A 69,149-nucleotide genomic window follows, 5' to 3' on the forward strand; every position below is an offset into this window, starting at 1 on the left:
GCTATGTTCTCACCATAGTTGCTTTTATGTATCCTGGGACTCTGCTTTTAAACTCAAGATCCTTTTTCCAACCTTGAGGGTAAACATGAATTTAAGAACTAAAAATATACAAAATAAACAATATGTTTCAGACTTTGTAAAGTTAGTTTTTTTTTTAAAATCAAAATATTTCTTAGAAAATTGTTAAGCAGAAGCCCTCTTGCCATACTTCCTGCGGGGGAAGCAAATAACTTTCACCTCTCATAGCGGTTTTGTTTAATAGTGGTATACATATTTCTAAATATCATGCTTATGTAGCTGGATCTTGATTTTTTCCTCCAGTTTTATTTTATTATTTATTATTTTTATTTTTTTTAAAGATTTTATTTATTTATTCGACAGAGACAGAGACAGCCAGCGAGAGAGGGAACACAAGCAGGGGGAGTGGGAGAGGAAGAAGCAGGCTCATAGCAGAGGAGCCTGATGTGGGGCTCGATCCCAGAATGCCGGGATCACGACCTGAGCCGAAGGCAGACGCTCAACCGCTGTGCCACCCAGGCGCCCCTTTCCTCCAGTTTTAGATATTATTTATGAGCTTTCTCCTTTGGCTTCTGAGGATTTAACCCTTTTTCAAACTCTCTCGAACATTTACCTCTGTCCAAGCAAACAAAAATACCACCCTTCCCATTCTCCCAGGACAGATAACCACACTTTTTGGTTAAATTAACATTCAATGTTTTTGTTATAAGGACTATATAAGAAATTATTCACAGTTGGATACAATGTTTACATTTCCTTTCTTTGTACAAGTTCTGTCTTCCCTGGAATTAACAATAAAATTTTCATCATTACTTTTTATTACATCATTCTCAAATGTCTCCCTCAATACATTCACATTAATCAGATAATCTCTCTCTGTGTATTTTTCTTTCTTGGAGACCTCTCTCCTGGAATCTTCATAGTCCTGTTTTCAATCTGGACAGGTTACTCTTCAGGCATATGCTTTTTTTTTTTTTTCTAAATTGCTTTAATTACCTTACCAGATTAATTTTAGAATCTGATAACGAATTTCTATAGGATTATCCTACTGGGATATTTGGATTTTGGATTTGGGAATTTGGATTATGTTGAATCTGCAGATCAATTTGGAGAAAGTTGATGTCTTAACAATATTGAGTTTTCCAATCCATAGCACGGTACCTTTCTCCAATTTTTCACATCTTGTCTAATTTATCTAGGCAATGTTTTGTAGTGTTCAGTACATAGACCTTGTACATGTTTTATTAAATTTATCCCCAAGTATTTTGTGGTTATTTGGATGGTATTATAAATGGCATTTACATTTTTGTCCAGGTTTTTTCCTTACCGGTATATAGAAATATAATTGAGTTCTATATATTGACCCTGTATTCTGGGAGCTCAGGAAATTCTCTTATTAGTTCTAGTGGTTTTATTTTTAAAGATCCTTTTGGGTTTTATATGTACATACTCATGTCATCTGAGAATAAAGACAGTTTTATTTCTTCCTTTTTAAAATATCCTTTATTTATTTTTCTTGCCTGAATTCATTGGCTAGGATGCCCAGTACAATGCTGAATGGAAGTTGTGAAAGTGGAAGTCCTTGCCCTGTTCCCAGTCTTAGGAGTAAAGCATTCAGTCTTTCTCTATTAAATATGATGTTAGCTAAAGATTTTTCATAGAGGACCTTTATCAGGTTGAGGAAGTTCCTTTCATGAATGGGTGTTAATCTTCCTCTTTCCTTAAGTGCTTACAGGCTTTGTGACCAAGGGCAGATTACTTAGCTTCCCTTTACTACCTTGTAAAATGTGAATAATAGCAATTCTCAGTATTTCCTGTAAAGATTAAATTAAATATGCACACATACACACCTATGACATTTAGAAGAATGCCTAGCATACAATAGGTACTATATAAATGTCATCAGTAATAAGCATTATTTTGGTTTATCTCTTATTTTGCTGGATTACTAGATTTTGCTAAGGAAGGATATTTGGGAAATAACTTTTTGGAGACCTTGAATTTCCAAAAAAGGCTTTTTTTTTTTAGGTTTTATTTATTTATTTGAGAGAGACAGCAGGAGAGAGCAAACACGAGCTGGAGGGGAGGGAGCCCGATATGGGGCTCGATCCCAGGACCCTGGGATCATGACCTGAGCCGAAGGCAGATGCTTAACCAACTGAGCCACCCAGGCACCCCCCCCCCCCAAAAAGCCTTTATTCTACCCTTACACTTGGTTGGTATTTTGGCTGAGTATTGAATTCTAGGTTGGAATTCACTTTCCTTCGGAATTTTTCTGTCTCTTAATTTCTTCTAGCTTCTAGGTTTGCTGTTGAGACTGCTGAAGCTATTCTAATTCCTGGTCCATTGTATGAGACTGACTTTTCTCCTAGAAACTTTTAGGGGGATCCTGGCTGGCTCAGTCGGTAGAGTGTGTGACCCTTGATCTCAGGATTGTGAGTTTAAACCCCATGTCGGGTGTAGAGATTACTTAAAAAAAGAGAAACTTTTAGGATATTCTCTTTATCTTCTTAGTTTTAGAATGCATGATAATGTGCCTTGTTGGGGGCTCTTTTCTCATTCATTTTGATGGTGAATACTTTTAATCTGGAAACTCAGGTTCTGTGAAACTTTTTGATATTATTTATATGATAATTTTCTACCCTTCATTTTCTCTATTCTCTTCTTTCTAGAATTCCTTTTACTTGGGTGTTGAACTCCCCAAGGTTAATTCTAATACATTTTTTATTATCACTTTTTGCCTGTTTTTCAGTATCTTCATCTTTCCACTTCTCGTAAAGTTACCCTTAACTTAATTGTCCAGCCTGTTAATTGGAATTTAACATTTCTGGTATCATATTTTAAATTTCCAATAGGCTTTTTTTCTGTTCCCCAAGGTTCTTTTTTATAACACCTCTTTCTTGCCTCATGGTTGCAATAGTTCCTCTTATCTTTCTGAGGATATTACGGTTTTTGTGAAGATTTCTTTAGCTCCCTTCATTGTCTCTGTGTCTTTTCTCCCGGTCCAATAACATCTACTTTCTGATTTCTGTTAAAAAAAACTCATATTTTCTCTAACGTCTTCTTTATTCTTGTACATTGTGGGGTTATGCCTTAAACATCCCTTCAGTGTTGGGGCGCCTGGGTAGCTCAGTTGGTTAAGCATCTGCCTTTGGCTCAGGTCATGATCCCAGGATCTTGGGATCAAGCCCTGCATTCCCGCTCTCCCTTTGCCCTCCCTGCCAGCTCATGCTCGCTCTCTCTTGCTCTCTCTCTCTCAAATAAATAAATAAAATCTTTTAAAAAATCCCTTTAGTGTCATTTTTAGTGGATTTTTGTGGGGGAGCACAGATAAAAACATTCCTTCTATCTTCCATTTTTGATATAAAATTCCCCTGGATTTAAAAATATATACTTATTTTAAGGGCACAATCAAATCGCTCTGTTATATTCAGTTCCTCAGGTAAAAATTCTCCCATTTGTTATGTTGGCTGACTGTTGATTGTAGTGGTATTAGTTCTTTGTAATATTTGATTGTGAGCTCATCTGTTGAATAACATTTTTTCCCATGGCAGTCTTGCGTGTGTTTTATATTATGAAGAAGTCTACACGGGGGCAGTGTCATGGCTGTCCTTGCTGGAGCTCTACTGGATCACATGGTTTGGAGCATTTTTTGTTATTGCTGTTATTTCTTGGTCTTGGGTTTCCATACATTTCAAAGGGCAGATTTGTGTCCTCGCCATTTGCTACTCAGGCTTGGGATTCCGGACTGTCCCCCAGGTGGCTCCCTTTTCCCTATGGCCTAGGGCAGGCAGCTCACTTTCAGGTCATGTCTCAGAGCTACCTGGTGTTTTTCTATCTCCAGACAAGGGTGGGACGACTCTTTCCTGGTTCTTAGCCTTTTGCTGGGAAACCAGTTCCAGCTCCCTGCTGTGTGTGGGGTCCACAGACCTGCTGCTATTACCATTCCCATCCTTAAGATGCATGACCAGTTCTAGCATCCTTCTGGGTTCCTCTGGCTTTAACTCCTTCCTGATAAGTCCATACATTTCTAAGTTCCTTTTCCATCTGGCCCTTAGATCTCTCTCTCCTTTTGATTTTGATCTCAGGCATTTATTAAAAACTTAAAAATACATGTAATCTAACATATTTGTATATAGGTTGTGTGTGTGTGTATGTGTGTATGTGTGTGTGTGTGCTATTTCTCATGTTTCCTCAGTCCACCATCATGATGACAGGGTATCAGTAAAAATTCAAATAGCACACAAACTAAAAGCAAAGTTTCCCTTCCCATTCTTTATTTCCTTTCCATAAAGATAGGCACTGTTAAAACTTTCTCCCTGTACATCTTAAATGTCAACCTGGAAAACACATTAATCAGATTTCTAGTTAACTCGCAGTGTGAATGAGTATGCATGTGTTGGAGGTGAATGATACTGCGTTATCCCAGAATTATCACCCCCTTCTTTTAGCCAGGTTCAGATTGGGGAGTGGGGTGGGAGGGTGGGAGAAGTAAGATAGAGAAGGTAAGTAGGAAGGTGCTTCTGAAGAAATCCAGTCACTTCCGACATGGGAAGAAGTTGTATTGCCCAACAGAAATATGAGGCCACATCCGTACCTCTCTTGGTTCCCATGTTGTAAACAAGGCTGTCTTCCTGAAAGAGCTGGCTTTGCTCCAGCTTTGAAAGTGTGGAGGGTGGAGGGAGACTAAGCACGCAGTGCAGGGCTCCCCACTTTGCCAGTGTCCTGTACTCTCCTCTTGGCTGGGATCCTGATGAGACTTAACACGCACTATCCTCTGTGCACATTGACCACCGTGTTTTAGAAAACACACATTAATGAATAAGAATCAAATAACCGACTATGTATCAAATGCCTACTATGTGCCCAGGTTTGTGTTTGATCCTTGAGACGAGGGCATGCACTGTAGAAATGAAACTGAGGGACAAAGGAAACTTGTGAATGGAGAATGCGTGAAGAGTTCATGAAATTTCCTATAGTGTCATGGTGGCCAGAACAAAAAGGTCAGGTCTGTCTGGGGTCTTAATATACCACAAGCTCAATCTGAAGATTTGGGGGAAATGCTTTTAATTAAATAAAAGAGAAAGCAAAGAAAAGAAAGACTTAGTAGCTGTGTGACTTTGAATAGTCACTAAAACTTTCTGAAACTCTGTTTCCTCTTTAATGAAATGTGGTCTGATTAGGTAAGCTCCCTTCCAGTTCCAGGAGGTGATCTCAATCTAAGGGTCTACTGAGATGTACAAATGCATCCATATCGTGCAGATGTAGAGTTCCATGACTTGGTAGAAAATTTTTTATCTTCTCTCAGATCACGATCATTAGTGATTAGGGACATCATAGAAGGCCCCTTCTTTGTGCTTTCCAGGAAGCTGCTGACCAGGCATAACATGAGGGGTTCTAGAGAGACCTCCCTTCTTTCCCCGTCTCTCCCCTCCTTCCTCCTTTCTTCCTCCTCCCCTTCCAATACCTTCTTTTCTCATCTGTCAGCAATTCATTATTTGGGGTAGGCAAGCCCTCTGGAAAAAGAGCAAATATCCCCAGGTGAGGGAAATACCTTTTTTTCAGTTACTAAGCCTGGAACAAGAATGGTTGGAATCATTCCTGAACGCAGAAGACTTTCTCTTTCTGAGCTGTGAGGCTCAGAGGTTAACTTCTCAAGGTCATGAGAAGCTTGCATGCCACCGTCTGACATGTCAGCTTAGCTTGTCACTAACAGGTGTGTCTGCTAATTGAAAACCTAATCTGTGTCAGACACTGTGAAAGGCACTTCTTACATTCATGATTTCATTTAATGCTCACCGAGACCTTATAGTAGGAATTACTATTATGCCCATTTTACAGATGAGGGAAATAAGAGCCAAGGAGATTAAGTACCTCGCTCAAGGTAACACAGCAGCAGGTAAGTGGCAAAACTGGAGACTAAATCAAGGACTAAGTGCTTTCAGAGTCTGAGTTCTCAATTGCTCATGGTAGGGGGAGAGGCTCTGTGGTGCAGAGTGAAAGCCATGGTGGGGATTCAAGTCAGGCTGGGTCTTGGTCTATCTTGACTTCTATGATCTTGAGCAAGTAACTTAACTTCTCTGAACCCCTGTCTCCTTGAAGGGATGTTAGCATTAGATGCTTATCAAGGTTCAAGGTAATATATGCCAGACTCTTGGAATAGACCAGGGCCTTGACAAATGGCAGACATTATTACCATAACAGAGAATCTTGGGAGGGTGACTCAGCTGAAGAACTGGCAAGTATCCCCAAACCTTCTACCTTTAATGGCAGTGCTTCCTTCAGGATGTTGTGGGGGCAAGGGGCTAATAGGAGAGTTGGGATAAACCACTTTCATAAGCATTGGGCGGCTCTGAGATGAAAGGACAGAACTTGGAAAGGGGATCAGTGGTCTAGCTTCATGTTCCTACAACAACCATTTTTTCTCTTCTTCTGAATCATTTCCATTAGCATACAAGTTCCCTTCTTATAATAACCCTCCCTTGACCCCACAACATCCCTGTCAGCTATGGTCCTATTTCTCTTCTCCACTTTGCAGGTGAGATCTGAGTCTCATGGCTCAAGAGATGCTTCAAGCCCACGAAAGGGGATGAGGGACATTTAGCAGAGTCTCAGTTGGAACCTGAACTGGGCCGCTCTGGGGGTTCATACAAGTCTGGCCACACCTGAAAGGAACAAGAGGTCAAGGGTCTTTGAGGAAATGAGCTCATTTCTATGGGACAAGAGTGAAGTCCACGGGCCTGCAGAGGGTAATGAGTCAGGATCAGGGGCAATGGGAATGGGCGCTGTGGTTAAGAGTTTGGACTCTGGCCCACGGGTTCTCACCTAAGTGTTAGGGAGATGGGGCTGGGAGAGAAAATGAAAAATGCTGGGAGATTTTGCCAGCGCAAGCAACACACACTCAGGAAAACTGGCCCTATTCTTTCTAGGTGGCCAGGCTGGAACTGGCAGAGGGATGAAGGCCAGCTTGACAAGAAAGCCAAGGAGCCTCAAAGGGACAGGTGGGAAGAGGGTCCCAGAGAGGTTCCTTGAGGTGCCAAATCACAGCTTGTTCATTGGGTGTCCATATACAGGTTTCAGACAAAGAAGGAGCTCAAGAAGAAAATGGCAGTCAGATTTCCAGTCCCACCAGTAGCATAGGAGAGCTATTTCTCTACACACCTCACTTCCTCCATCTTAAAGGTTTATTTTCCCTGAGTTCCTGCTTTCCTCCTGTATCTTTGTCTTCTTTTCAGTTTCTTTGGAAGGCTCCTCTTCCTCTCCCAGACACTTAAATGCTGGCATTCTTCCAGATTCCGTTGTCCCCCTTTCCTGCCTTTTCTCTATTATCAGCTTCCCCTGGGTAATGTTATCTATCCCTGTGGCTTTAATGATCTGCCACTTCTGTGAAAATGATCTTCAAAAGTGTGTGTCTAAGCTAGCTATTTCTCCTGGGTTTCCCGAGCTAAATTTTCCAATGCACATTGACATGCCTACTCGGACGTCACCATAAATCCAGAATGAAAGCCAGTATCTTCTCTCCAAAACCTGCTTCCTTCAAGCTGTTTGTCCAAGCTATGGGTGGAAGAAATCTTTTTGACCCACTCCCTCTTTCTCGCTGCCCTACCCCATCCCTGATAGCCAAGTCCTGTTGTCTCACTCTTAAAGATCTCTTAAACTCCACCCCCATTGTCATTAATTTGCCCAGACTCTCACCATTTCTGCTATAGCCTCCTGACTTGGACTCCTGCCTGAGCCTCTAGCCCTCATGGTCCATCCACACAGTACTCAGAGAATGATCCATTTGCGTATTCCTCTGCTGAAAGCTTTTCCAGATCTGCTGCCTGTGAGATAAAGCTCCAACATTTTGGCATAGCATTCAAGGCCCCCTGAAGTTTGGCCTTGCTTACTGGCTTGATCCTATTTATCTTATCCCACATCTGTTATGACCTTTGCTTTGGCCAGACTATTTTCCTAAAATTTCCTCTAATACATCATGCTGTCTGCCTTAGTCTAGACTTCTTTGCTTGCAAGCAATAGAAATCTGCTTTAAAGAGACTGAAACCTAAAAGGAATTTAGTGGAAGGATCCAAGGGTCATCTGATGGACCCCAAGGGTCAGGAGATTCCACAAGGGACCAGAACAAGGAGTGGGAAGATAGTTCTTTTCTTGGGCTCTCTCTTTTTGGGGACTACTGATTTTCCATCTCTACTTCATTTAGCAGGTCTGTTTCTCCCGTCTTTCCGGGCATACCAGCTTTCTCTGCTTCTTTCTGCCCACAGCTACTGCATGAGTTTACGTCACCCCAAATCAATTGAAAACCCCAGCCTTGCAAAATTTCCAGAAAAGCAACTCTGGTTGGCCCAGCTTTGGCCATGGAGGCAGCTTCTGGTAGAACACACATAGCTTGGAGAAGGGAGGCTTGGACGGTACCCTCAAAGTCTCTAACCTCTCCTCCCTGAGCTTTTGTGTCTACTATTCCCTTTCACTGGATGCATCTCCATCTGTTAAATTCTATTCATCCCTTAAAAGTGAGCTCACAAGCTAGACTGTTTTGAAAGCCTCCCTACATTGAGCTATAAGTCCCTCCATGTGTTTCCATAAAACCATTGCATACCTTGACTCGAATGCTTATCACATTTGGGTTGTGTTAATTGATTTCCTGTGTTTCTGCATTAGACCATAAGGTCTTGGGGGTAAACATGGAACCTGTTCACCACTTTTGCTTGAGAGTCAGAGGAAGAGTGAGGTCTAAAACAGGGAGTGATCAGCTTTGAAATCAATGAACAGAACAGCTGATTAGTCTCCATCTACCACATGCAAGGATTTTTCTGGGCGGGATTCAGGCATATGATGGGAAAAGAGAACATACCACACTGGCTTCTTCCAATGGCAGCATGTTCTCCGCTGTTCATCAGAGTCCCTGAGTGTCAACCCTCAGGAAGCTGTGAGATGTAGGATTACTCTTCTGAAAGTTTACGGGGTTCTGACTTCCTAGATAAAAACTGCCTCATCTGACTTATTAGCAGGTATAAGAAAATGAATGGCTAAAAGCAGAACAGATTGGGTTGCAGAACAGATTTTCAAAATGTCACCACCTTTATATGACAGGTTGGTGGTCGCTGCGTTCATTTTATATTGACACCAAAGCTGGGAGCTCGTTTGAACTTCGTATCAGAGTTGCTGTGCATAGAGTTTAGCCCAAATGACTACATCTGTGAAGTTGAAGCAAAATTAAATGTTTAAAGAAAAAGTAATAGCTAACATTTATTGAGAGCTTACCATGCTCCATTACTAAACTAAGTGCAGTTAGTTAACATACAGTGCTGTATTCGTTTCTGGTGTACAATATAGTGATTCCACAATTCCATACACCACTCGCTGCTCATCGTGAAAAGTACACTTCACCCCCATCACCTGTTTCACCCATCCTCCCACTCCCCTCCCCTCTGGTAACCATCAGTTTGTTCTCTATAATTAAGAATCTGTTTCTTGGTTTGTCTCCCTCTGACTCTTCTTTTATCCCTTTGCTTGTTTGCTGAGCTACATGCTTTCTATGTGTTCACTAACAAATCTAATCCTTAAAACTACCTTACGAGGCTGGTTCTATAATCAGCCCATTGTACAGAGGAGGAAACTGAAGCATAAGAGTTTAACTAGAGTTGGGATGTGCATGTAGGGATCTGGTCCCAGGGCTTACCCCCTAAGTTAAACCTACTTACTTATAGGTGGTTAGCCCTGGGGCCAGATCCCTAAATAGCTAAATCTACCATCTAAACCAGCTCTAGAGGTTTACCGGCTTCTCATGATGGATGCAAGTAAATGAAGAAGTAAGTTTAGGACTGCCCTCTAAGTCTCTAGTGTTGGGTTTTCCTTCCACTTGGATCTTTATCTATAGGCATTAGAAGAAAAAGGTCAGGGGCACGTTCTCGTGAATCTTGCTGTCAGAGCTATGGGAATTAGGTTCCCCAGCAACTTGACAGGAGGCTTCCTGGTATAGTGAAGACGACAATGGATGAGGGACCTGGAGACCAGGGTCTAGTTCTGCTTCTTTCCCTTGTAGTTCAAGACCTTTGGCGAATGTCCACCTGCTCTGGGTCTCAAGTCATTCACCTGTCCAAAGGGGAGTTCAGTCTAGAGAGGGATATTTTAAGCCCCCTTCCACCCAGACAGTCTAGATTTAGGTAGGGCAGTTCAGGGCACCACTCCCAGATGGGCAGGTTTGATACCGCGCGGCCTAAGCAGTGCCGTTTGTACAGAGTATGATGTGAATAACACACTTGCGGCTCTACGTCCTGAGTTCAGTTAGCATGACCTTGCCATAAACAGAGGGTTTTTATGCAACTCTGACCTCAGTCCCTGGGAGCTACTATGACATTGAGACTCCTGAGCCTTTCAGAAGCTCCCTGGAAGTCATGTTCCTGCATGTTGGCATTTGCGTTAGACTCAAATGCGGACTTATGGGACAGCAGAGTTGTCCAAAGTGCCGTAGGCAGCTGCGCAGTCTAGTGTAGGAAATCCCTTAGCGTAATGCTGGACAGCCAAGGAAGTCCTCTAGAAGTGCTAGCTGGTTTTCCTACTGTAGTGGAATAGAGAAGAACATGGGACAGGTCACCTCGTGGGACTCAAGAGTTTAACCCCATCGCTGAGTCGGTCTGGCACAGAGCCAGCTTCGATAGGAAGCTGACCCTGCTGTTTTTGGTCAGGGGAACATGTCTGACATCAGACTTTGCAAAGCTCTGTTGAGAAATCAGTTGTGTGTCTGTCTTCTCCGGGAAGGTGACCTGTGAATGTCTCCGAAGCTGCTGGGAGGAGGGGCCTTGAGTTGGGATGTGATCTCCGGTTCCTCCCCATATTCCCTCCCCACCCCCACCCCCACCTCTGTTCCACCTTGGGCAGGTGGAATGGTCAGGAGGAGGCTGCAATGCAAGGCCACCTTGCTTCGGGCTAGGGGTCAGCAGGAGTTGGAGGGGCTTAGAGCCTGGAAGCATACAGTATGGAGAGGGAGAGGAAGTAGAATAGATACCTGTAAGGGAAAGGCTCACCTTCACAGACAAATCTCATTCCAACAGGGCATTTCTCATTGCTAGTTTGGGCTGCTCACCACCATTGCTTCTGGGTGGGTGGCTTTTAAACTTGTGTCTTGATCAGACTCATCTGAGACTCCAGATTCCCAGGACCTACCCTACTCAGACTCAGGGGCACTGGGACCCTCACCTTACGTTAACCTCAAGCTGGGGTGGTGAGTTGGATACCTTCCACTTGTCCTCTAGGTCCACTCTCTGCCTTTCTTACCCTGCTCTCTGCCCTGGGATTCTGACCCATATGCACTACCTCAATGGATTCCCCTGTCCTCCGGATTCCGAGTTCAGCTGATGGGAACCCTTGCAGGAGATGAGTGGGCAGAAGCCTCAAGTCAGGCACCCCCCCAGCTCTGTCCCTGCTAGTTGCTGGGATCAGCTCCTGCCTGGAAGCTCTCATCATACGGCTTCTCACTGGGCTCCCGTAATGGCTCCCTTGCCTCACCCCTTAATCCTAGTGGCAGTAACAGCTCCCAACTGTTCCTGGCCTTGAGAATAATGGCCTTGGCTCATTACTTTCCCCCAATTTTTTCCCCTCTTTATTAAACTCTCAAGAGTTTGATAAAATGCTCTCTCCTGGCCCAGCTCCAATCTACCATCTGGCTCTGCCAGGGTTCTGATCTATTCAGGGGTTGTCCGTAAAGCTGCCTTTGAAGCAAGGAGCCCATTTTTAAACATGGCACACTTTTAGAAACACAGTTTCACGGCCTTTAATGCTCTCTAGTTCTTTTTTGGCCCCTCGGTGCTTAACTCATTTGAGACTAAGGTGATATTTTGCAAAAGCAGCTTTACCAGAAATGAAGTAAAACAAACAAACAAACAAACAAACAAAACTCTTCCCTGAGAAAATATAAAGGCATAGAAACACATCCCCAAAGCCTAGCCCCCCTTGTCTGTAAGGAGGCCGATATGCGTGCTGCCTGGCAAGCCCTCTGCACGGACAGTCAGGTGTCAGTTCCCGCATTTTTGAGAAAATCCCACCCCAATCAAATACACTGAAACAATGCAAAACTGTTCGAATTAATCCTGCGTATCAACTCAGCCCTCCAGCTCTCTTTAACTGTAACTCCTTCCAACAACTTCGTGTATATTTTCCTGGATGTTTTCCCGAACCCTTATAAACCCATATACATGTGATGTGTTTTTACACACACGGATAAGCCATTTACCACACACACTGTTCTACGTTCCTTTTTCATCCAGCACTGTTTCTTAAAGATCTTTCCATGTCCTCTCGTATCACTACCTCATTATTTTTTTAACAGCTTTATTGCCCATCATTTACCTACTATAAAATTCACCTGCTTTAAGTATACCATGCAAGGATTTCTAGCAGTTTTACAGAGTTGTACAACTGTCACCACAATCCAGATTTAGAATTTTTCCATTGCCTAAAAGAAGCCTTGTGTCTGTCTGTAATCATTCCCCGCTCACCTCCCCAACCCTGCCACACACCTGCTCTCTGTCTCCGTAGATTTGCCTTTTTTGGACATTTTATGTCAGTGGAGTCATACGATATGTGGTCTTCAGTTCTGGATTTTTCCACTTAGCACCATGTTTTTGCCTGATGTTTATACCACTGCATCCAATGTGTTCCGTGACCTGGCTATTCCCGCACAATTTATCGGACGCTTTCCCTCTTGTCGAGCATTCGGGCTGTTTCTAAGCTTTGAGTTTTAGCGATAAGGCTGTGACAAACATCCTGTACACGTTTGTCTGCCTATGTGGGTGTGTCTACAGGGCAGAGGTCCAGAAGCGTAACTCCTGGACCAGAAGGTACGTGCGCTAAAATAGATATTATCAAATTGCCTTCTCTCAAGGCTGTCCCTACTTACCCTGCTACAAGTCTGGGTGATAATATTGTCTTCTAATCTGGTAGGTTCTGACCCCAAAACTATAGGACGTAGAACCTTCCGCTTGGCCCCCTGCAGTGGCCCCTCCAAATGACCAGAGTTGTCTCTTTGTTCTTCTGATAACTTTCTTCATATTTTTTCCTTTATTTTAATAATTAAAAGCATAAAGATAGGTGAATAGGACACATACTACAGGTTGTAGAAAACTCATGATTATAGCTTTAAGAATAACAGTACACCGAATCCCAGGTAGCCGTAATCTAGGCAAGGAAAGAGAATATTACCGGTACTCTCAAAAGTCCCATTGTGTTCCTCCCTGATGGAGTCAAACTCTAAATAAACACTATCCAAACGTTGGAGGTGATCATTCTTTCTCTTTAAAGTCTGCACCTACGTTTGTGTGAAAGATTTGCAATGAGTCAGTTTAGTTACACTAGAATCATGTTTCATCAAGTTCCCGTCCTTTCTCGCCTATTTCCATGTCAGCATCAGCCAGCAGACACTTTCCGTGAGCTTTGCGAGGTGGAAAGTGGAGCAGGAGGTTTGTCCTTTTCACGCTCTGGAGGTCAGCGCCAGGCACCAGACACGGTTCTCTGCGGTCCTTAATTTGCTGGCCCTTCTCGTTCATGCACGGCGGCGGCCGAATCAGCCGCACCTCCGGCTCCTGAGCAACGTGTGTTCTGACCTTCCCGACGCAGGCGTCAGCATCTCCAGCAGGCCACTGGCACGTTGAACTTGGAGGCCACGAGAGATGGGCGCAGGTTTCGGTCGTTCTGGCAGGTTCCAGCTCGTCCTCACTATTGTCTGCTTCATGGGATGTTTCCTTCTTGGCTCTCTGTCCTGCCACTGTCGGGTCCCAGCACCGGAAGCAGAGACCACAGCCTGGCCTAGACTATTTAACGAGCTCCGACAGCGGCAAACAGTCAAAGCCCTTTAACCAGTCTCTCCTCCAAGTGGTCCTGCTTTTCTGATGGAAGCCTGTGTGATGGAGCATGTGTCCTCAACAGACGCTTGTTTTGTCCGTCTCTGAATTTTGTGTCGGGTTCCAACTGTGTCTTTTTTTTTTTAGGGAGAGAGAGTGTGCACATGTGTGGGTGTGTGAGCAGGGGTGGGGTGGGCAGAGGGAGAGGGAGAGCGTGGAGCCCATCGTGGGGCTCGATCACACATCCCCGAGATCATGACCTGAGCTGAAATCCAGGGTCGGACGCCCCACTGACTGAGCCACCCAGGAGCCCCCTCTGACTGTTTCTTTAACTGTCTTACCTACCAGCTCAGAATAGGGAAACCCCATTCGAGCCTGCTCCCAAACCGTGGCCCCAAGCCTCAATTGGCCCCTGACTCTATCAGATGAGTGTAGGTGCTGAAGAAGGGGACCGGCCCTCCCTGTAGGAGTGGAATCTCTGAGAAGTTCCTATGTGTTTCCCCATCGATTTGTAAGGTGCCTGAAGTGTCACCACTAGAAAAGCGAAATATCTGAGAAAATGAACCGCACTAGGCATTTTTATTCCAGCCCTACTATTACCCAGCTTCGGGATCGTGATCCCGTTGCTTTGCTTGGGCCTGTTTCCTCACGTGTGTATTGCAAGGGTTGTCCGGGAGGGGCTCTAGGTCTCCTCTGGCTCTGCTATGGCAGGTGGCTGCTTTCCACGTGGGTCAACACGTGATGAGTTTCAAAGTGACATGCCACCTGGGGGTCCGTCTCCATATCCCCCAAGAGACCCGGGAGGCTGTCCCGATTTCATGAACAAAGGGCGCCCATTCCTGCAGACAATGAGGAGGGACTGCGTCGAGGAAGACGTCATAAACTCAGGAGACAGAAACGAGAGGGAGGGTGTTCATGTAAGTAGGGGAATGTATCTCAGAGGCAGGAGGGGCCAGCTGAGACTGAGCAAGAGGATCTGGGCGGAAAGGAGCTGTGCCCTGACAGTGGGACTCAGGCCTGGAAACATCGGAGGGAGGAAAGACATCAACAACTCAAAGACAGGCCCTGGATTCGCCTCCTCCTGGTGATGGCTTGGTTGGTAGGTTATTTGTGCCAAGACGGTCTTTATGTGAGAGAGGGAGGGAGGGAGAGAATGAGAGAAAGAAAAATATGAACAGAGTTTACGTAAGTGCAGCTTCTCCTCTGCCTCGTTGCTCCTAGACTTTCTTTATCCTCTTACTTTCCTTGGAGAAACGTGCTTCCCGTAGCCCTTGTGAGAGGAGCAAAGGGCAGAGCCCCAGAATCGGCGTGACACTTGGTCTGGCCTCCTCCCGCTGACGATGATCTCAGGGAGCCATCTGGCCCATCCGCTCTGCCAGGTCAGAACACCACCGGTCCCTCCGGCAACCCGGGTGTGCCCTCGAGTAAATACACGTTCGCCTGCTGCATCAGAAGCTGTTCTGAAGGCTTGGCCGGAGCCGCGAAGTCAAGCACGAACCTGTGCACAACGCCTGGTACAGAATGAGCTCGCAACAAGGGATTAGCGGGGCCGGATGAATCCTGTTTGCACTTGAGTCAGGAGTGGGACATCCCTGCCCCTTGAGCACCCCAGCTCAGAGGTTTGCTCCTGCCTCCTTGTCTAGCCACTGCAGCTATCTCTTCGATTTCGTGGTCAGAGAGTTGTTAACAGGAAGGGGATCGGAACCTGGTGCCGTTGGACTCCCCTTGCCGTCTCACTTCCTTAGTAGCTGCTCCGAGCCCAACCTCCTCCTTGTCAAAGCCCCTGAAGAGACCAGGCCTGTGCACATTCACACTGTCGTACCACTACCGCCACGTCCGTCTCCAGAAACTTTTCATCACCCCCAACTGCATTGTGTACCCATTAAACAATTACTTCCTATTTCCCTCTCCGCCCAGCCCCTGGTAACCACTGTCTTACTTCTTGTCTCTAGGAGCTTGACTATCGTAGGTACTTCCAATAAGTGGGATCATACACTATTGTTCTTTCACTTTGTATCATGTTTTCAGGGTTCACCCATGTTGTAGCATGTACCAGAATTTCATTGATTTTTAAGACTGAACGACATTCCATTGCATGTATATTCCACATTTTGTTTGTCCATCAGCCATTGATGGACACTGGGGGGTTGTCGTCTTTTGGCAATTGTGAATAAGGCTGCTATGAACATTAGTGTACAAACATCTGCTTGAGTCTCTGCTTTCAGTTCTTTTGGGTGTATGCTTAGACAGGGAATTGCTGGATCATATAGTAATGCTATGCTTCATCTTTCGAGGTGCTGTTTTCCACAGCGGCTACAAATTTTATATTTCCACCAATAATGCAGGAGGATCCCACCAGTTTTTCTATATCATTGCTGACACTTGTTATTATCTGTCTTTGTTGTTGTTGTTGTTATTGTTGTTGAATTGTAGGAATTCTTTGTATATTGTGGAGTGTAAACTGAATAAAATAGGATTTAAAACTATTTTCTCCCATCCTGTGATTTCCCTTTCCACTCTGTGGACAGTGTCTTTTGATGCACAAAAGTTTTTAACTAGATGAAATCCCATTATCTATTTGTTCTTTCCTTGCCTGTGCTTTTGGGGTTGTATCCAAGGAATCATTGCCAAATGCAATGTTATAAAACTTCTCCTCTACATTTCTACTAAGGGTTTTATAGTTGAAGCTCTCATGTGTAGGTCTTTGATCCATTTGGAGTTAACTTTTGTGTATAGTGTAAGGAAAGGGACCAAGTTCGTTCCTGTGCGTGTGGATATCTGGTTTACCCAGCATCCTTTGCTGAACGACTGTCCTTCCCCATTGAATAGTCGTGGTGCCCATTGTTGAAATCATTGACCATTTATGCTTAGGTTTCTTTCTGGGCTCTTTATTGGCGTCCCTCCTTCTGCCTACGTGTGCTGAGCACACTTTTTGCCTCTTTGTCACATCGTATCCTACAACCATATTCAAAGATGAGAACCAAGGGTGTGTGTGCTCTCTCTCTTTTTTCAGTCAGGAATACTTCCCAGGAGTCCCTGGCCCCAGCAGACTTCCTCTTAAGCAATGGTGCGCTGAGGCCAGTTTGTACCTGCTTGTGAAAGCAGCTCATTACATTACCTGAAAACCCTTGAAATCACCATGGCGGGAGCGTTCACACCAGGCAACGTGGTAACTGCTACAATCCGGACTTCTTTCCCCCAGGAGAGTGCTTTACCAGCACACTATTGCCCTGAAGTCTCACTAGTCAGAAGGGCATGACAGGGCCCCTCCTAGCTAAGGGAGTCTTCGAAAGTGGGTGTCTGTCCTTTCCAGCCTCTCTCCAGGGAGGTGGACTTTGCTGCCAAGCAAGAAAGGGAGAGTTGGGGCAGCAGCTCATGTCCTTTGCCACCAATGGCTGCCCATGGGAGGAACTTTCTGTAGTCACTTAAAAGAATGCCTTTTAAATGTCTTTAACTGCCTCAGAGAACAGAGTGCTGTGGGCTCAGTGGTAGGACGGACTGAGCTCCAGCAGCCGACACAGGAAGGATAGTAGGCGGTGGGGAACCAGGGCAGGCTTTCTAAACCACACAATGGGCCTGAGGAGGACGCAGCAACGTCCTGCAACCATGACCGGGGGCTGCCTGGACACAGAGACTGTCAACAGCCAGGGGACACGAGGCTCGGGACGGGACGGGACGCCGATGGCGAGGGAGGGGCCCTGAGGGGCTGCGGCAGGGCCGGGGGCTCAGAAGGTCGTGGAAGTGTTGGCTGAAGAAGAGCCAACAAAGGAAGGCCTGCCGTCCTTGGACAAGTACTCCTTGCTGATGAGCCCATGGAAGGCCATGATCTTGAGGAGTCCATGGCGGAACTTCTGGCCGATGAAGGCGTAGATGAAGGGATTGAGGCAGCTGTGGAGGAAGCCCAGAATCTCAGTGGCGTCCAGGGCCCGGCCAATGTCGTTGCGGCGCTCACAGGTCTCCTGGATCACCTGGAGCCTCATGAGGGTGTCTGCCACCAGCACCAGGTTGTAGGGCAGCCAGCAGAGCAGGAAGACGAGCACGACGGCGAAGATGACCCGCATGGCCCGGTGCTTCTGCCCCATGTGGGCCTCGAACAGCGTGCGCAGGGTGAGTCCGTAGCAGAACAGCATGACCGCCAGGGGCAGGAGGAAGCCAAAGGTCTGGGGCAGGGCCCGCATCACTATCCGCAGTTTCGTCGTGTTGGCTCCCATGTCCTCGTAGCAGACTGGGCTGGAGTAGGGAGGATTGATGGCCCTGCGGAAGACGAAGATGGGCAGGGACAGGATCAGGGACAGAGCCCAGATGCCTAAGCATATGAACTTGACCCAGTGCCGCTTCTGGGTCAGCGTGCGTGTGGCATGGACAATGGCCAGGTAGCGGTCCATGCTGATGCAGGCCAGCAGCAGGATGCTGCTATAGAAATTGACTTCCTTCAGGAGCGAGACCACCTTGCACAGGGCCGTGCCAAAGATCCAGCCCTTTGCCTTGGAGGCAGCCCAGATAGGCAAGGTCAGGGCGAAGAGCAGGTCAGCTATGGCCAGGTTCAGCAGGTAGACGTCGGTGACAGACTGGCTGAGCCGACTGTGTAAGACCACCAGGATCACGAGGGAGTTTCCCAGCATATTGAGAATGAAGACCAGGGCATAGATGACTACCACCACATACTTGTTGATTTCCAGAGATTCTGGCCTGCATGGGGCAGAGTTTGCTGGAATAAAGGGCAGGTCCGTGCTGTAACTGTAATTTTCACCGAAGAGATCTTCCAAGCTATAACTCTCCCAGTCAATATCTTCCATATTGGAGGCAAACTTAAATCCTGGCCTAGAGAAGAGAGATGAGAGTTACTGCCCAATAAGCTCTCCCCAGATTCTCACGTATTTGCCCATGAATCTCAGGATTCTCTGCCTTGGCTTGTATATTACATGGAAGCAACTTTCTCATTAGGAAATAGTCGTGGCTCTAAGTTATGAGCCACATTTAGTGATAAATGGCACATTACACAAAGCGTATGTTTCCCTCAAAGCCAGAGAGGTTCTGAGCACTTTCCATGACATCACCAACACCCCAAACATTGTTGAGACTTCCCTTCAAACAATCCCTACAGAACACGTCTCGGAGTCTTCAGTGGTGAGTATCTCTGGCTATTAGGCTGAGTTTAATGTCAGAAATATGAGGTGCCATTCAGTTCTTGATGTGGGGAATTAAGCAGGCAATCCAATTGGATTTGACCTCTAAAAAAGATGGAGGTTTGACTAGAAAGCTGAGGGAGGAACCCCTTTGTCCCACTTTCTGAAAGGCATTGAAAGAAGTGTGTGGGAAAATAGATTGAGAGGTAACAGCATACAGTTGCTGGATACTGGAGCTAGAAGAAAGTTTATTTACAGCCCAGCATTTTTCTCTCAGGATGCAGGAGACCTGCTGTGGGACTATTTGTGCTGTTTAAAAAATATATATATTAAAAATCCTAAGTGGATTTTTAATGGCTGACTGATTCTCCAAGCGGACGGAAATGTGATGGACTGTCTTGGGAGCTCTGAACAGCCATGTTCTGCCATGCAGAGGTAAGCAGAGAAAGCCAGCATGCCCCCAGCACAAGGAGAGGCAGCGGGAAGCAGAGAAGACAGGTGGAGACAGGTGGAGACACACTATCCTTGTTTTGGTGGCTTTTCAACTCTGGTGGGGATACTATCTGTCCTGCCAGTGAGTACCTTCATCCATCCCTGACTCCCCAGCACCCCCAGACTACATCCAGGTAAACCTGCTTCTGTTGTCTCTGCCCTTGTTATGGGGATAGCCCAAAGCCTGCTTCTGGGGGAAGCTGCAGTCCCTCTGAAATATTTACCCAGTTTTCAAAGAGGAAGTAAATGAAAGTAAACCAGCTCCCAAATGAGTTCCTTGTGAACCACGAGGCCTATCACCACTGTGCCATTTCTTTATAACAAGGTATGACCACCCTGGGACCATATGCAAGTCGGTAACCCACCTCAAAATGGAACCAGCATTAAAGAGAAAAACACAAAGTAACAAGGCTCCAGAATTACTTCAATACTCAATACGATCCTCATCATGAAACAAGAAGGACAGTAGCGCTGTTGACAAGGGTGTGGAGAATTGGACCCCTCATACATTGCTCCTGGGAATGTACGAATGGTGCGGCCACTTTGGAGAACAGTTTGGCAGTTGTTCAAAACGTTAAACATAGTTACCAATGACCCAGCAATTCCACTTCTAGGTATGTACCCAAGAGAATTGAAAACCTGTGTCCACACGAAAACTTGTACACAAATGTTCACAGCAGCATAATAGCCAAAGAGTGGAAACAATCCAAATGTGCATCAGCCGAGAACTGGAGAAACTAACGGAGGCATACACATACGATGGACTATCAGTCAACCAACAACAGGAACGAAGTACTGATATGTGCTATACCGCGGCTGAACCTTGAAAATGTGAAATGTCCAGAAGAGGCAAATCAGTAGAGACAGAAAGTAGATCAGTTTGGCAGGCGGTGGAGGGAGGGGTTTCTTTTCAGGCTGATGAAAGTGTCCAAGAATTAGACAGTGGTGAGGACTGTATAACTTCGTGCATATACTAAGAGCCACTAGTTGTACACTGGAAATGGGTGACTTTTGCAGTGTGGGAATTAGATCTCAAGTAGGAAAAAATTAACAAAGGGGGACACCCTTGAAAAGTAAGCACAAACGGTAAAACAAACCCCTCAACAACAAAACTCCTGAGCTTTTCTCGTTAGCAGACGGAAGTCTGTCACTGTCAGTCATATACAGCAAAGAAGAAAGCCAGGTAGGGTCAAGAGAAACTGGAAAAGTAATGCCCTTTCCCCTAGAGTGATGGAATTCTTAGTCTAGGTGATGGGGGCCAGTTAAGTCAGCTTCTTAGCCCATGGAGACCACAGATAAAGCAGACTCAATCATCCTGTGAACCTAGAAAGATCTGATGGCCGGGGTGGGGGGGCTCTCTAGCCAGGAGGATAAAGTCATAATGGGAAAGGCCACTGTACAACTCAGCCAGTGTTGTTGGCAAGACCTGTGACAAGTCACTAGTCCTGCAGTCCCATGGTCAAGAGGATGTTTATCCCAGGGTTATGTCCAATGAAGTTACAGGGTCAAGGGTGGGTCACCTCTGGGAACAGATGATCAGAGATACTCTCAAGGGAAGAAATGACCTAAGAGAAGGCCCAGTTTTGAGAGTGGGTGGAGAGCATGATGGGACAGAGAGCTAGTGTCCATAGAGAGGAGACCCCCTCATTTAGGAGCACTGACGGTGAGAAGGCAGGGCTGGGGTGGCGGCAGAAACTGCCCTATCAGGAGATAGCAGCAGCCAAGCGTACTTCTCTGAAGTCCTCATTCTGGATAATCCGGTGCTCAGCTGTGCAGGGGATGGGCTGGGGGTACACGGGTGAGCTCCTGCTCCCAGGCACGAAGGATCGGCTTGAGGGTCCAGGGGGAGACCCCGCAAGTCAGGACAGGAGGTGGAGAACTCGGGCAAGAGAAGCAAGCCAGGGCAGTGACCTCCAGCCCCTGGGGGGACAACACTTTGTGGATGTTTGCGGGTTTTCCAGTTTACCAATCTCTAGGGAGGATGGGTTGACAGTGAAAGGGACAGACTAAGGGAAGGGAGTTGACCTCTCTGAGGTCTGCTTTGTGCCTCCTAGGTACATGACCTCCTGGAGGGTTACAGGTGGATATGCTCAGCCCCCGTTTACAGGTGAGAAGACAGGCACAGACGGGCTCAGACACCAGCCCCTGGTCACAGAGCCTACAAATGCTGCCGCCAGGATTCCATGGAGGTGTGGACGGCTGCACGTGCTACTTACAGTGCACAGACCTGCTTCATTAAAAGAAACCAAACTGTACCTCATATATTAAATAAATTTGAAATACATTTGTAAGCTAAATTTTTGAGATCTCATGAAGTCAGGCTGTATACAGTTAACCCCTATTGCTTGATATTTTGTGCGTTGCTTTCTTATCTATTCTGCAGGCCCAGAATGAACGAAACAGCCTTTGCAGGAATGATAAATCAACCACGCTTGAACTAGCTGACTTCTACTGACCCCTTGGTCATGTTCTTGGTGAACAAGCGGGAGATTCCCTCTTTGAGTGCAATGGCCAGACCCTTAAAGCCTCACGGCCGTTCAGAAACTCTATGGATGGGATGATTCTTTTTTTTTTTTTTAAAGATTTTATTTATTTATTTGACAGAGAGAGAGACAGCCAGCAAGAGAGGGAACACAAGCAGGGGGAGGGGAGGGAGAGAGGAAGAAGCAGGCTCCCAGTGGAAGAGCCCGACGTGGGGCTCGATCCCAGAACTCCGGGATCATGCCCTGAGCTAAAGGCAGACGCTTAACGACTGAGCCACCCAGAGGCCCCTGGATGGGATGATTCTAATTTATTTTATGAAAATGCTATACAACGGAGACATTTACAAGATCGCAAACATTGAAGGCCATCTTTTCAATAACAATAGAAAATTGTCATTTTAATACAGGTCTAGCATCCTTTCTCTCTATAAATACAATCCACACAAATTTGCATTCCATATAGGGGAGGAGGGGCTAGGCAACATCTGGCCCTTCCTTAGACCCAGTCCTAGCCAAAGCAGGAGAGCTGGCTGAGTCAGGAAGGGAGGGGCCAGGCAGAGAGTTGCCCTAAGTGGTTGTCAGAGAGAGGTGTAAGGAAGAGGGGCAGGGGCTCTCCCTTTGGGGATAGGGAGGCCTTAAGAGGAATGAAGCCCACCCCAGGGCAGGGAGAGATGTCTGGGGTCAACGGAGGCTGGGGGTCAAAGGGGACAGAGAACAGAGACATTCTGGAAGGTGAAAAGGGTGGGTGTTCCAAGACTTACCAGGAGTCTGGACCTTTCACCTGTAGGACCCGTCCAGGAGAGCAGATGTGCCTGACTGACCCGGCGGTGGTGGTGAGAAGAGAGTGGAGGAAGTGAGCGGTGGATTAGATTGGTCAATACTAGGGTGGAGTCCTGAGGCTGCTGGATGCTTTTGATAGCTTGAATAATTAATTCCCAGGTCAGCTCTTGGATCACGAGTCATTTTCTGAACTGGTAGAGTTTCATATTGGTAAGGGACCTGTGGTGTTTTCTAGCCAATCTTTCCATTTCACAGATGAGCAAACTGAGGCCCACACAGAGGCAGCGGTTTGCCCAGGATGGCCCGGATTGCTGTCATCTCTGCCCTGGTCTCAGCAGTCCCTGGCTTTCTCAGCTGCCTTGTCTGACTCTCCCCACACTCCAGCTGCCTCTGGCTGCCCCCTGCTCGGGAGCCAGCAGCCCTCCTGCTCTTGAACATCTCTCCCAGCTCAAAGGAGAGCAGCTCGTGAAGACGACAGAGATGGAACTTGAGCTTCTGGCGAGCCTGGACCCAAGGCCTCCTGTCCCCACCCCATTTACCCCTGGAGCCCTTAAAGCCTCATGGATTCCTTCTCCATGTCACATCCCTTCGAGAACCCCCACCCCCAAGCGGGGGCTCCACTCACTTCTCTTGTCTTTCACCTCCCTGTCCGACCATCTGCTCTGACCAGGAGCCCCCCGAGGGGCATTGCTCTTCTTTCTTGGCCTGTACACCTGGGATTGGGTCGGCAGTAGCTGCCGCCTTTGGAGCCCAGACCATCTGATTTGGAAAGAAAGCCTTTTGGAGAAAATTCGCATCTTATCCAAGTCCAAACACATTTTCGAAAGCAGTGTTGAGCGACACTAAGAATGTATCTTTGTCACATTTGCCACTGATTACAGTGGAAGGGATAAATACAGGCAGAACAGCGAACACTAACTCACGGCTCCCTCCCAAGCCCCCGCCCCAGCAAACCGTGCCTCCAGCCCCTTCACTACGCCTCTTGCTCCCTGCGTCCCAGGGTGCTCGAAGCCTGCAACAAACTTGCCTACCCCTGGGAAAGAACCTTTGAGTCCAACTGTTTAGCAAATATTCTTTGTCACTTCTGTCTTTCCCATGCTGGAGATGAAGGCAGTGACTCCTGGCCAGGCGATGCTAAAACCAGGCAGAGGCTTGTTACACACGGAGAGAGGCACAGGAAAGAGCNGTTAAGGAGTCAGCGAGCCAAGCAGTTCGGGGCCAGTGACTTTCCCTTTCCGACGCTCGGTTGGCTCAGCTATAAAATGAGGCCAATGATAACATCTAACTCGTCGGTCGTGCTAAGGATCAAATGAGGGATGACCCGTGAAGCACTTAAGACGTACAATAAGCATGGTGTTGGCGTTCGTTGTGGTGATCTTCATTTCTGGAGCAGTTCATCGGCTAGTGTCGTGATGTCTGTCCCCCTACACCCCCCAAGGAAGGGAAAGCAGCAGGTCCGCTTTCCAGGCTGACTTTGATGGATATCTTCACTGGCTCCGGCCTGGATAACAATAGTCACATTAACGGTAATGTTGAGTGCCTACTAGGGTCCAGCTTCTGGAAAAAGTATTTTTCAGAATTCGTACATTTAGGGGTGCCTGGCTGGCTCAGTGGGGGGAGCATGCAACTCTTGATCTTGGGGTCGTGAGTTTGAGCCCCACAGTGGGTGTAGAGATTCCTTAAAAATAAAATCTTGAAAAAAAAAAAAGAATTTGTACATATTGAATCCTCACAACAAAGCCGTGAAGTATGCACTTTCTGAATGAGGAAACCGGACTCTGGGAGTTAAGCAACTTCATCAGAGTGACACAGGGAACTGGGTTTTAAACAGTTTTTAAGAACTGTTTTACCTGACCTCAAATCCTGTGTTCTGTCCCCTGTAACAAGGGGGCTGGATCTTAGCCTCTGCTGTCTGAGCTCGGTTAGGAACCTCTCTGTCGCAGACAATGGAATAAAAAGGTGTAGAAAGGGGAGCCCAGATTTGTCATTTCCCCACCGGCTCACTTCTTGATTTTCATTAGATTGATTTCATTTCCCGGGAACCCACCACCTGCATACGGATGGTGGGGTGACTAAAGAACCGGCTGGTCCCGCTGTTGATGGTAAGGATGAGCTCGGGCAAGTCGACTCTCTCCGGGCCTTGATGCGGTCTGTTGGAAAGTGAGGCGATTGTTCTAGATCTGATATGAGATGATATGGTAGCCACTTGACATATGTAGCTACTTAAATTTAGTTGAAATGGAACGAAAACTGTAGTTCCTCAGTCATACCGGCCGGCTTTCAAGGGTTCAAGGGCCATATGTGAGGAGTGGCTACCATATTGGACGGTGCAGAGAGAGAACACTCCAGGGACTGCAGAAAGTTCTTTCGTGCCATGCTGTCTAGGTGAAGACTTCGTTCTCTTTAGCTCTACGTTTCTGTAGTCCAACACGTCGGTTCTCAGGGGGCTCAGAGAGGAGACTGACGTTCCATCAGACACGAGCCCTAACACCGAACAGCTCACTTACCTGCTATTTGCCGCGACAGCTGCTGTTGTGGTTGGAGCGGCCACGGATACCTCCTCTGTGACTCGGGGCTTGGGAGCAGTCAGCACTGCTGAGCAGAAAAAAAGCGAAGCAGACTTTATAGCGAAATGTCCGACCTGGGGTCCCCAGGGTGAACTCCAGGAGGCCCACCAGGGGAGGCATCCTCTCAGAGGAGCGGTGAGGTCTGTCCTGGGACTCTGACTCCAGGCCAAGGATCCGCCTGGAGAGTCTGTGATGAGCACTGGGGATTTGCACACCTACCTGTCTGAGGGCTTCTGGAGGAGCCTGCCAGTCTGAGGGTGGAGGTGTGGCTGGTCCACCTCTGTCTCTGAGCATTTCAAACCTGCACCTCCTTCTTTACAAGGAAGATGCAGGCAACCCCAGTCCCCGGGGAACGGACTTGCCTGCACTTGTTGCACACTTTCTTCCTTCCTTCTAGGGGAAGCATGAGAAGTGTCCCTCCTTCTCTTTCCGGTGAATTCCTGCCCTGGCTGTGGGACACCCTGCCTCTCACATCCTCTAGGGTCCTGCCTCCTGGCTCTTCTGCCCCATCTGCAATCTCTTTCCATGAGCTTGCTCACGTCTCTCTCCCCCTCCCTCTGCTGTAGGACCCCTCCAGCTCCTACGCCCCCAGCGCCCTCCTCACGGCTGGACTTCTAGAGAAAGTGCTGCTTCCACACCCCCTCCTCTTGTTCACCGCTCAGCCCTCTGGAGCCAGCTCCCTTCCCGCCGCTCTGCGGAGCCAGCTCTTGCCAACATTACCAATGACAGCACCTAAGTCGAACTGGAAGGACTCCTTTCCATCCTTAGATTCACACATATCTTGTGTCCATCTTTCCAGACCTTCCCCCCCATGCATAGACAGACATGTTTTCCTTCCTTTTCCCCCTAAAACATATGACATTGACCTAGTTACATCATTCTGCACCTTAGCATGCTGTCCTGGGTGTGCACAGAGCCCCGCCTTACTCTTTCCACTGACAACAGACCAGTCCATGGTGCGGAGCCTTCGTGATTGACCTGATGGTTACCTTATGGTTGAATATTTAAGTCTTACTATGAGCATCTTTGGATGTAGGTCTTTGGGAACTTGTATGATTGTTTGTGTAGCTTGAGTGTAATTTTGCTGGGTCATATCTGTGCACATTTACATTTTGATAAGGTCGTACCAGCTTATGGTGACTACGGTCACGGAGGTGAGCACGGCATAATGTACAGAGTTGTCGAGTCACTCTGTTGTATACCTGAAACTAATATAACATTGTGTATCAACTATGCTTCGATAGACAAAAAGACTGTACCAATTTATTCTCGCATTGGCCGTTCATAGAAGGGCCTGCTGCCCTATCTACTCATGCTATCTCATGTTTGTCAATTATGTTAAAATATTTTCTCCCAGCCTGCTGTATGCCTTGTCACTGTGTTTATGGTGAAATGGTTATTGTTCAAGTCTCATATGACCTCGGCAGCATGTATTCCCACTGACCTCATTCTTTTCTTATGTCTCCTGAACTTAGTCTCCTTTTGTGGCTTTAGTTCTCCATTCACTTCTCAAATCTGGAGGTTCCTTGGGGCTCTGCATTGGTGCTCTTCTCTCCCTGCCCTCCCCAGGCCAGCCCACCTGCTCCCTTGGCTTCAGCCACCACCCAGTAAATACCAGGGTGTCCCACACCTTCAGCGCCCGACCGGCTTCCTAAACTTCTCTCTGCAGCTCACACTCCTCACGCAGCCGCCTCTTGACCTTTCCCCTGAGGTCCCACAGGTGCTACAAGCTCAGCAGGTAGAAACCTGTCTCTTGGAATTCTGGCCCCACCCTCCCAGCCGGGCCTCCCGCCAACGGGAAACGGCCTGCCCCTGGCACGCCCCTTGCACGAAGCTATCTGTTTAGCATCCCTCTTGATTATCTCCTCCTCACCATCTTCAGGGACTGCGTTAGGCAACCCTTCACTCTCTCACGCCTGAACTACTGCAACGCGCCTGCAGGAGCATGGATTCCGGAGCTGGACGGCAGACCTTGGGCAAGTCATTCAGTCTCACGGGGCCTCAGTTTCATCATCTGTAAAATGGGGCTAGTGAAGCACCTACTGCATAGTGTTGTCCTGTGAATTAAATGCGTCTATATTTAAAGATTTTTTATTTGAGAGAGACAAAGGGAGAGAGTGGGCATGAGCTGGGGGGGCGGGGAGAGGGTGAGTCTAACTCATCTCTGCCTCAAGTCTTTCCCCCTCAGACCATCCTCCACTCTGCTCCCAGAACAATCTTCCCGAAGTGTGAATTCGGTCGTGTACTTTTCCTTTTAAAACCCTTGGAGGACCTGCATGGTCCTCGGGTGGAGTCAGTCTCCTGACCTGGGCGCCTGGTGCCTCTTCCTCTGACCTTGTGTACCTACCCAGCCTTGTTCCAGAAGGCCCCCCCCCAACCTCTCAACTACAACCACAGCGAACTGCGTGCAGAGCTGTTTGGTTCCCCCCGCAGAGCCTGGCATGCATTTCCCTTCCCCTTAGAATGCTCTTCCCTACCCTCTTGGTCTGGCCAGCTCTCCTTTTTCCTTTAAGATTCAGCGCGGTCCTGACCTCCAGGGATGGCAGCCCTCTCTCTGTGCGGTGTGTCCGCGCCCCGGGGCTTATCTCTATCAGGGCTTCAGTTACTCCGGGGATTTGTAATCAGCTCGGCAGCTCCCTCCTCGCCACTGTGAGGTTCTTAAAAGGAGGGATTTTATAGCTTTTATATATAATATATAAACATTATATACAAATATATGATATATAATATAGAAAAATATATAAATAAAATACATAAATATGATAAATCTATGATAAAAATCTCATCCCAGTGTTGGGCATGTCCTGGGTGCTTCATGTCATTTCGTTGAGCACCGAACGAATTGACAGGGTGGGGGAACTCATGTGTAGTGGAGGATCCGAGTGACATCTAATTTAAAGAAATAATTATGTCGCCCAAACTTTCCGGGGCATCCCCAGCCTGTGAGCATAAACAAGGTCCCATCAATAGCAGGGTGCTAAATTACACTGACTGAGACTCCCTGTGCTCATGCAGGGCTTCATCCCCCTGCCCCCCAATAAGGTTTTCCCGGGAATTTGAGGAAGTCCATTGGGAGTGTCCCCCAGGAGCTCTTCTGGGTGCTGCTGTGCTAGTCACACGCTCTGCAGTCACTGCTGAAGGACCGGCGCCCTTGCAGCACCGGGGTGGCCTGTGGTGACTGTGGAAACTTCTCCCCAGTCCTCTCATGTCTTTGTGGAGCTTTTGTGCTCTTCGTTGGACTTGGTGGGGACTCTTTGGGGGGGCAGTGTGGAGCTAGAAGCTGGTCATCAGCATTGTCCTTCTGTCCCTCCCAGACGGGGAGAAGGTCAAGTTCCCCCATTCCCGGCCCCTGATTTCCTTTGGTTGAGTTCTGGTCCAGGAACAGAACTCTTTGCCTCCTCTTTGAACATTGGCTTCTGCTAGGTCTCTTCGCTCCCGCAGTTCTTCAGGCAGACGTGCGCTCAGCACTGGGGTTCTCCTAGAACATGATGTCTGCCACTAGAATATGAACCTTGCCCTAATAAAAGTTTCTGAGCAAATCGGACCCTCGAGAAGGGGCTGCTGCCCTTTAGGGGAGGGGTGACTCTATTGCCCTGATTGCACCAGAGCCCCAGCCCTGCCCCCCGCCGCTCCCTCCATTCCCTGCCCCTCACCTTGTGGCAGCCTTTGCTAAGGAGAAGTTCTCACCCGGCTCTCCAGGGCAGGAACTGCTATTGCAAAACTCTTGCTCCATGCAATGGTAATGGATGCAACTCTGGGTGGCCCTGACCCCAAGAGGCGGTGCACAGGCGCTGGCCAGAGCCACAGGGTTGCCCAACCACTGCAGAGGCTCTGGAGGTCTGTGTGAGGCGAAGGGGATGGGAATCATAGCACGCATGCCTGTTTGGGGCCACAAAGTCTGCCCTGGAGCTCAGATAGGGCAGCTAATCCCCTGATACAGAGTGGGGCCCACGCTTCTTCTGAACTGGTATTCTCAGAAGCACCACAATCGGGTGCCCAGGGAATGACACAGAATTTACATACGACTTCTCAGGCAGGCAGGGGATATGATCTTGTACCGTGAAGCTACACGAGTCCTCCTCCACCGTCTTCATGAAAATGTAGCTGAGTGAGCACTGCATGGAGAGTCGGCTGGTCTCGGCCCCTCCCCCCCGGGCACTCACCACTTGGGACCGACCGAGTCACCATAGCAGTTGTGGAAGGAAAGGAGAGAGAGGCCCAAGCCCCATGTCTGTGCTCTGGGGAGCATCGGGGACTCCCAAACACTGCCGGTGGGAGGGGACCACGCACAACTTCTTTGGGAAACAACTCAGCGGTTTCTTAAAAGTTACACGTATGCCTATCATAGGACCTGGCCATTTCATTCCTAGGTATTTCTCCAAGAGATATAAAAGCAAATGTCTGTACAAAGACTTGTACACAGCTGATCGCAGGAAACGTACATGTCACAGCCTCTAACTGGAAACAATCCAAATGTCTGGCGACATGAGTGTGTAAACAGAAGTGTGGTCTCTCCATGCCGTGGAGTTCTACTTAACGGTAAATAGGGACTGTCGATATGTCCACCAACATGCGTGAACCCCAGAATAAGTCCGCTGTGTGAAAGAAGGCAGACAATACAGAGTGCGTACTCTATGATTCCGTTTATATAAAATTCCGGAAAACTAGGGTCTAAGGGGTAGAAAGCAGATAAGTGGTTGCCTTGGGAGGAGGAGGGGGGAGGTTACAAGGGGCATGAAGAGACTCTGGGGATGATGGCTGTGTTCATTATTGTGAATATGGTGATGGTTTCATGGGTGTACATTACAGTCAAACTCATCCAATTGTGCGATTTATGCGAAGTGTGGTCAATGTCAATAGGACCTCAAGAAAGCTGTTGAAAATGAAACAGCAAAAGTAGACCTTCAAAGCCCACTCCAGACAGGATGCTCCCAAGTGTGGTGAATGGTGGGCTGGGTGAGGTGGGGGTGCGGAGAAATGTCAGGGCCCCTGGGTCTTCTTCTTGGCCCAGGATGTTCTGAGCCTGGAGGGCCTTTAGGGAGGATGGTGCCTGGCGCCCTTCCCGACAGAAGAAGCCCGGACAGCTGTGAGCTTTCTCAAGCCGCCCCGCTCATGGGTGGGGGATGCAAGCCGCCCTGCTCATGGGTGGGGGATGCAGGGCTCCAACCGGCCTCCTGTCTCCTGCCTGCGAGCCGGCAGCTTCCACTCTCCACACTGCAGATGTGCACACAAGTGCTGTCCACCTTAGATCACCAACTTCTAGAGGGCAGGACTGGTCAGACCACAGGGGTGGGAAGGGCGGAGGGAGGAAGCTGGCTGGGGTGGCGGTGGGTGGCCCGACCCAGGTGATCCCATCAGTTGGATTGAGCGTCTCCCTTCTGGGAGCAGGGTGGGCAGCGGCGCTCTCTCTTCTTGTAATCCACAGAGCAGGCATGGCAAACCAGGCCTCCGCAGAGCCTGGGAGCAGAGTGGGAAGAGTGGGGAGCTCATGGGTGTGTGGCGGGGAGGGGAGCATGGGGTTTGAGCATGCACTGTTCCTTATCTCCCAGCAGAGCAGCCCTGGGTCTGTCCAAGGAGGCCTCCCCTTTCCTAAAAGGTGTCTCAATGCCCCACCCCTTCCAGAGTCCTTTAAATCCAAATGGTAGGTTCTCCTGCTGGCCCCCTTCCCTCTCTCCCACGGCTTGTCCTGCCACCCTGTTCCCAGAGGAAGGTGAAGAGAGCCGCTTCCTCTGTACTGGAGATCTCCTCCCATTCCAGAAGCCTGTTCATGTCTCTTCTCGGAAGGATTGCACAGTCCCATCTTCCAGACACTGCTGCTTGTCTGACCCCTTTCCCCTGTTCTGGTTCATGTCTATGCTAAGTGTTGTGTAAAGTGAGTGGCCGGCTCTAAGTAGCTTTCATAAACCCTCAGTTCCTATGTCCCTCCCTTCCCAGCAGGGGCAGAGCACTGTGGGCTGGTAGAAGCAGCACTTGTCCCAGACCAAGGCTTCTGTGCCCTCCCCATTACCTGCACGGGTACCGCCGAGACAGCCGGCCAAAGATCTTGCTGCAGTCCACGCAGCATCCGGGGGCCATGGAAGACAGATGCTGGGCTTTCTGCCACAGGTCATCCTTCTCTCTGATGGGTGGATGGGGGTGGGAGACGCACACGAGACCGGAAGATGGAGAGACCAAGAGGGGGAGAAAGAGAAACACGGAGACATAGAAAATGAGAGGGAGACAAAGAGGGACAGAGAGGATGGTCAGAGAGAAAGGAAGTCAGGGAGTCGGAGAGGGAGATAAAGAGAGACACACAGAGAGGTAGATGGGGAGATAAATGTAGAGAGAGAGAGAGAGAAAGACCAAGAGAACAAGATGCAGAGACACACAGAGACACACAGGGAAAGGGAGAGACAAATATAGAGAAAGATGGAGAGACAGAAAGAGATGTAGTGATAAAGACAGAAATAAAGAGACCATGAAAGACACACACACACACACACACACACACACACACACACACACAATATGAGGGAGGCTGTAGTCTTTGGGAAGATGGATGGTGATGCCCGGGTCCCCCTCGTCCAACATAACCTTCATATCCCACCTCCTCCAAGGAGTGCTCCCTGATTGTAGAAGCTCCCAGCAGTTTCTTATAATGCCCTTAGCTTTTATTTGGCACTTCATACAAATCCCCTTCTAGTTATGTATGCTACACTCTTGCAAAACTATCCTCACTCTGTGTGTGTGTGTGTGTGTGTGTGTGTGTGTGTGTGTGTTTAAGGATGTTTAGGCGGCACCTGGGTGGATCAGTCAGTTAAGCTCCGCCTCTTGATTTCGGGCAGGTCATGACCTCAGGGTTTTGTGAGATCGGCTCTGAGCAGGGCATGGAGCCTGCTTAAGATTTTCTCTCTCTTTCCCTCTGCCCCTCCCCCTATGTCTCCCTCTTTTAAAAAAAGGATTTTTTTTGGTCAAAATGATACATACACATGACTTAAAAATCCAACAGTACAGAAGAACTTATACCAAACGGAAATAGACACCCTCCCCACTTCTTCCAATCTCAGTGGCAAACCACTTCGTATACTTTTTCTCCTTGATGTTACTTCCACACTTAAGTAATATGCTCATATCCTCTCTTCTTGGTGTATCAAGACAGAACATCTACAGAGCTCCTCACCTTGACGTCAGGGAGTCAGCTTATTTAGTACCATCCCCACTAACTCCACCTCCTTCCTCCCCAGAATATCCCTATTGTTGGTTCCTCTCTTGCTACTGTAGTTTTGCGGAATATACTCACACATTTATTTCTCACTCATCCTATAAGCACAGATAGCATCCTGACTGCCATTCTGTAATATGATGCCAGCATCTCTTCCTCTTCAGGGGGCCTCCTTTGCCCACCTCCTACTTATCTTTTCCTGCAACATCCACTACGGTAGCCACTAGCCACATCTGGCTACTTTAATTTATATTTAATTCAACTAAAATGAACTAAAATTAGAACTTCAGTTCTTCAGTCACACAAGACGCATTTGAAGTACTCAAGTCACTACATGTGACTGGTAGCCACCATATTGGAGAGGGCAAATATAGAACATTTCCATCCTCACAGAAAGTTCTATTGGATTCCATCCTATACTTAATAATGCTTAGGTGATAACATTTACATTTGTTCCATAATTGCAGTTGTTTTCTGTGCTTGGTCTTTAGTTTGATTCTAACATTAAAAAATCTATTAATACTATTTACATTATTAGACAACATATACGCATATTGCTTCAAGGAGAGCTAAGATGTGTTCTAAACATTTCCTTTCTTGGAAAGTTTCTGGTTTTCCAGGACTTTCCAATTACCTTTCTTTGCCCCTTGCATGACTTGCCTTTAACATAGCCTAATTATTCCCTCTCTCCAACAAATTCTTCATCATATCAGGTATTCTATTGATTCTCTTTCTCCCCAGAGACTTTCCTCCTGGTCCTCAATACTGCTCCTACAGCCTGGACATACTGATCCCTGGGCTTGCTGTCCTCTTGTCATCTTGGGAATTCCCTTTACTTCTCTCCTAGGCTACCGTGACTGTTTCCTGAATTCCACATCTTCTTTCTTGGCTTACTTCCTCGTTTTTCTGAAGTACATCCTTAATTAACTTCTCAAGAAAGGCTATGTGGGAGGTACATTTTCTGTGATCTGTTTTTCTGAAAAACGTCTTTCCTGCATCACCTTCCCTACTCGCTTCATAATTTGGCTGGACTTAGAATTCTAGGGCAAAAGCTGTCTTTCCTTAGAACTTTAAAGTATGACTGCATTGATTCTTCTTCTTCTTCTTTTTTTTTTAAGTAAACTTCACACCCGGTGTGGGGCCTAATGCAGGGGTTGAACTCACGACCCTGAGATCAAGACCTGAGCCAAGATGAAGAGTTGGATGCTTAACCAACTGAGCCACCCAAGCACCATTGATCCTTAACATGTTTCTCTGTGTCCTACTTCTTTTATAAGTGACGTGTCTGAGTATATTGTCCTTGCCTTTATTTTACAGAGATTTCCCAATGATGTATCTCGATGTACATTCCCCTTCCTTTCGCTTGTTGTACTGGTCACTCAAGTGAGATCTTTACATCTGAAGACCTGTGACCCTCAGAGCTGGGAAAGTCTCTCATCTTTTTATCTGATAATCTCCTCGATTTTATTCTCTCCTTTGGAATTCTTGTCAGTTGGAGAAGATAGTGAAACTCCTGGATTGTTTCATCATGTTTGCGATTGTTTCTCTTATGTATTCCATGTCTTCCTGCCTTTCACTCTATGTCCTGAGAGACTGACTCCTCTTTCTTTTCCAATCCTTATGATAAAAAAACTGTGAGCGATATTTTATTTTCCAAGAACATGTCTCATCCTTTGACGGTTACGCTCTGCAGCGTCTTGTTTCACAGGAGACGGAACTTTTTGTTTATCTTTGTCGCTCCCTTTTATGTTCTAGATTCTTCTCAAACATCTGGGGATCTCTGGTTACCATTTCATGTTTAAGCTGCTGGAGCTTTAAGTAGTGGACAGGGGTGGTTGGCTTACGGCTTCCCTTTAGGAAGGACTGAGCAGGGAGCTACCTGCCCCACGGACTGTCAAATGTCAGAACATACCGCTCTTTTATTTGGGGGCATCTAGCGGTTTTTTTTTTTTTTTTTTTTTTTTTTTTAGAGAAGGATGTTTTAATTATTTGCCTGGGAGATAGATCCCTGAGGGTTGATATTCTGTAGTTGGGGAGGCAGGCAGAAAGCAGGGAGTGTTCACTGCTCTTTCTAATGACTTTATCAGTTAATTTCCCTGATTTCTGTCCCTCGTCTCATTTCTGCCATCTGTGTTCCTGGAGTCTCTGGGCCCTGAAGTTCTAACTTGGGCTAAATCCAGTATCTGTTTTTTCATCCATTTTCTGGTTTCTGGAAACCAGAAACTCTTCTCTGTGGTTGGCTCCTCCACCTTTCTCTCTATTATAAGTTTTATTTCCTTATTTCTTTACCATCATTCTAGTGAGATCTCAGGATGGAAAAGAGGTGATGTGTTGTGTCCGTCTACCATCTTGATGCAGAAGTCAGCCTCTATGGCTTCCCCCCTTCTTTTTGCGTAGGGCCAGATTTTCCATCATGCTTCTGCAAGGGACATTATATTATATAGTTTGGGATCCTGTGATGAGTTTCTTTAACATGAGGAAAAGCATTTTTCTCTCTTGATGCACTGGTGTACTTCCTTGGAATGCCTAGTGACACTTAGGCAACTTTCCGGGTTTCCATTTTTGATTCAGCTGCCAAGATGCTCAGAGTTAAATTTCAACCCTAACCCTTATCCTAATACCTTGAGAGTATATATTTTTCCTCTTCCATTTCATCTATTTTTCTTTAACAATCATATATATACACACGGGTATATATATATGCATATATACCTGTGTGTATATATATATATACATATATGTCATATATATACACACGGGTATATATATATGCATATATACACATGTGTACATATATATATATATATATATATATATACATATATATATGTCTTTTATTGTTGGCTACCTTAAATTCTTTTGTGAGACATACAGCTAATTTTTTACATATTCCCTTTCTCCCAGTTGACAGTTCCTTGGAGGAGATCATTCCTTAAATTCTTTGCTCTTTCCAGGTTGACATCTCTCTTCTCTCATCTTTAATATCACCTGGATTTTGTGCAAGAGGATTTAGATGGTTCCTCAGCGACCTTCCAATTCTAATGGAACCTGAGTCCAATGGTGTCCTGCTTTCTGAGCTGGGATAAAGTATAACATTAGCTCCCCACTAGCCTGAAGGGCAGAAACCAGGCTTAGTGGTTTGGACTCGATCCTGGCGAGCTCAGCCTCTGGAACCTAGGACAGCTGACCCAGGACGGCCCATAGGCCCAGGGGTCTGCGGAAGTCCAGCAGGCAGTCAGGTACAGGACATACGATTAGCTTTTGGTTAACCTCCCCCTTCTCTCAATTCCTTCTCTTTCCATGGGCTCCTTTCCTTTCCCCTAACCTTAGTAGGTGTATGTGTATGTGGGGGTGGGTGGGAGTGGTGGCGTGCCTGAGAGCCAGACTCTCTCTAATTTATATGCTGTGTGTCCTTGCTGGCCACATCGGCCTCTCTGACCCTTAATTTCCTCATCTATAAAATGAGGAGAACAGCTGGGGTGGCCAAAAGAAGGAGATGAATTAGCATACATAAAAGGTTCAGAACCCTGCTTGATAGTGCTTAGTGGAGTAGAATTTTCATTCCCCGGTCTCTACAACCCACGCCAAACCCCTTCCACATCCCTGCCCCGCCGCGTCCGCCCTTACTGGATCAGCTCCAGCACCCTCATCTTCACGGCGCGGACCAGGTCCCGCTGCCCTCCAAGCTCCTCCTCGTACACGGCGTCCCTCCTCTCGGCCTCCTGCTGCTTGTGCTCCAGCTCTGCCTGCAGCCGGGCCCTCTCTTCCCAACACCTGTGCACAGAACGAGCACTCAGGTCTCAGCGTTTGTCCCGAGCTAGGCCGGGTCTCCGCCTGCCGGGGAGCGCCTGCGGGGAGCTGGCGGTGCCTCCCACGGCGGACGTGCTCACACACACCACACACACCCACACACACTGACCACGCACGTGCTCACGTATATGTACACACTCACATATCCTTCCGCCCCTCACAGCCCCCATGCCACACACACACACACACACACACACACACCAGATACACTCACAACCCAAACACCATGCCTCACAACACATACTACACAAGTCACAATACACCACACGCACTACACACATCACACACACCACATAACGTACATCTCACACTACATACTGATATCACAGCAGATACACTTGCAACACAGCACACACACACAACACACTCATGACACAACACACATATACCACATACCACACACCACACACTTACAACACACATACCATGTGCCACACACACACCATACACACCACACAATATACACACATGACACACACTACACACACACTCCCATATACACACATACTCCACGCATTCTCCACACCCCCACACGCTCCCAGGCCACGCACATGCACACACACGTATCACACATTGTGCCACACACACCAAATGGAGGACGGTGTATAGCACGACATCTGTAGGCTGACTCCTTACCACCCATTCAAAGGAATGAAAACAGGGTGTAGCCAACATTTCCATTTGCATTTCTTTTCTTTTCTTTTTTTAACATTTCCATTTTAAAATGTAATTTTCTTGAAAGGCATACTCACCATCATGGCAGCTCACTGGAGGGAAAGGGGGGTTGTCTGGGGCTGCAGGCGGGATGGGCTGTGCCCGGCTGAGAACAATTGTTGGTTTGGGAGGGGGGTAACTGGTGTAGGGCTTGGGTGATTTTTAGGTTTTAAAATATTTTGAAAAATTATGGTACATTGTCTTTTCAATTAAAAAGGCAATATTAAACATATGGCTTTCTTAAATTTTTGTTTCAGTTTGGGCTTGGCATCGCCTCAGCTCTATTCTTGCCTCTTCTTTTTGTCTTTGGTGGCTTCCTAGAAGGTTCCAAGAAATCTGCTGGACTGGAAATAAGAAGGTCCCAGCCCCAGGTCAGCCCCTCCCTCCATCGCTCACATGGGAGCGTGTTGCAAAGACGGGTGCACATCCTGTGACCTCAGATATGTGTGCGTGTGTGTGTGCATGTGTCTGTCTGTGCGTGGCCACACCCCGGGCTTCAGTGTGTTTGAGGCTTGCAAGAGGCTTTACAGCGAACTGAATTATGAATTTTTACAACGCCGCTGTGTAGCAGGCCTCAGAGAAGAAAGCTGGGTGGGCTGTAAAATCAAACCGACACCAGATACCCATGGAAATCCTGAAAGACCAGTCAGTCCCTGCAGCCCTAAGGAAGGCTGTTCCAGGGCTGCGTTTTTACTTTAAACAAACATTGGTCTCCAGTATCCTTACTTCTTAGTATTGGCGTTTCCTTTTCCCAAGCTAGTTTACTTGTGCACTGATCCCAGGGCCTTGGTGTCGCAGGTGCAGGCCCTGATGTGAGCACTGTGGTTACAGTGTGTCTTTGAGGTGGGAGGGAGCATTTATTAAGCACCTACTGTGTGCCAGGGGCTGTTCGACGTGGCAGGAATAGAGCAGTGCCTATGGCTCTCGCTGGAGCCCCAGAGTGTCTGGGGCAGTGTTCAAAAGAAGTGATAGGCCACTAACATGGTGAAGCTGAGCGTATGATCGGGATAAAGGAGAGGCAGGGACAGACTTGAGAGGGTGCTCGAGAAAGACTCCTGAGACGAGGTGACCTTTAAGCAGATCTAAGAGATGAGAAGTCGGCCATGTAGAGCCAGTGAAAGGCACATGCAAAGGTCTGCAAGTTGGCAAGAACTTGGCGTGTTTGAGGAACTGAAAGAAGACAAGGGAAGCTAAACATCATGAAGGGCAGGAGGTGGGGGTAGGCAAGAGACGAGGTGAAAGAGGCAGGGCCTGATCTCTGCCTTGCTGGCCCTGGGAGGAGTGGATTTTCATCTCAGTGCAATGGAAAGCCACCCAAGTATTTCAAGAGGGGGCTGACAGACACTCCTGGTGCAGGAGGGGACGTGGAAGGAATTCAGGTCTATTGAACACCTACTACGTGCCAGACCCTGAGCTCAGTGCTTTATAGCCTGGTGTCGTTTAATTTTCACAAATGTATGGCCAGGTAATATGATCGTCATTTCACAGGAAAGAGAACAGAGCTTCAGCGAGGAAATCACACTTGCTTGACATGTGGAGGGGGCAGAAATCTGGATGCAGGCCTGTCATGCCATCAACTCTTTTTGCCTCCCTACACTTTCGTGGTTTACGGCGCCAGTGCTGAGTGGGCAGCCGGCGGGAGCAAGGGACGGATCCGTATGAGCCCTGGTGTGCCTCAAAGGAGCTCGGGTGGGGGGAGGGGGAGGAGTGTGATGTTTGCCTAATTCCCCATCTGAGGACCTCTTCCACTTATATCTGATCTAATCACCTTTGCTTTGAGGTCTCACCCAGGGGCAGAGGAAATCCACCTGCTTGGAAAGATGGTCTCACAGAGCATTGGAGCTGGAAGGAGGAACTTTAGAGATCCAACCATCTCCTTTTGCAAATCAGGGACCAGAGGCCAGGGAAGAAAGGCCAGTTTCCCAAGGTGCCACGACCAGAAAGCTGGGAAGTGGGTATCGAATCCTCATAGCTCAGTTCCAAATGTATTTTCTTAGCCCCTGGTTGGTCTGCTGGGGCCTGGTGCTTGGCTGGTTGGCTGTGTCTCGCCTGTGTGTCCAGCCTGGGGCTCTGCTCCCAGGGGCTGCACCGCTGCCCACCTTCACTCTATTCTCTACACCACAGACAGAACAATCCAGAAAACCCTGGGACCCCTCACTTCCTGCTCAAGGCTCTGCTCCAGTCTTCCAGAGCACATGGAAGTCTCCCTCTGCTCCAGCCCCACGGGCCTGCTTGTCCCCACGTGCATGTCTGGGATTTTGCACTTGCCGGTCCCTCTGCCTGGAGCACTTCTCCCACCATATCTGCACGGTCTAGTTTTTCCAGGGATCGGGGCTTCTGCTCAACTGTCATCTCCTTGCAGGGGAAGCCCGTGACTCTAAGTCTAGGTGACTCTCCTTTCTCTAGCCCCTTTCCTGGACTGATGTTTTCCCACAGCCCCCTGATTAGCTGACATCTGATTTCTAGTTGTTGATCTGTTGTCTGTCTCCGCAGGTCCTGGACAGCAGACACCGCCTGGCCTGTTCACAGCTGTCACCCTGCTCATGGCCACAGTAGAAGCATGATACTAGTCTTGGCTGCCTCAGTGGGCCCCATGGCACTTCTATCTGGCGGTGGTGAGACAGCCAATCTCCATCAAGACAGCTTGATGCCCATGGCCCCTGGAGTGAGATGTTCCTCCTGAGTTCCCTGGATCCCAGGAGGCAGGGGAGCGCATTGTCCTCCTAGCCCGCTAAAGCTTCTGTTCCCAAAACCCGCGTTCTGACCACTCTCCAGCAGATCCCCAGCCCGTGCCTCTCCTCTGAGCTCCACACCCTCCTGTCTGGCCAGCGCCTCCACTTGCTCCCATGGGCGTCTCAAACTTAACATGCTCTCACCTCAACTCCTGAAATGTCCTCCACAAGCCTGCCCTGCCATGGCAGACCGTCAGCTGGGACTCCAGCCTTCCAGCTGGTCAGGCGGGAAAATGAGAGTCAGTCTTGACGTCTGTTTTTCTCTCTACCATCAGGAAGCCTGGCCTCACAGTGGATCGAGAATCCTACAACTTCTCTGCACCTTCACTGCCAGAGAGCATTTGGGGGCTCCCCCGCACTCCCCTTCCTCATCAGCGTCCCTGCTTCCTTACAGACTAGCTCCATAGAGCAGCAGCCTTGAGCCCTTGAAAGCACAGATCAGTTTGGAGTAGGCACGCCTATGGGGACAGACGAGCACTTGCTCAGGGCGGGGCGGTTGGGAGAAAACGGGCAGTGACTGCTAATGGTACAGCGTTTCTCTTTGGGTGATGCAAATATTCTAAAACTGGGGTGATCGATGCACAATTTTATGAATACAGTAAAACCCACTGAATTGTTAAAAAAAAAAAAAGCTGACGTACTTAAAGCAAACAGTCACGTCTTGTCCCTTCCCTGCTCAGAACTCTCAGTGGTTCCTATCACACTCTGAGTCAAAGCCAGGGTCCTTCTGATGACGTGCGAGGGTCTCCCGTTATCCTACTGACCTGCCCCAGGTCAGTCTCTCCTCTCCCTCTGTCCGGTGGGAGGAGCCCGGGGGGGGGGCCCTTTGGGGTTGGTTTCTGGGCCCACAGCCTCTCTCAGCCTTTTAAGCAGAGTCCGTAAATTGTCCCATGATTCAGTCTGAAGCACAGCTGCCCAGGCTCCAGTGGGGTTCGGGCTGGCCTCCCGGCCCCGGGGCGGGCGTCAGCCAGGTACAACACACAGAGCCAGGTGGGCAGACGGAGGCACACAGAGACCAAGCGAGACAGACACAGAGAGACCGAGTCAGACCAAGGGAGACCTTTGCATGGCGGAGATATTTAAAAAGTTCTGAAAGAGAAGCTCCGACACTGAGAGAGTGTGCTCCGGGCTCTTGAGGTTAATGTGATGATGGACAGTCGAACAAGCTGGAGGGTGAGAGGGGCTGAGTGGGATAGACAGAGGGACTGAGATAAACACAGACGCTCCAAATATTGCCTGAGGGCCCGCGGATAAGCCCGCTGGTTCTGGAGTCGGCTGCTGGGGTGCAGACCTCACAACTCTGCTAACTGGTGACATTGCGTGAATTGTGTGGTGCCTTTGAGACTCAGTTTCCCTATCTATAAAATGGGGATTTTTAAAGAACCTACCTCATAGGTTTGTTAGGAGGAAATGCCTAGAACTGTGCCAGGAACATAGTAAATGCTTAGTCCGTGATAGTTATGAAGATGATTGTGATTCAAGAGGGTGAAAGACAGGCTGTAACAGGGAGCAGGAAAATGAGAGACAATTGAACAGGGGAAAGATGGAGAGACGAAGGGCAGGAGTGTGGAGGGGCAGGGAGGGAGACTGGCTTAAAAAGAGAGGGGAGCAGCCACAGAGGGGCAAAGGTGAGTGTGGAGGGCAGGAGGCATCCACCTCTCTTGGAGGCTCTCAGGGAGGCCAGCGAGGGAGGGGCTGGCAAGTGAGGGGGGTGGGGGGAGGTCAGTGGGAGCTCCTCGAGGAGCCCCAGGAGTCATGCCCTGCATGCCTCAGCATCTGGAAGTTGCGTCCAGCACGGGAGGCACTCAGAAGGCGCTTACTGGCATGACCACGAAGGGGCGAGCAGGAGCCAGGGAGCGCCTGTGGTCCTGCCGGCTGGGCCAGGCCTGTTTGTGCTGGTGGTCGCCAAGGTTACCTGCTGAGCTGCTCCTGCAGTGTCCTCAGCTCCCCTTCCTGCTCCTTCAGCAGCTGCTCCTGGTGCTGGGCCTGCTCCTTGGTCTTCCGGAGCTCATGTCTCAGGCTCTTGGGGGTGGGGGGTAAAGGAAGGTAAAAGGAGGCTAAAGGAGGAGGGCAGAGATCCCAGCCCCCCCCCCCCCCCCCCCCAGTCTGACCTGACAAACATCCCCGTGAGGCCCCAGGCCAGGGGAGACAGCCCTTCAGGGGAGGGCAGGACTGCGGACAGCGCTGGGCCCTGAGAGGCCAGGCTCTACCCCTGGGTGCGCCTGCAGCCACCATTTCTTCCTTTGCTGAAGGATGAAAGTTATAGCTCTAGGGGCATGAAGACTCCGGCTAGAGAGGAGGCTCAAGGAAAGCTTGAAATCAATCTTGGTGACTCTAGAAGCGTCTACAAGGGCAGCTAGGCGGCTGCCCCGAAGAGCTGATGGGGAGGGGTCTCAGACTCAAGTGCCCCGCAGGGGCCAGGCAGGTAGGACTGATGAATGAAGCGGGCCTGGCCTGAGGGTAGGGTAAGAAGACCCCCTTGAAGATTAATCATCCCGTGCAGACCAATCAGAATTGATCTGTGGGCTGCAATGCCCCTACCCCCACCACTGAAGACTCCCACCTGTGGGCCAAGTTAGAGAGGGGGGAAGAGGCAGGTACAACGCTCAGCTGCTCTCACCTTGACCACAGCCTGCAAGGCCACCTCTGCCGGCTCCTTTCTCCTGGTCACACTGGTCACTCCTCTTTCCTCTTGTGGTCTCTCTGGGGTGGAGTCTTCCTTTGTTCCCAGGTCCTGTAGGACCTGGGGCTCCCCCGGAATGCTAAGCACCTCCCACTCCTGCGGGCTCCCTGACATCCTGTCCTCTATTGTCCCTGTGGGGCTGGAGGCCGGCAGCCTGTGTACCTGACCCCACTCTGCTCCCCCTTTGTGAGTCCCCTCTGTACCCGGCAGAACCCCTCTGCCCTCAGCCTCTGTCCCTATCACCTCCTTCGGAGCTCCGTCGGCACACTCCCTCTGTCCCTGGCAGCTGGGTGAGTTCTCCAGGCAGATCCCAGTTGTTGGGGCTCCCTTTTCCTGGGCTTGCTGAAGCTCCTCCCCCGCTGGCTCCCACATGCTCTGGGGGGGCCCAAGGCTCCTGGGATCTTCTCTGTTCTTTTCCACGAAGGGAGGAAGCTGCCTGTGTTGCTGGGACCTCGGGAGTCCAGCTAACTCATCTTCCCTGGGCGCATCTCGCAGACAGCCGGCTGGGCTAGTGTGCGGCGTCTCTGGCCGGACTCCTGTGGGGTCTCCACATGTGGCTGAGACCTGCAAGAAGCCCCCAAAGCCACTCTCAGCACCAATTCACCAACCGGGTGCACAGGAGAGGCCACAGACCTAAACCAAGGGAATGGGATTCAGGAGATCCGGGACAGGGCCCAGCAATCGGAATGTTACCATCGCCCCAGCTGCCTCGGGGGCCCGAGCTTCGGTCTGGTCAGGGAGCAGGGGTGCCTCTCAGTGTTCTTTCCTCTCCTCCTATGCTCCTTCACCTGTGCCTTTGATCTGGTTTCCACTAAGTTCTTCCCACCCTCTCCCCTCCCCCATCCTGCCCCCTGAACTTCTCTGTGTTTCACTTTACCTGTCTGTGAAATGGGAATAGTAACCCCTGCCTCGTACGGTTGTGCTGAAAGCTTAAACAGACCCATAGCAGCTAAGAGTCACCCCTCTCAAGCAGCCTTCTCTGTGCTCCCATGTTCTGTGCGTCTGCAGCACTGCACCTTACAGGTTGTATTGGGATGGGTTCCCCCTTCTGGCCAGAGGCTGAGTCCTCATGGTGTCTATACCTGAGGCGTGGAAGCCGAGGGGGTGCAAAGCAAGACTGGGGGATGGCAATAGCCACAAGCTACCACTTCCTGAGCATGTGGGCGGGGGCCTTGCTCTGTGCTAAGCGGGCTGTCTCAGCGCGTCCTCACAATCACCTGCGAGGCGGTACAAGTACTTGCCAAGGACCTCGGTTATTAGGGGCAGAGCTGGGATTTGAACCCAGAAACCTGGCTCTTCAGTTGCTCCCTGAACTGCACTGAGACATTTGCAAATTGTCCAATGGAGGCGGTTTCCCTGGTGTGCATCCTACGTGCTCCCAGTTATCCACCCGACCACCTCTCCCTCCCCTGGGCGCCCCAGCTCCCCCGGACGGTGCCAATGGTCCCTTTCCCTCCCCGCTATCCTCACCACCTCAGGAATATGAACCCTTGAGTCCTCTGTGGCTTCCCAATCCCCAAGTCTACACGCTGGCCTCTCTGTCTGTCTGTCTGCTTGGTCACTGCTCACCCTGGGGGGCCCAACAGAGATGGAGAGGAGGCAACTCGGAGTGTGGTTGGGCAGAGGCACCTGCTTTGGAGAGTCTTTGGTCTTTCTGGGTCTTCTTCCCTGTGTCCGGCTGGCACTGGAACGACAGGACCTGCAGAGAGGGGCCTCTCTCCGGCAGTGGTCCAGCCACCCATTCACGGCACTACCCCTCCCACCTTCCTGCCCTCCCATCCTCGGGGATGGATCCCCCTCTCCATCCATGCACACTCCCCGCCCACCACGCATCCTGACATCCCCCACTGGGTCATCCTTCTGACCTCCACCCCAAGCATCCAACAACTTCTCATGCGTGTGAACTGTACGGAGCCTCCCGCCTCATGATGGGCTTACACCGGAGAACGGAAGGCTGGGAAGGCGGGGAATCAGGGGCTCAGACGGCAAGAAGGGGAGGTGAACTGAGGAACTGACGAGCTGACGGGGCAGAGGCTGAGCGTGGAGCTTGCTTGGGGTGGGTGGTGGTCAAATGGCAGTGAGGCACTGGAAAGGGGCTTCCCTCCACGTGGGACGCACTCACTCGGAGAACATGGGCCAGGCTTCATCTAGGTCTGGCCACTGCAGGTCCAGGTCGAAGGCTACCCCGTTGAGAGCGTAGAGAGAGTCCAGGAGGCCTTCCCGGAGTTCGGGGCACACCAGAGGGCTCCGGGGGCCGTACCATTCCCTGTGGTAATGGTGATCAGCAGCCTTGGCCTTCGGCCTTGGTGCTTTGCTCCCCTCCCCCCCCAAGAATCTGCCTTTGCTTACACCACATAGTTCCCACGGGAGTGACCTTTGGGGGTCAGGAGGCTTAAGCATTGTGGTGCTACTGGGACTCCTGTGTTCTGACCCCCCTTTGCCCTTTCTTCCTTGACTTGCTTTCATGGCTCTCGTTTTGTTCTCCTTGTTATTAACCCATCCACTGGGGGGAAAGAGGCATCTTTCACAAGGGAGGGACAGTGGCTCAGGGGGAGTCGGGAGGAGCATGTCTCGCCAGCCCCACCTGGTGAACTCTGGGCTCAGGAGGCAGAGCTGCAGGGACTCGGCCAGCTGTCCGTGGGCTAGGCAGAAGCGGATGAAGGCGCGGCCTTTGGCCAGAGGAGTCTTCAGCTGTGGAGTGCAGGGGGTGAGTGGTGGTGGGGGGCAGGGTGGGGGGCGGGGTGCTATTAGGACAGAGGGAGCTCAGCCAGCACAGAGACAAGATGGGAACTTGTACTGTCAGGGGACGAGAGGGGTGCCCGGAGGGATGCCGAGGGCAGGGCTAACGAGACAGGAGGACCAGGTGAGCGGTCTGTGCTCAGCAGAGCAGGATGGGTGGGAAAGGGGCCCTGGAGGCCATCCCCGTCAAGGGCCTGGTGGCAGGACCTCCTTGTGCTGAGGCCAGCCACACCCCCACCTGGCCCTGGCTACCTTGTCCTGTGCGCGGATGAAGCGGGCCGGCTCCGTGCTACCCCGCTGGCGCCACAGGGCGGTGCAGAGGAAGTCCCAGTAATCCTTCCGAGGCCTCAGGAAGCTCTTCTGCTCTTTCTGGTCAAACTGGGAGCGGGACGAGGGACAGGAAAGCATCAAAATGTTTCCACCTTGCATTCCAGCACGCGGAGAGAGGAAAGGGCTACTGTAGACAGACCTGTCTCCACCCTTACTGGCTGTGTGACCACGAGCAAGGTGCTGGACCTCTCTGAGCCTTTGGTATTCTATCCATGCATTCCAGAAACACTTGCTGAGTACTATGTGCCAGGCTTTGTTCTGTGCCCTGGGAACGCAGCAACGAACAAGCTGACTGCATGGGCTTACGCTTGGTAGTGGAGGCAGACAATGAACAAACAAAAAGTAAGTAAAACATATATTGTTAGTGCGGACTGCTAAGGAGGAAAATAAAGCAGGGAAAGAGAACAGAAAACACGTGGTGTGTGTGCACACAGATGTATGTATGTGGTATGTGTGTGAGGCATGTGTGGTGTGTGATGTGTGTGTGTAGTGTGTCTGCCTGCGTGCGTGTGATTTTAGGGGTGTGTGTGTGTGTGTTTTAAAAATTCGAGGATTCGGGGGGTGCCTGGGTGGCTCACTTGGGTAAGCGGCTGCCTTCTGCTCAGGTCATAATCCCGGGGTCCTGGGATTGAGTCCCGCACTGGGCTCCCTGCTCAGCTCTCCCCTCTCCCTCTGCTGCCTCTCCCCCTGCTGCTGCTTCCCCCGCTTGCACTCTTCTCTCTCAAATAGATAAATAAATAAATAATCTGAAAAGAATTTCTGCATTAGAGTGGCTAGAGAGAGCTCACCGAGCAGATACTACTCAAGTCCACATCTGAAGGAAATGAGAAATCGTGCCATCCAAGTTTCTGAGGGAAGAGCAGTCCAGGCAGAGCGAATAGCACGTGCAAAGGCCCTGAGGTGGGTGCACTGCCGGTGTGCTTTAGGAAGCTCAAGGAGGCTAGTGTGACTGGAGTGCAGCAGATGAGGGGTAGACTGGCAGAAGATTCACATGTGCACCCAGCAAACCTCACGTGCACACACGGACACTCACACCACACACGTGTGTCTCACACAGAGACCTGGGAAGGCTATGTGGGTGTATGTGCGGGTGGTAGGACCATCAAGCACCTCAGGGGGTTAGAATGAGAGTTTGATAAGGTGGGGCATAAGAGGGGCTTAGCCTGGCCCGTGGTACGTGCTCAACAAAAGTGCCAGCCGTAGGAAGGGCTGGCCCTAGGACATCTTGCCTCTGAAACTTCAGTCCTCGGAGCAGGGTGGCCACCCCGCCCCACCCCTCCTCACCCCCACCGGGCCCCAGGCTGGCCACACCTTACTTCCTAGGCTACGGTGTCAACCCCCAAGAGTGAGGTCAGATGTCAGGAAGGGCTTGCTGACTCTGAGGGGGCTGAGTATCTGGGGGCTCTCTGGGCATGGAGAGAGGGGAGTGGGAGGAGCGCAGGGAGGGGGGCACCTGCAGCAGCAGCTCCAGGCAGCCGCAGAGTCTGTGCAGCTCAGCACTGGCATCTGTCACTGGCTGCTGCCGGCCCCCGTAGCCCTGGAGGACGGCCAAGACGGCAGCTGTGTGGGGGGGGTAGGTGGACATCAGGCATCAGGTTGTGAGGGCTCCCAAGACCCCTCACTTCTCCCCCGACTCAATCCCAGAAAATCTCTCGGGACACACTCACCTTGCAGGTTCCTGGTGAGGACGGCCCCCTCCTCTGCCATGAGTATTTCAAAATGAGATTCCTCAGGGCTCTGGAAGCACAACCCAGGAAGGAGCCTCTGGGTTCAGCTGCCCAGTTGTCTCCTTATCCAAAGGAAGAATCCGAGCCTAGGCCAGGCATGTGATGTATCTAGAGTCACACAGTGAGTTCACGGGTAGGATCAACAGCCTAGCTCTTCCAGCAGGCCAGCGTGGCAAGGGGACGGTGTGGCCCCTACTAATGGAGCAGTTCCTGGGTGCTGGGTGCTCTGCTCGGCGCCTGACATCCTTGTCTTATTCCGTCCCCGTAATAATCGAGGAGGTCACTAACTCCATTTGATACAAGATGAAAGGGGGCTCAGACAGACAGGTAAGGCTTTTATCTAACGCCACAAAGCTCTAAGCGGAGAAGGTAGAGTTCGAACTCAGGTCTGTGTGCCCACACACAGGGCAACTGGATGGGAGCGGCCCTGGTAATGCTCCCGCCACGAGGACGCTGGGCTGAGGGAAAGTCACCCCTCTCCCCCACAGGGAGCCTTGCCAGAGCAGTCATCACCCTTGAGGCACACATTCATCCTTTCCTGGCCCCCAGCTGAGCGGAAAATGTGTGTTTGAGGGAAGGGAGGCAGCAGTAAAATGAGGCCCCAGAGCTGGGACCAGGCCAGAATGCTGGGTGTGTGTGTGGGAGCAGGGCACCCGGTTTTAGTCCTGTGGTTCTCTCCCAGGGTGGGTCCTGGGGCTCAGAGAGGAATACTGTGGCTGTTGGGGGCCAGTGGCTTATCCTGATGTAACCTGGAGTAAAGACCAGGCATGGAAAACCCTCATGCCCTGCCTCCCAGGACGTAGTTGCTGGAATTTCGGGGGTGGATGGGAGTGAAGAAGCACGGGACACAGTGGAGGGGGAGGGAGAGAGAAAAGAAGGTAAAGGAGGGAGGGTGTGCGGGGATGGTGTTCAGGAGACACTGAGCTGGGAGTTAAGAGACCTGGGTCTCCATCCTGGCCCTGCTACTAACTCACTGTATGACCTTTTGCTTTTCCTGGGCTCAGTTTCCCCATCTGTAGACCAAAAGGCAGACTGAGGGTCTCTGCATCCCCTTCTGGTCCAGATGCTCTAGAAAAACCATGAACACCTAGATGTACCTCCTCAGCTCTCTTTTTTCTGTCCACGAGTCTCTGCCCCCACTCTTGGCATTGCCCCCTTTCTCCAGCCGCCCCTAGACCCCTTCCCTGCCACTTACCTGGGAAGGCCTGGAGAGCGGGCACTGCAGCCTGAGCCTGTCACTTGTGACCGTGGGTCCTGCGCAGCCTTTCCCAGAGTGCCGCCTGGGAAGTGACTCAGGCCCAGCCCAGCACCCTGGAGGGGGAAACCCTGCTCAGAGCAGGAGGAGCACAAAACTGGGTGGGTGGGGAGAGAAGTGGGAGAGGCAGGGTCCAGGGCACCAGGGCAGAATGGGCGAGCTGGGGGATGGTACCCTTCGGGCAGAACTGGTGGTAGAGTCACTTGTTGGCCATACACCAACTCACCCCAGTGACAGCAGCAATTGCCCCTATCCAAGTTTCCTTCTCTTCTCTTCGGGGTCACTTGCTCTTGTCTTTCTTCCTTGTTCCCAGCAGGCGGCGCAAAGAGGCTGGGACTGCTGCCCCACCAGATCCTGCTCCAGGCTTTAGTCTCTCGGTGGAAGTGTGGTGCATGTGGGGGGAGGGAGGACAGCCCCCCGCCCCGTGTATCTCCCTCCTCCTCCCCACCTTAGTCTCCCGGTCCCCAGTGCCATCCTGCCCGACCCGGCACTCCCCTCCTAAAAGAATGGAAGCGAAACCACTGTGAAAGCTTGGATCCAGGACCGGGCCAGCTGGGTGGCCCCGCGGGGCCGTGACCCTCTCACCCTGGCTGTGCTCCGCCTCCTTGAGGCTGGGGTCTTTCCACCTCCCGGTCCTCGTTTTTCTAGGCTGGGATGCCCCGAGGGCGGGTATGGGGGGGGCAGAGAACAGAGGAGCAGGCACCCGCGCGGACCAGTTTCCCAGACTTCAGCAACCGCCCGTAAACAGTGGCACACGCGGTGGCCGAGCCCGGCTCTGCCCTCCCGCCTCCACTTCCTGCCTGTCTCTCCTTCTCTGGGACTTGGTCTCCCCGCGCACAGGCTCCGTCCCCCCTCTCTGTCCCCCAGGTTCCCGCTCTCTCCCTCGCTGTCTCTGCTTATCTGCTTCCTGCCTCCCCTGTCGCGCCGTCGGTCTTTTTCTCGCCCTCCCAGCCTCGGCATGTAGGACCTGACACTTAAAAGGGCAAGTGGTTCAGGCGAGGTTCAGGAGCCACCCAAGTGGGGCAGGGCTGGGAGCGCTGCGGAAAGGCACTGAAGGAATTTGTTTCCCCTGAGCCGGTCCAGAGTTGACTGTGTGTCCCAGGGTAGCTGTGGCGGTTGTCGCCCACCTCTGTAGGCAGGGGGGAGGGCGCCTTCTGAACTGGGGAAGGCCCTACCAGAGCCAAGGCCTGACCTAAAGATGATATGGGCAGCTGGAGCCTCCCCGCTGCGTTCTCTGTTTCCAGTAAGTCTTGGCACCTGGCAAGTGGGCAGCTGACCCGGAGAGTTGGGGATAGGCCGGCACTGGGAGGCAGGTGTTTGTTCTGCGCGAGGCGTCTGTTGGGGAGCCACTAGGTGTGGACACTAGATTTCTCCAAGGAGGAAGTGGAGGACAAGGAGACATTTGGGGTCACTAGGTAGGACTAGGTAACCTTGCTCTAGGTTACCTGCTTAATCCAACCTACCTCCCTGTCTGGGGCCTAGGAAGGTTGCAGCCTCGGATTTGTTTGCTGTGTGGGGTTTGGATTATGCTGCTGTCTTATGCCCCTCGACCTGGGGCACACAGGGTCTGTACCCACACGCAATGTACCATGTGCCCGTATCCCAGCCCTTCTTCCCATTCGCTGGGGGAGCTAGTGAAGCCCGATGTGTGTGTGTGTGTGTGTGTGTGTGTGTGTGTGTCTATGCTGGTGACCCCTCTGCCTCACTTGATCAGATGCCCCTTCGAGGCAGGATGAGGACATATTCGTGGTTATACTCCATAGAACTCTCTGTCCTTCCCAAGCTCTAGCCCTGGTCATCACTGTGATGATTGATCACGGGGAGGGACAGCCCTGGTGGGGTGTAGTAGTTGTCTCAGACCTGGTAGTGGAGGCACAGGTGTGATTCTGATGGAAGCCTGAACTGGCTTAGTGCACCGGGGTAGGGCGAGGCTTCAGGGTGTCAGCTGGGCATCCCAGACTATTGCTTCTCAGCCCTGGCAAAGGGGCAGAGGGTCTGGTGAGTGAAGGGGACCTGGCCCAACCTCCAGTGGTCAGGCCCTTCCAGAGGTCATCAGGGCTTCTCCTCTGCCTCAGAGCCTCATGAGCCCTCCTCTGTCCTTGAAGGTTTCAGGTGGAAGTGAGTTCACGATGTCCCTCCCTCGTCTGTTCCTAGCTCAGACCCTCCTTGACTTCACGTTCTCTGTCTGCCTACCTTCTGCACTGGTGATGCAGGCGGCTGGGGACTGGGGGCCGGGTAGGCCACCTGAGGGTGGGCAGGGCCAGGGCCAGGCGGTCGGGGCTGAGATGGAGGAAGAAGCCACGGGCAGTGGGCGTGGGTGATCAAGGAGAAGGGAGAAGGAGGGGGAAGAGGAGTGAGTGCGTGAGTGTGTGACAGCCACAGGGACAGGGATGGGGACAAGTGTCTGTCTGCATTCGGATGAGCTGGTTTCTGAGTGGCCTCTTGAGAGCGCCTGGCGCTCGCCCATGACTCACGCCCTCCTTTATCTGCAGGATGAAGCTCCATCCCAGCCCCAGCCTGTGCCCACCGCTCCCCTGGCCTTTGCTCCGGTGGGGGCTGCTGTCTCTGGCTGCTCTCTCCCCTTGCCATCTATACTGCAACTCTCAGGAGACCCGTGACCCAGGAAAGAACAGCCAGACGGCCTCTTGCTTCACTGCCGGAGGCGTGTACCACGTTCTTGTGGCGGATAAACATCTCTTGGGCTCTCAGCTCCCCTCAGGAGTCAGGGCTTAGAAGTTACTGAGGCATCTGGGCTCCTCGCCAGGGCACTCCCACTGACAGTCCTGCTACTGACATGCCGCCATCGCTGCCACTGACCATGTCCCCCCAACCAGCGTCCTCCTCCAGTACGCATGCTAAGCTTCTCTCCTTGGGCACAGGCTCTCATCACCTCCTCCACCCACAACCTGCTCTCCCCCTCCCCCTTGGGGCACCCCCTTCCCACCCAGGCCACATTGCCCTCTTCACCCTGCGTGCTGCCCCCAACTCGGTCCCCTAAGCTGGCTGTCCTCTGCTCAGACCACACTGCCTTCTTCTCTCTGGCGGCCTGCTTTGTCCTCCCAGGCTCTGTTGCCCACATTACTCTCCTCCTCCATCCCAAATTTGTGGCCTGCTCCCCCTCTTTGCTTCCCAGGCCTCAGATCCCCAGCTCTGGATTTTTGGGGCCTGGGGGTATAGGCCCTTCACCCCTCAGGTGGCCTCCACAGGGTCCCATGATCACCCTATGTCCTAAGCTCTCCTTTGGTTCCACGTGTCAGCCTGCCAACCTTGGGAGAAGGGAAGGTGGGGTTTGGCGCCCCTCCTGAGCATTCCGGCCAAGCCTTCTCTGACCTGGGTGCCAAGGGGCCTGGAGGGCATCTCCAGGTGCCAGCCTCGCCTCCTCGCTTTCTGCCATATCCCAAGACAAGTGGCTGCTTGTCCGACGGTGGCAGGAGCAGAGGGGAGGAGACTCTGGCTTGCTTCTGCCTCCTCTCTCGAAAAACCAGCCCCTCGGGTCAGTTGGTGTGGCTTCTGCCCAGTCACCTAGAGCCCCGTTGAGTTTAGGAGTTCCCCAGGAGGCCAGGTCCTACAGCCTCCCTTGTGTTCCTATTGTGGGGTCCTACACCCCTGATGGAAGTTCTTTAACTCCCTCTGCTATGGGTTGGATTACTTCCTCTTTCTCTCTAGTTATATGCGATTGTAGACCCCCAGAGCCGAAAAGGATCTTGGTTAGTGGTTCTGAACTTTTTGAGGTCACAGATCCCTTTAAGAATCTGATGAAAGCTATGGATGTTCTTGCGAGGAAAATGGGCACGGGTGTGTCCCCCCCCCCACACACAAATGTCATATACCCCTTCAAGCCCACCTAGGGGCCTGCTACATCTCACTCCTGCATTTCACAGTGAGCACACTGAAGCCCAGAGAGAAGGGACTTGCCCACGGCCACAAAACAAGTGAGTGGCAGAATCAGGACCACGACCCAGGTGTCCTGACCCCCGGCAAGTGGAAGTTTTGTTTCCAGAGGCAGCTTTGCCTTCCTCAAAGCCTGCCTGCAAAGGCCCGGCCATTCATTTATTCAACAAGAATTTTTTTAGGGGGAAGTTTAGGGGTATTTATGACCTTAGCTTCTAATTGAGTGTATTTTATTGTAGGTTAATGTATTTTTAAAAATTTACTTTTATCAAGGTACATTTGACATATGATATTGTATAAATAAGGTTAAGGTGTACAATGCATTGATGTGATACATTTATGTGCCGCCATGTGATTACGGCTGCAGCCTCAGCTAACACTTCTACCCAGTCACATCATTATCTTTTTTTTTTTTTTTTGTAGTGGGAACAAGTAAAATTTAGTCCCTTAGTCAACAAGCATTTTTCAGCACCTGCTCTAAGTCGGGCATTGAGCTAGGAGCCGGAGACAGAGCAGGAAAGCAGGCAGCCCCTGTTCTTGCCTTTGGAGGCAGTGTCAATACAGCGGGACAGACAGAACAGAGTGCAAATAAATAGCTGCATGAATAAATGCATTACTGGAAACAGGGCCATGGGAGAGAAGTAAGGGTGTCATGGGAGCCGATGGAGGGAGCAGATTTCGATTGGGAAGGTGGAGGAAGTGGTATTTAAGCAAGGAGACCACGTGCAAGCAGAAGGTAGGGAAGAGAAACATCCCAGGGGGTGGGAACAGCACACTTGAACATCCTGAGACAAAGAGGTGTGAGCCCTTATAGGATTTGACAGAGGCTTTCTCTGGCTGCTCTTGGCACCCCATGAACCCTGCCATCCGCAAGCTGTGGATATGGATTGGAAAGGGTGAGGCGCAAAGCCAGGAGACCTGCCTGGGGTAGGCAGTTGCCGTCATCATCTGGTGGTTTAGGTTAGGGAGGCAGCCGGCCATGGGGAGGGCTCAGGGGGAGAGGCGGAGAAAGGACAAGGACAAGAGCCGGAGACGGGCTGGAGATGGGTGGGGGCGACACGGAGGTGTGTATGAAGCTGACCCTTTCCTCTTCCGAAGCAGCTGCTAAGGCTACAGCAGACTTTCCCCCATTTCAGTTTGGTATCTTAGAAATTCGAAGTGTTTCATAAATACAGAAAAGCACACGAACTTTTCCCACACTGAACACACCCATGTGCCCCTGACCCAGCACTCAGCCAACAGTGGAGCATTGCCAGCATCCGGAAGTCGTTCCCCGTGCCTGTTCCAGTCCCTAATTCCCCTCCGAGGGTTCTTTGCTAATCCCGACTTCTAACAACATAGATTTTCCTGTTGTAGAGCTTCTTACAAACGGAGCACATCCTATGGGTTACTTTGCGCCTGATTTCTTTTGCTCAACACTAGGGTCGTGAAGTCCATCCATTGTCTTACACGAGCTTGTAGACGGCTCCTTCTCGTTGCCGGGCAGTGCTCCCACCATGTGGGCGACACAGTCTATTGATCAATTCTGCTATCGACAGGCATCTGGGTTGTTTCCGGGTTGGGGCTATTGTGAATAGCTCTGCCGTGAACATTTTTGTGCCTGTCTATTGGTTTTACTTCCTGTTGGGTAGATTCATTCCTTTATTTTGGTGGGTGTCTCTGGAAGACCCCAGCATCTCAAGAATCCGAGGCATCATTCTATAAAGGGAGCACTTCAGGCATTTTGGGGGGTGAGAGACATTTTGGGAAAGGGTAGATTCTCTAGCACCCTAATGTGTCCCTTTGTAGTGACTCTTCTTATCCTTCCCTCCCTCTCAAGGTGGGGCTCAGGTGTAGAAGCGGAAGGGAGAAGAAACCCTAGAGGCCCGCACTGGAGCAGGGGTGGGTAGGAGTCAGCTGACCACCCCTCTCGGACTTACCTACTCTCTAGGGGCAGGTCTGAGTCCCTGGTGGGTCAGGAGGGTGTGAAGCTGAGGATGGGGCCATGCCTCCAACCTTCCCTCCTTCCCAAAGGGCAGGAAGCCAGCCACTGCCTCCCTGTTTGATGTATGAACTTGCCAAGGGCCCCTGGCACCAGGACAGAGCGTGATGCCAAGGGCAGGCAAGCTCCGGCAGTCCCTGGAGGGGCAGCGGCCTGTGGGTGGGAAGCAGAGGCTGCCATCTGCAAAGAAGCCAAGTGGTGGGGAGCAAAGGGAACATGGGCAATGTCCAGGGTTCAGTCCCCTTGCTGACTGTCCCAGCTCTGGTCCCTAAGTTGACTCCCTCCCCACCAGACACAGCAGCCCTGGCACTTCTGGCCAGCTCCTCCCTCTCCCAGCCTGAGAAGTCCTAGGGCCCAGAGCAGAAGCTGGGTCTCCAAACCGCCCTGGGATAGGGGATGAGGGACTTTAACTTTAGTTTCTTTCTGACCAAGGATGTGAGAGGGTTAGGGTGCTTCTGGTGATATCTCTTCACAAGTCTGTCTCCCCAGTAAGTCTGGGGGCCAGTGTTTTTAGACCAGAGTCCAGTTTTTGAGAATTTGTTATCCTAGGTACTTAGCAGAAGATGGGCTCAATAAGGGTTGCCCAGTGGAAGGTCGGCCGCGTGTGAGACTGGGATAGGCAGAGACCCGACAGGTGAGAGAACCTGGCAGAGGGGGCAGGCACAGGGGAAGGCCACGGGCAGGTGTGGCCTGCTGTGCTGGGCAAGCTATCCTGCTTGGGAAGCTGAGATCCCTGCTCCACCTTGGGGGTCTCCCTGGGCCCGAGCTCCTCTGGGTGCCCCATGGGTGGGTGTGGTTGTGGGGATGAGATGGGAGTGAGGACAAGACCACTGGGGTCAAGCTCAGCCATGGTCAGAAATCCACTGACAGAGGGCTTTTGAAGGTTGGAGAGAGTGGAGGGGAGTAAGACCCCGTGATCCGCAGGGGCCAGCAGTGGGGGGCAGTCACTGGGAGGCCCAGGGGGTTGTCCTGTGGCCTCAGCATGAGTTTTGCCTCTGTCCAGCTCCTCTTGCCATTTCTGCCAGCACCCCCTTCTCAGGAACTTCTCAGGGTCCCCATCAAACCTGACTTTACCCCACTCCTCCTGCCGCAGCTGAAGGAAAGCAGGCAAGGGCAGGCAAGCTCTGGCAGTCTCTCTGGGAGAGCCTTGGTGTGCCCTTGGGCCCACTCCTCATTCTGTTATATGTCCCGTGGACGCTGATACCATGTGTCACATGTGGCTTCTGCACCTCCTAGCAGCTTCTCGGTTCTCCCTTGTCTGCTCCCCTCTCAGCTCATCCGCCTTGCCACCCATCTGTTCCTCCTTGTCTTTTACCTGCCCACCCTTCATGCTTGGGCCAACAACCTTTCCTCTATCCTGCTCACCTGCCCTCTGCCAAGTCCTGGGCACACATACTAGTTTTCTGCAGTAAGTCCTCACCCTCTGTTCAGAGGCCCAGGTTGGAGGCAGGGGGTAAGATGTCCAAACACATCATGTGGAGACATTGTGCAGGAAGGCCTGATTCTAGAGCAGGGGGTGGCCTACTTTGCCTGGGACAGTCTGGAAAGCCCTCCCAGAGGAGGTGACATATTGACCTGGGTCCTACAAGGTGACTAGGTGACCTCCCCTGACACAGAGGGAAGGAAACTCAGGGGCGTGCAAGTGTGTGGTACCCTCGGGGAGCTGGAGGAGAGGGCGGGAAGGGAGAGGCTGGATCAGAAGCTGGAAAAGAGATGGGTCAGCATGGGCAGGGCCTTGAATGCCAAACTAAAGAGTTTGGACTTCAGACTTACGTGGGTCATAGAAAGCCCCTGGAAGGTTCAGCAGTATGTGTGTGGGGAGGGGGTGGAGTCTGCATTTTAAACTGTCCTTGGCCCAGGGTGGAGGATGCATGAGAGGTGGGTGTGGGGTGCCTGGATCCGGTGATGGGTCTTTCTCATGTGGCCGGACCAAATGGGGATCTGTATGTGTGTGCGTGTGTGTGTGCGCACATGTGTGTGTACGCATGCACACATGTGTGCGTGGGTACGGGTGCCCCTTGGAAGCTGGTTCCCCTTCTTTGTCCCTGAGTTTGCTTCTCCCAACCCCTTCATCCCCTAACCAACAGCCTTGAGAACTCTGTCCCGGCAGGCCAGGGGTTAAGCTGGGAACTCACCTGGAGGACGCACAGCTGGCTCTCTGCCACGTCCCTTTGGCTCACTTTTACCTGCTGCCTGGCCCAGATATCACTCCCACGGAGGCTGGGCAGGGGACAGGCCTGGCTTTGTTGGGACCCTGAGACCCAGCTGGGCTAGGCTTGCTGGCTCTGCCCTGGAAGGGATGGAGGATGAGGAATGGTGGGGGTGGGGAGGGATGGAGATTGCAGGGACTGGGTACTGCCAGGAGTCCCTTGGCTGACACCTCTGGCACACCCTAGTCACATGCCCAAGGGGGACGGCGGTGGGGGTGGGGCAAGGATGGCAGCAAGTGCGCGGGGTCGGCAAGGGCTGCACGGCCACCTTCTCCTTCCTCTTCTGCTCCCTGTGGTCCCCGAGCTCAGCCAGTCCTTGCCCTGGGGAGGGGAGGTGCTCTGGCTTGTGGGAATCAGGACTCTTCAGGGGCCATTGTGCCTTCTTTCTCTCTTTCCGTCTCAGCTCCGTTCTCTCTGCGTGTCCGTCTTGCCCACTCCTCGGGAGATGCAATTCCCTTTTCTACCCTCTTTCTTTCCCCGAAGGCAGAAAGCGGGAAGGCTGGCATCTCATAGATGACGCAGTGTGGAGTGGTGGTGACACAGTGGACTTTGGGGCGAAACTCTTGTCAGCTTCGGGCTCTGCCACTTCAGGGCTGTGCATCGCGAGCACATTCTGTAAGCTCTCTGTATCTTGAAATCCTTTGCTGCCCTTGGAAGCCCTTAGAACAGTGCGGGGCGTATCAGTAGCACGTAGTGAAGGCTAGCTGTTGTCTGTTGTTATGGTCACTGAGCGGCTGTGGTAGTCCGGGTCCTCCAAGAAACAAGGTGGGATTAAATGTGTAAAAGATTTTATTAGGGGAAATGGCTGAGTGAAGGGAAGGGGCCAGGGTAGGCTGGGGGAGCCTTCAGATGCCCACCTAAGTCGGACCCTGAGTGAGGGGAGGCACAGGGAGCCCGGGTTCGACAGAAGTGTCCTAGACCTCTGTGCACTCCGGATCAAAGCCGACAGGGAAGCCGTGAACCGAAGTTGGCCGCAAGTCTTGTGTCTGCCAGGAACAAGGCTGCTTTAGAATTGCCCCAGCACTCTGACAATGGCGGGGCCCCTTCAGAGGCTTGGCCCCAGCAAGCATGGTAGTGATTGCAAAGTGCACAGCTGGGGCCTTGGCCAGTCCTGCTCCCTGTAGCAGGAGGTCTGAAAGGTGCATTCTTGTGGCTGTCACAGGGCCTGGAGACAAGGAGGGGGACAAGGCCTCTGGTGCTGGGGGTCTGGGGTGGGTTGGGAGGGGTAGAGGGGAGCGACCCATTGGTGTGGCAGGAGGCAGCAGACTGGGCCCCCAGGCTGTCCCGCTCCCTTCCAGGCCTGGGCCTGCTGGGTCTGGTCTCAGGCTGGATTCTGGCTGTTGAGTTAAGATCCTTTGTCCTCGTGGTGGTAGATGGCGTGCTCCTGCTTGGGGCGGAGGGATGACCCACCTTGTCTTTGGAGCAGTCCTCTGTTCCCCTCCCCATCTTTCCTTTGTGCTCGGGGTGCCTCAGTGCTGAGGGGGAAACAGAGGCCAGTGGGGGCCTACCCGGGGGCATTCAGGACTTTGTGTTGTGCTGTTTGCTTCCTCCCCCCTGAACAGAGCCATCCATCTCAAAGTTCATCCTGGGAAGGCTGGGCAGCCTGACAGTACCCCTGACACTACCCTTGGGTGTCCTCTGGGGCTGGCTGGGGCTGGCTGGGGCTGGCCAGAGCATGGGGCAGGGGTGCGGAGAGCAGGTGCCAAGCTGCGGCTCCATTAGGGGAATGAAGTTGGAGCAGAAGCAAGTGCTTCTGGGCACTGAGCTGAGGCGGTCTGCGGGAGGTCGGAGCAGGCCCAGCCTGGCCAGACCAGCACCCCCACTGCCCCCACCGGCTCTCCACCATCGCAGCTGCTGGCAGACTGCATTGAGATGTGCGAGCCACCCAGATGGCCTCTTGAACCCCAGCCACTCAATATGCTAAGCAGGGCTAATTTATTCCTTTGCTTCTTAATGGAGTTGCACAAAGCCAGCAGGGGGTGAGCATGGTGGAGGTAGCGGGGGGTGGTTCTCTGTGGTTCTTCTGCATTCTAAGGCAAGACCCCCAGGCTCCCCAGGCTCCCTGTGGGCCTCAACACCGCCTCTTCCAAGGCTTCCGCCCAGAGAGGAAGTCCTGTAGCCCAGGGAGCAGGGACTGGGCAACAGGCAGCTGGGTGAATCCTTGCTCACCTGCTTCTTAGCAGGGTGCCCTGGAAAAGTGCCTCTGAGCCTTCGCTTCCTCACCTATAAAATGGGGAGCACAGAGCCCACCTTGCCAGGCTGCTACGTGGAGCCAGGCTCACAGTCTATGCTGAGCCCTGGGACACCGTGGGCGGGCGGCACTGTTCGAGCCCGTCCACACTCTGTTCTTGCTGGCATCTCTGTCCCTCTTTTGTCACCCTCTGTGGTCCTGAATCCTGAGGTCAGCTGGGGATGGGTATTGGGGGAGGAGGCCTTTCTGGAAGCTCTGCTCTGGAGTAGAAGGATTGGGGATGAGGGGCAGGGACAGGGGGGTTTCGAACACCACGGTGATGAAATGAGGGAGGGTTTGTGGTAGAAAAGCATGGGCCCAGGGCATGGGCTGGCCTGGTCACAAATCTGGGCTCTGCCACTGATAACTTTGTGAGCTCAGTTTCCCCATCTGGGAAATGGGAATGATGGCACCTGCCTCGCAGGGTTAGCCAGGAGATTGGAGTAGCTGATGTATGTCAAGCTCCTAGCACACAGTAGGCCCCCCAATAAACATCAGTTTCCTCCTTCCCCTGGAAGGGGACTTTGAGATCATCTGGTTGACCCCTTCACTCGCTGGCCGGAAGCCTCACCTGGGAACTCCTCCAGAGAGTAGGAAGTGGGGGTAGGGATGAGGGAGAGCCCTGGGGTGGGATCTCTGACTTATCCAGCAGCTCAGAGGTCACTTGGCAATCGTGATAATAAATGCCCTTAAAAAGAGCCTCACGTGGTGCTCACGAGAACCCTGGAAAGTGATGTGAGCAGGCGTTGTTACCCTATTTCACAGATGGGGAAGTTGAGGTCCTGGGAGGTGACTTGTCAATGGCCGCACTGCTGTTAGTGTAGTTAGGATGTGAGCTAGGAATCCTAAGCCCTCTTGTGCACACGGCCTCTCTCCTTCTCGCTCGTTCTTCTGAGCAGGACAGCTCCCCTCCTCCTGATAGGACGGGTTGGGGGTGTGCAGTAGGCGCAAAGGGAGAGGTTCCTCTTGTTCCTACTGGTCTTTCTGGAGCAAGAAGCTATGATCTTGCTTGACTGGTCAGCTCTTCTCCTGGGACCCCCCCACCCCCACCTGGGCCTGGCCTTCAGCCCTGAAGAAGGTATTCACCCTTCTCCCAGCTAGACCAAGGGCAGCATAGGGAAGGGGGATAAAGGATGGGGTGGTCTGTGCTCTCCCCACATTCTTTGGCGATAGGGTGGGGTTAGGCCTGTTGCCCCCTCATTTAGGCTGGGAAAGGAAGCCTGGCTACCTCTCTCTCAATGCCTCCAGCAGGTTAGTACCTCTGACCGCCTCCTCCAGGAAGCCACTTCTGGCCCTAGCTTTCTCCCTGCTGCCTGAGCCCACGCACCCCCCCAACCTCCTTTATCCCTCTCCCCCTAAGTTCTTCTGTGGCCTCTTGGGGCTGTGAGAACAGCCCCCATTTTGCTTCCCAGACCCACTGTTGGGCATTTCCAGATCTGGGGTCTCCCATTCCCCCCTCTCCCCCCATTTATCTCCCCCTCTGGGAGCCAGAGGCACTTTGTGAAGCTCTTTGTGTGGATTTGAGCTCCCAAGGCTGGGCAGGGGGACAAAGGGACACCCCTCTGTCTCCTCTCCATTGTCCCATCTCTTCCCGGGAGGCTGTGTGTGTGCGCGGGGGTGCATGTGTATGTGTATGTGTATGTGTGTGCGTGTGCGTGTGCAACTTGGGGGCAGGGAGGAATCTTGAAGGAGTCAGGGATCCCAAGCAGTCTTGGGGCCTCTGCTCCAAGGCTGAGTGGCCCTGGTAGGTGGAAGGAGACTGGGTACTTTTGAGAGGGTGGTCAGGCCCGGGGTGTGTGGAGTGAGGCCAAGACTCTGTCCCCAGGAGCCGGTCCTGCCTGCCCCCCCTACCTCTACCCAGCTCTCTGATTCTCTTGTCATTCTGTCTCTTTGTCTGTCTCTCCTCTCCCTGCCCTGCCCCTTCTCTGTCCTCCCAGCCCACTCCGCCCACTCAGCCTGGCCTCTGCCCACTCCTCCCAGCCCACTCAGCCCACTCAGCCTGGCCTCTGCCTCCTTTGGCACGGCCCCCTGTCCCCAAGGAGAGACAAGGCAGACCTCCCTCCCCGCCCCTTGATGCCAGTTCCAGGGAGGCCCTGTCACCTACTGCCGTCCCAGTATCCTAGCCTTTTCTGGACTTTTGCTCCCAACTCAGCCCTCCCTGGCCCTGACTCCTTGCCCTGGACTTTGCTCTTCAGCCCCTCCCTCAGTCTGCGGGTGTCTCCTCCCAGGGGTGCCATTTCCGCAGCCTCAGCCCTGGCTCCCCTTTACCCTGGCCAGCCTGATGACCCCACAGTCGAGAATAACTCTGGGTGGCTGGCTGCCCGCTAGGGCCTGCCTAAAAATAGACCCATGCTTGGGGTGCTTTCAGGGCAGTCTGGGGCTGAGGCAGGGTCCACCCCACAGGTCCCTCATGGTCTCCTTGGGGGACAGAGTCTGCCGGGGCCCCGGGGCTTCCCCACCACGCTGCTGCAGCCAGAAGCCTGGTTGGAGGGCCAGGGGCCCCGGCGACACCTGGGAGGGCCTTTCAGGTGCTGGCGGGTGACACGTGGGCAGAGGGACGTGAACTGAGCGCTGGGATCCACCCGGGGTTCCTCACTGGTAAGTGTCAAGGGCCAGGACTTGAACCCACATCGAGAAGACTCTAGCCTGGAGGCGTAGACACTCCGGCCTCAGTTTTGTGGTAGGAAGGTTGAGTTAAAGCAGGAATTCGCATTCCTTGCCCTGTGCTTCTCCTGCTTTGGACCCTGAGCCGTGACTCAACCTCTTTGAACATGAGCTTTTCCTACCTGGAAGCGGGCCTTCCACCTCTCGGGCCTCCTGCGGGCTGCGTCTCTGCTGAGAACGGTGGTGGACAGGGCTCCGGGGGGCGTCTCCCAGCTCACCACCTGGCGGCCTTGGCCCTCTCCAGTCCCGGGCCCTGGGCCCTCGTCTCTTCCCGGCCTCTCAGGTCCCTTCCCGGGTCTGGGTCTCCACTTCATCTGGTCTCTGGATCACTCCCGTCGTGGACTCTGGGGGCCCGAGGCGTGTGCAGAGTGCATGAAGGGGCAAGTATGGGCCAACGCCTGGTGAGGGCCTCAGTCTGGGCTCTGTACTTGCCAATGAATTCCCAAGAGCTTTTTGGTTTGTTTCTTTCCTGAATATTCTTTTTATTATGTATGTATGTATGTATTTATTTTTGCCTACCGTTCTGTTTTGTAGATGCACCTTCTTCTCTGGCCTCTGTGAATGCCAGTAACTTCATCTTGAAGTTTTCCCCTCCCTGCGCCGCACCTGTTTCCTCCGAGGGGCTCTGCATCTCAGTTCTTCTCTGTTAAGCTTTCCCTGCAGCCTGGGTTTTTGGCTTATATTTCAAACGGGACCCTAACGGGTGGCTGCTTTGCTCTGAGGGTGGGAACGGACCCACCAAGGGCTTCACTTTTGGGTACCTGGCCAGGCTGCGGCATTGGGGGGCCTCCTGTCTATATCTGGGTCCCTTCTCCTGGACTTGCCAGATCCCCAGAGAAGTGAAAACTGGGGGCAGATACAGACCTGGCAAGTACAGGCCTGGCTGCCTCTTACTCAGTCAACATTCAATCCCCCTTTTCCCACTGATACTTGTGCTCTCAGCTGGGCCTGGTGGCCCCCAGGCCAGGCCCGCTACTTTATCCTCTCCAGGGACTAAGCCTTCCACCTTGTGCTGTGGCGTCAGAGAGGATATCTGGAAACCAACCATGTCTCCAATGTTCTACCGATCTAGTTTAAGTTCACATTCACTCCCACCCCCAAAGGTATCTCCCTCTAATTTGGAGCCTTTGGAGGGTCCTGTGCCGAAGCGTCTGGTGGCTTCCTGGCTTTGGCTTTTCCTGCAGCCAGTTCAGGGTGCAGCTCTCCCGGGCTCACAGACCGTGCTCACCCATGTGTCCTTCAGCCCAGAATTTTGATACTGTTGTCAAGGGTGATTATCAAAATATTTAACCAGAGATCCTAGCGACTGGGCTGGGAGGCCGGAGCAGTCCTGAGGCCCCTCCTGGACCAGGAATTAGCCCCTCGGGTCCAGGGGAAGACCAGAGCACTGGGGGGGGGGGTGCGTGGTAGCTAGTTGCCAGCTGGAACAGAAGGGGTTTTACTATCCCGGCAGCCGTGGGGCTTGCGCTGTGCTGAATGGCCCTCCGCCGTTGTGTCTTCTCCTTTTCTGTTTTTTTATTTGTCCTCCCAGCTTTTTGCTTTAATTAAAAAAAAAATCTTGTTGTTTTAGAGGAGTTTCAAAAGGGAGCACAAGTAAATGTGTATATTCAGTTGGTCCACGTCACTGGAAGTATCCTCTTCACTTCTCGGAGTTTCAGCTGCTGCCTGCAGGAGAGCAAAGTGGGGGCGGGGGGGGGGGCGCCTGAATGACTCAGTTCATCGAGTGTCTGACTCTTGATCTCGGGGTTGTGAGTTCGAGCCCCATGTGGGGTGTAGAGTTTACTTAAACATAAAATCTTAAAAAAAAAAAAAAAAGGAGAACGGTTGGCAGGCAGAGAGGCTGTGTGGCTGGTCCGGAGGGCTAGAAGACAGTCTTTCCGGGGACCGGGAGGCAGGGTCTCCACTCTCTTCCTGTGTTAGGTATCACCTGTCTTGTGTATGGCCTGGAGGCCACTGACGGGGCAGTGACATATAAAGCCAGCTTGAAAACAGCAGCAGGTCAGACAATTGGGAGCACTTCTCAGCCAACCAGGGCTGGGAAGCCCAGAACAGGATGATCTGGGCAGGCTGTAAGGTCTCGTCTCCCTTTCAGAAGAACTTTAAGCCAGGAGGGACCCTGGTGGGCCTGGGCTGGAGGAGATCTCTGGGGAGGCAGAGGGCTGACGGGGGGATCCCAGGGGGCCTTGCTGCCTGTCTGCCCCTGAGTGTTGATGAATTCATTTCCCTTTTGTGGCCTCCCTTCCTCTTTTTATCAACAGAAAGCTTCTCTTGTGGGAGTCAGGGTCATCCTCCTGTGGGCTAGGGGACAACCCCTTGCGGAAGGAAGAAGTTTGGGGTGTGAGGGGCAGAGATCGGCGGAGCTCTGGGGGCCTACAAAGAGACCCCAGGGTAGTGGGGAGAGGCCCTGTGAGGCCCTCTCTCTGGGCCCCAAGGCTGGAGGGAGAGAGGGGCCACCTGTTGGGAGGTGAGGGGCTGGGGGACTGGGGGTAGTTCTTATCTCCATGTGACACCCCACACTGATGTCTTGGGACAGGCGAGCACAGACAAAGAATTCTCTGCCGGGAAACCTCATCTACATACTCTTTGCATCAGGCTTTTATGTCATTTGGGGTCCAAAATGGTCAGAAAGTTCCTTTAGCACCTACTTTTCTCTTTCTGGGGGTACTCAGCTCTACTGCCTTCCATTCTTTCCTGTCTTGGTCCCCCACTCCTTGTCTGCAGGGTCCCAGCCTGGCCCTGACTCTCCAGGACACTCACTTTGTCCTGCGGGGGCATGTGTTTTACGTATGTGTGTGTATGGTGTATACACTTCTATTTCCAGGCCCATTTCTGCTTCCTTTCAAACCCAGTCCCAGCCCTTTCTTACACGCTTTCAGGAACAATAATGGGGTTCCATCAACCTTTCCCTATAAGGGCTCCCCCCGTCTCCAAAGTTGCTTCACAACTGCCACGTCCCCTGCTCCCATCCTCAGCCTGTACAGCCTTCCCTCCGCCTCCCAGACAGAAAACTTAAGGAAGGGGACAAGCGGTACTAGACAGAGCCGTGTCTGATGGCCCAGGCAAGGCTTGGTTGAAGCAGAGGAGGTTTCTGAGGGGTTAGGAGTAGACGTCTGTATGGGAAGTGGTCCTCTACTCCAGACATCTGAGATAGCCATGGATGGTAGGACTGAGTTTTGGTTTCTGGCAGAGAAGCAGTACGGAGAGTGCTGGGCTGCGTGAGTCTGGAGATTTGGGGATCAGGGAAGCAAGGCTGGCCTATTTTCCTGCTGAGGAGAACAGGGACTTCTAATACTAAGGTTTTATGCTGAGTAATGGAAAGTTGAAGACTCAAACGTCATTCAAGGTTTAAAGGAGAGTGGGGAAGTAATGGGGTGAAAACTGGGGCCTCTCTGTAGGTGTGACGCTTCATTGGAAGTTCTGCCTGTTGTCTAACTTGAGTATCTCATGCTTCAGTCCAGACCCATTTCCTCACGTTTATCTTCAGTGTGGGTGGGGAGTTCAGGAACTCACTGTTTTGCTTTTTTATTCTGTTTTCTCTACCTGAGAGGCTTCCCTCAATCCCTCCTTCTTCTTGAGTTCCAGCTTCTTCTGGGCTCATGTGCCCCCATTCTACCTCTCCTCTGGCCTGCTTCCAACATGGCCTAACAATGGTGCTTTGGCTCATCCGGCTGGGACTCCTGGCTCCTCTTCCTTGGGTGTCCATTCCCCAGATGGTGCTGTGGACTGTGTGTTCCAGACAGGGTGCTCTTGCCCAAAGTTTTGGTGGGGAGCATCTGTCTGGTGGGGGTGGATGAACTTGCTTTGATAGTTGCCCCAGGGTGCCCCTCCTGGCCCCAAGTTCTGAGATATTTGCCCAGTAGCTCCCCAGGGTGCCTTGATGACTCAGGTCCCGTGCCAGGCATTTCCACATTTCATTCCACCCTGACAATTACCGCATGAGGTTGGGGTCCTTGTCTCCCTTTTACAGAAGGGGAAACGGGCTCGGAATAGGGAAGTGATCTCTTCCAGGTCACACAGCTGGTTAAGTGTCAGAGTGGGGATTTGGACCCTGGTCTCTGCTGGCTTTGAACCTGTATCCTTCCCTTTGGGATGTGACGCTTCCCATGAGCTCTCTCCCGGCATGCTCTCAATGGCACTGGGAGGTAAGAAAAGCAAAGGCAGAAGTACCCGTTCGGCAGACGATGCGGGGCTCCCAGAGGGGCTGCGCTCCAGCCCTGTCTGGGATGTTGCCTTCTATCCTTGGGTCTGACTCCTCACCCCGCCATGGACCTGTGACTTGGCTCAGACATCCACGGGGTTGTATCAGTAACTTCCTCTTCTCTGGTCTGCCTGGGGCCCAGGCCTGCCCTGCTTTGCCCTGAAGCTACCAGACAGAGTGAGAATAGAACATGCCAGAAGCCGAGCTTGAATGGATCACAGAGGGGGTGTGGAACCCTTTGGGAAGCGGGAAGAGAAAGCCACCTTGTACCATTCAGGTCAGGGGAGCAAATGGAAGTCTGTGGGCCCCAGGAGGGCCTCTAGCCTTGGGAGGATGCAGGATCCAGCCAGGGGGCACCGAGGTGCCATTCCTCCTGGCACGTTTGGAGTGGTGAAGAATTTACATCTGGTGGGGCTTGGGTTCCCTCAGGAGTTTGTTCTGGGCCTGGCCCCTTGGGCTGGCTGGGGCCTCCTCCTCGTCAGGAATCAAGTGCCCTGAGAGTCTTGGCCCAGGTCTGGCTCCTGACCACAGGGGCTACAGCTGGGCCCTGGCGGGAGTCCCTTGCTTGCTTCTGGAGCCGAGGCATGAGGCCGTATCACTTTGTTTTGTGCCTCGGTTTCCCTGGCTGGCTGGCAGGTGGCACCCTACACGCTGTCTCCTCTTTCATTTATTCCTTGCCTGTCCTCCCCTCACCCGAAGCTGGCCCTTCGCTGCCACCTTTGTGAGATGGTCACCTTCCTCCTGTGTCCTTGTCCTCGCACCGGCCTCCTGCTTTTCTGTTTTGCTTGCCGCCTTCTCTCCACTCACATGAGCTTTCTCTCCCTTCCTGTCTTTGACGGTCTCAGCCCCAGTGCCTTTCCCGGCTTGCTTGTCCCCCTTGGAGGTTTTGTTTCTCCTCCTGTCTGCGACTCAGTCTTGGGGTCCACCTGGGATCTGTCTCAGGGACCCAGCTCCTGGCTCCTCCTGGCCCTACTTCCTTCTCCCACTTCCCTGGAGGGCTGTGGGGTGCAGGCAGAGGGCTGCTGGCGGGGTGGGGAGCCTGAGAGTCCCGGGGTCCCTTTTCCCCTACTCCCTCCCATTTCCTCACTCTGTAGTCAGGGGTGCGCCCAGGAGAGGAGCCCAGGGAGGGGACTTGGGGAGGGTGGTGAGGCGTGCCAGGAATGGGATGCGAGGGAGGTTGTTGGGTGAAGAGGGGGTAGATGGAGATCTGCTTATCTGTCTGTATCTGTCTCCGTTTCCCTGTCTCTGGATGTTTCTAGCTGTCTGCCAGTCACTGTCCTGTCTTTGATTTCTGTGTCTTCTAGGTTCTGGGACTGGGGGACTTTAACCCAGCTCCTCTCTTCCGTGCCTCCCACACCCACCTGCCCTCTCTGTCCAGTTCAGGGGCAGACCAGTCAATGGGCTGGTTTCCCAGGAAGCGGAGGGGGTGGTGTGGGGGTAGGTGGGGGTGGAGGTGAATGATAATTGTGTTAGCTAGTTCTGATGCAATTGGGCTTCCCAGACTGGGCCCTCCCCTGTCCACCTCCCTTCCCCCTCCCCTGCACACCCCCCCCTTTCCATTCATCTTCCTCCCTCTCCCAGTTCCATCAGAATCAATTAGACAGTCCCTGCTTTAATCTCATGCAGGAGCCTGGGCTCAGACCCAGCTGCCCAGCTCCGGTCTGCAGTTTCCACGTGGGGCCCTGCAACCAGCACCCTAGGGGCGGAGGGATGACCAGGATGACCTCAGTGCCCCTGTTCTTACTTCTCCACCCCCAGTTGCTTTGGCCTGCCCTGGGAGGGAGACCAGGCCTTGGGCTTCCCAATGCATCGATCCTTACCATCACTCCAGGTCTGTCCCCACCCCTCCCCCCTCCACCCTTTGTCATGTCAGCCGCTGGGTGGTGATGGAAGTCGTTTGGAAAGGGGCCTAGAGGACCCAGGATTCTCATCCTGCAGAACTGAGAGGGGTGGGGGTGGGGTGGGGATGGGGGCTTGAATAATGAGCTGACAGCGTCTGAAGGCATTCATTGTGCAGAAGAGAGGGACTGGGTTGTTCTCCTTCCCCAGCAAGGCAGTCTAAGAGGATACACTTCGGCATTTGAGAGGGGGTAATGGAGGTTAGGTATCAGGAGGGACTTCCTGCCCGTCAGGGGTCAGAGACCAGGGTCCAAGGGGGCAGGGGGAGAAAGGGAGAAGGAGAACTTAGGGACTCACCTCCTTGGGATATCTATAAGAGAAGAAGCCTTTCCTGTCTTTCCTTCTCCCCTACCCCTTCTCTGCCTCCTCTCCTCCCGTCTGCAATGCTGTACTATGGAAAAGTGATGGACCAAACACGGGGGGCCCTCCATCCAGGGTCCGCACTGCTACATTCTAGCTGAGTGACCCCTGCCAAGTCACTTTACCTCTCTGGGCCTCAGAGTCCTTATATATAAATCAAGTGTGTGTTGGGGGCAGGGGCAGGAGAAGGTGTGGGCTCTCTTTCGGGTTGAACCAGATTCAGGACTGGATACTGGGGAGCTGTTCAGAGTAGGAACATGGGCCCCCTAGCTAGGGGCAAATGGAGCAGATCTGCATCAAGACCACACCGTCCTGGGTCCTGGCTGCCCTGGCAGCAAGAGCCCTGAAAGCCACACTCCCGGCTGGCCTGTAATCCAGGGCTGGGGAGTGACCAGTGCGTCTGGAAGAACGAGTGGTCTCCCTCCCTCCCCCTTCCTTCCTCCCTTCCTCCCTTCCTCTCTCTCTCCCTTCCTCTCCTTCTTCCCTTCCCTTCCCTTCCCTTCCCTTCCCTTCCCTTCCCTTCCCCCGTCTGTTCCTTTGTTCATTTGTTCCTTCCTTCTTTCCTTCCTTTCTTTCTCTCTCTTTCTACCCCCTCCCTCCCTTCCTTCTTTCCTTCCTTCCTTTCCATGCAATCAACCAACCAATCTACCACATAATGCATGTCCTTCGACCATGCGTGCCACCATGCCATGCGCCCGCTCGCCCAGGGGATACAATGGAAAGGCGGATCAGCTCTTCAGCAAGCTGGCCTTCTGGCAGGAAAGGGGTGGGATAGGGAAGTGAGCAAATCTGTCAACAGCCGGTGCTAAGTGCTCTGAAGAAATGCTGGTGTCCCACAAGACTGACGATGGGAGACATGCAAGGACTTTAATGGGGCTGTCCAAGGAGATAGGAGCCTAGGACATGATATTGGAGCCCACATGACATGGGACCCCAGATCTGCAGGGACCCCTATTCTGTTGCATGGAGGGAAAACTGTTCGAGTTCTGGACCTTATAGATGGTTGGGCAGCGAAATGATGGGTGCAGCCTGTGAAGAGCAGCCTGGGCTCTGGGGAAGCCAGCCTGGGAGGTGAGACCCAAGTGAGAGCCACCTGGAGGCCACAGGAGGATTCGCCGTGGCTGGGAGGGTATTGAACCGAACTGGTAGTGAGAAAGCCAGGCCTGCCAGAGCTGTCCCCATCTGATGCAGGAGAGAGGCTGGGAGGTCCCTGGGGAGCAGCCT

At 51.8% G+C, this 69,149-nt stretch overlaps 2 protein-coding genes and 1 long non-coding RNA gene across 16 annotated transcripts; 1 reads left to right on the top strand and 2 right to left on the bottom strand.

Annotated features, from left to right (window-relative positions):
- Nucleotides 1-16,720: 16,720 nt before the first annotated feature.
- Nucleotides 16,721-25,675, bottom strand: LOC103662772 (C-X-C chemokine receptor type 2). Of its 3 annotated transcripts, XM_008690478.2 has the most exons (4): nucleotides 25,521-25,675; nucleotides 25,242-25,329; nucleotides 22,716-22,770; nucleotides 16,721-18,674 (listed from the first exon to the last, which is right to left on the bottom strand). In XM_008690478.2, the coding sequence occupies exon 4, from the start codon at nucleotides 18,647-18,649 to the stop codon at nucleotides 17,579-17,581; it is 1,071 nt and encodes a 356-aa protein (XP_008688700.2). In that variant the 5' UTR covers nucleotides 18,650-18,674; nucleotides 22,716-22,770; nucleotides 25,242-25,329; nucleotides 25,521-25,675; the 3' UTR covers nucleotides 16,721-17,578. The 3 variants fall into 3 exon arrangements, with proteins under 3 accessions (XP_008688700.2, XP_040496782.1, XP_040496789.1); XM_040640848.1 differs by lacking the exon at nucleotides 22,716-22,770; XM_040640855.1 differs by lacking the exon at nucleotides 22,716-22,770 and having other exon boundaries at nucleotides 25,242-25,326; nucleotides 25,521-25,670.
- A 4,254-nt stretch (nucleotides 25,676-29,929) lies between these two features.
- Nucleotides 29,930-49,354, bottom strand: RUFY4 (RUN and FYVE domain containing 4). Of its 10 annotated transcripts, none has more exons than XM_040640783.1 (14): nucleotides 48,719-48,920; nucleotides 48,433-48,548; nucleotides 48,212-48,305; nucleotides 47,178-47,247; nucleotides 46,964-47,070; nucleotides 45,433-45,558; nucleotides 45,026-45,132; nucleotides 44,564-44,707; nucleotides 44,011-44,140; nucleotides 42,379-43,005; nucleotides 41,674-41,780; nucleotides 36,130-36,276; nucleotides 31,309-31,419; nucleotides 29,930-30,758 (listed from the first exon to the last, which is right to left on the bottom strand). In XM_040640783.1, the coding sequence occupies exons 3-14, from the start codon at nucleotides 48,248-48,250 to the stop codon at nucleotides 30,656-30,658; spliced, it is 1,818 nt and encodes a 605-aa protein (XP_040496717.1). In that variant the 5' UTR covers nucleotides 48,251-48,305; nucleotides 48,433-48,548; nucleotides 48,719-48,920; the 3' UTR covers nucleotides 29,930-30,655. The 10 variants fall into 10 exon arrangements, with proteins under 10 accessions (XP_040496717.1, XP_040496761.1, XP_040496706.1 ...); XM_040640827.1 differs by having other exon boundaries at nucleotides 42,685-43,005; nucleotides 48,433-48,563; XM_040640772.1 differs by having other exon boundaries at nucleotides 48,433-48,563.
- On the top strand, nucleotides 36,823-40,406 carry LOC103662774. Of its 3 annotated transcripts, XR_005837453.1 has the most exons (4): nucleotides 36,823-38,694; nucleotides 38,807-38,977; nucleotides 39,151-39,413; nucleotides 39,520-40,406. It is a non-coding gene; the product is annotated as an uncharacterized LOC103662774 (long non-coding RNA). The 3 variants fall into 3 exon arrangements; XR_005837451.1 differs by having other exon boundaries at nucleotides 38,807-39,413; XR_568568.2 differs by lacking the exon at nucleotides 39,151-39,413.
- Nucleotides 49,355-69,149: the final 19,795 nt, after the last annotated feature.

Source organism: Ursus maritimus, unplaced genomic scaffold (genome assembly GCF_017311325.1).
Source record: "Ursus maritimus isolate PB19 unplaced genomic scaffold, ASM1731132v1 scaffold_1, whole genome shotgun sequence".
Classification (NCBI taxonomy): Eukaryota; Metazoa; Chordata; class Mammalia; order Carnivora; family Ursidae; genus Ursus; species Ursus maritimus.

Coding starts and splice junctions, on each gene's coding strand:
- LOC103662772 (XM_040640848.1), bottom strand. CDS start 18,649: ATGGAAGATATTGACTGGGAGAGTTATAGCTTGGAAGATCTCTTCGGT.
- RUFY4 (XM_040640783.1), bottom strand. CDS start 48,250: ATGGGGAAACTGAGCCCAGGAAAAGCAAAAGGTCATACA. Junction 41,781..42,378: donor CCTTGCAGGCTGTGGTCAAG/GTGAGAGCAGCT, acceptor CCCACCCCCAAG/AGCCTGAGACATGAGCTCCG. Junction 31,420..36,129: donor AGGGTGCTGGAGCTGATCCA/GTAAGGGCGGAC, acceptor TCCACCCATCAG/AGAGAAGGATGACCTGTGGC.